At 37.5% G+C, this 72,089-nt stretch overlaps 5 protein-coding genes across 6 annotated transcripts in view; 3 read left to right on the top strand and 2 right to left on the bottom strand.

The window, feature by feature from the left end:
* LOC139141536 (uncharacterized) overlaps positions 1-5,116 on the bottom strand; it is a 7,317-nt gene extending 2,201 nt beyond the window's left edge. Inside the window, exons 1-3 of the mRNA XM_070711129.1 lie at positions 5,110-5,116; positions 2,057-2,203; positions 1,678-1,776 (exon numbers count right to left, since the gene is read on the bottom strand). Coding sequence (XP_070567230.1) covers positions 1,678-1,776; positions 2,057-2,203; positions 5,110-5,116 — 253 coding nt within the window. The remainder of the gene's footprint in view (positions 1-1,677; positions 1,777-2,056; positions 2,204-5,109) is intronic.
* Positions 5,117-5,640: 524 nt separating this feature from the next.
* On the top strand, positions 5,641-8,549 carry LOC139142182 (uncharacterized). Of its 2 annotated transcripts, XR_011554316.1 has the most exons (6): positions 5,641-5,717; positions 6,303-6,511; positions 6,884-7,282; positions 7,711-7,863; positions 8,092-8,182; positions 8,500-8,549. XR_011554316.1 is itself a non-coding variant. In XM_070712034.1 (5 exons), exons 3-5 carry the CDS (start codon positions 6,938-6,940, stop codon positions 8,092-8,094), a joined length of 501 nt encoding a protein of 166 aa, XP_070568135.1. In that variant the 5' UTR covers positions 5,641-5,717; positions 6,303-6,511; positions 6,884-6,937; the 3' UTR covers positions 8,095-8,318. The 2 variants fall into 2 exon arrangements, 1 of the variants encoding a protein (XP_070568135.1); XM_070712034.1 differs by lacking the exon at positions 8,500-8,549 and having other exon boundaries at positions 8,092-8,318.
* Positions 8,550-27,897: 19,348 nt separating this feature from the next.
* Positions 27,898-32,086, top strand: LOC139141535 (uncharacterized). The gene is made up of 3 exons (XM_070711128.1): positions 27,898-28,132; positions 29,641-29,748; positions 31,193-32,086. The coding sequence occupies exons 1-3, from the start codon at positions 27,920-27,922 to the stop codon at positions 32,084-32,086; spliced, it is 1,215 nt and encodes a 404-aa protein (XP_070567229.1). The 5' UTR covers positions 27,898-27,919.
* A 1,402-nt stretch (positions 32,087-33,488) lies between these two features.
* Positions 33,489-38,492, bottom strand: LOC139142179 (uncharacterized). The gene is made up of 3 exons (XM_070712032.1): positions 37,814-38,492; positions 36,231-36,361; positions 33,489-35,030 (listed from the first exon to the last, which is right to left on the bottom strand). Exons 1-3 carry the CDS (start codon positions 38,482-38,484, stop codon positions 33,745-33,747), a joined length of 2,088 nt encoding a protein of 695 aa, XP_070568133.1. The 5' UTR covers positions 38,485-38,492; the 3' UTR covers positions 33,489-33,744.
* A 1,258-nt stretch (positions 38,493-39,750) lies between these two features.
* LOC139142180 (uncharacterized) lies at positions 39,751-44,817 on the top strand. The gene is made up of 8 exons (XM_070712033.1): positions 39,751-40,115; positions 40,398-40,715; positions 41,626-41,702; positions 42,287-42,495; positions 42,867-43,264; positions 43,695-43,846; positions 44,075-44,165; positions 44,484-44,817. Exons 5-6 carry the CDS (start codon positions 42,920-42,922, stop codon positions 43,830-43,832), a joined length of 483 nt encoding a protein of 160 aa, XP_070568134.1. The 5' UTR covers positions 39,751-40,115; positions 40,398-40,715; positions 41,626-41,702; positions 42,287-42,495; positions 42,867-42,919; the 3' UTR covers positions 43,833-43,846; positions 44,075-44,165; positions 44,484-44,817.
* The last annotated feature ends 27,272 nt before the right edge of the window (positions 44,818-72,089 follow it).

Below are 72,089 nucleotides of genomic sequence, written 5' to 3'. Positions count from 1 at the left end.
TACAGATGAAATCTACAGCACACAGGGTATACATTGACACAGGTTATGACCACACGAGCACACAGGGTATACATTGACACAGGTAAATGATCATATGACCAGAGAACAAATCTGTTCTTTAACCCTTTCACCCCCAGTTCCATGTATACAGGTCCAACTTTACCATAGCAAACTATGGATTGGGACAAACCATGGTCGTGAAAGGGTTAATTTAGGAAATATCCGGCTAAGACATTTTTAAATAAACCTTAATGATAGTACATGTTGTAATAACATAGGATGTTGCTAAATTTAATCAATAAAGCACACCCAGTGATGGTATACCAAAAGTTTTCGACCAGTTCACGATGTATATGCACGAGTGATAGCTTGTGCATATATGGAGTGAAGTGGTCAAAATAGTGTAGTAAATGGTCGCTGGATGTGATTAACTGCTATTATATCATGACAATATATTGAAATTCTGGGGTGGAACGTAAAAACCCAGAATTTCGCTCAAGCTGAGAGCTTGTGCGCATGCCAGCCGTGGTATATTGCCAATATAACATGGTTCTTTTTGCACCTTGACCAATCAGATCGCTGTAGTTGCATCATCAATATACTTGTATGATATAATAACATAAATTTCTTTATGAAAAGGTAAAACAATATTGAATTTATTTGTTGAATTTGTAGTTTGTTGATGACTGCATCAGATTACCTTTTCCTCAGTTTGTGGGGCTATGGTCACAATATTCAAACAGAAATTCTGGCACTGTAAATCTTTTCACACGGGAAAAAAGGCATACAGAACAGAGAATGGCAGGCAAAACCAGAGCAACCTTGCCATGTCCATAAAAGGAATGGTTAAGGAACTCACTGTGTTGTTGATATTTTGTCCATGACTACTTGATTAAACACATGTATACACATGCAATTCTATGCAATGCTTATATGCACTACCTAACACCCTGAGCTAAAAGTCACAAATAATTTACTTAAGATTCAAAATGCCAGGAGGGAGATATTTATCTGCTAACTAGTTGGTTAAGCCAGGGCACAGTACAATAAATTAACCACAATTCTCTTTTATTTGTATCCTTGAAGGTTACTTTTCTAAAATCTTTTTCAGTTCTGCATGTAAGCACTAATGTGCAGCATCAGAATAATTTTTAAATAATATCATGTAAAAGTACGTTTTGATATTTCAGTGAAAGTTTCAAAATAACCACTGAACAACCATAAAAGTCACATTCTTTAGGTACTACAAATGCCTTGCTTTTTGGGTAGCAAGTTATGACGAACTGAAGGGGTCATTCTCTGAGAAAACTTAGCATGCAAATTTCTATTGTCACTTCCATTGCAAAAAATCAATATCCTTTTGTTTCATAAAATGGTGCAACTAGTCTCCCTACTTTCCATCACATTATTCTGTATGGCTGAGGACACAATCTCCGGCAAATTTCACAAATATGCTATCTCCTCTCTCAATTATGCATAATTTTCCAAATTATTTAAAATGAGAATTGAGAAGAATGGTGCGCATAAAAGTAAGTTTTCAAAATTTTGATAAATAGTCTGTGAATTTGTCTACACATGGGAGACATGGTAGACTTCACTCAGGTATCTCCGAGGATACAAATCGCAATGAATTATGGGAAATCTACAGTACCATGCAGGGTTAACATAGATACTTACTTTCACTTTTCAGCATTTCCTTTTCAGAATGGTCATCATCTGATAGAGATATCGCACGTTTTTTTGTCTTCGACTTTGCTTGAACCACCTTTAAAATATCTGAAGAGAAATAAAAAATAGTGACAGCTCATTGACTTGGGTGGCACTCAAACGATTAAAATGAATTGTGGTATTCTCTTCTCATTACAGTCATCTATTTGTTAAGGGCAGTAAGCAGGCAAATTCCAGTAAGGTTCTCCATGTACTTTATAAGATAGCAGCAGCAAAGACTCCTGGCTTCCAAATCATTTAGCTAAATCACAGAATAAGCACTGCCAGTTGTTGATCTATCAGTGCTTTTTGTACATGAAAGAGTATTGGAGTTCAAAAAGATACTTACTCTCCTTTTTTGATTGTTTCTCTGGTGGGACATAATCATCATCATAATCATCATCATTATCATAATCATCATCGTCCTCTTCATCAGAGACAGCACTGATACACTCCAGCTTTTGATTAGTTTTCTGTTTTTGAACCTTTGAACTACCTGAAGAAAAATAAATTTTGACAATCAGTATGGCCATTCTTCTTTACAGAGCAGGAAGCTCAGTCAGTAATTGATGTGCCTGTGATTTTTTGTACTTGCAAGAATTTTATTGTTGGGTTTTAAATGATAAGTGAGCTTTGGATGTTTTCTGTGAAGTCATCATCGGAGATGGTAATGATTATCCCTGAACAGAGAATGAAGAACAATATTTTCCAACAAGTAAATGAAAGCACATACAGGTACTCATATTACTGTCATGGAAGCTCAGTCGTCATTAATTTGACCTGCCTGTTTTGTTTGATGACATGTGTATAAAAAAAATTGTGAAAGATTTTCATTTGTGGATTTTTCTCAATACTTACTACCAGTTTTTCATTTTTTTCTCTGACAAGAACTGACATGCACATATGTTTTTGAAGTTTATTCTGTTGAGTCATCATCATCGGAGACAGTAGATATGCTTCTTTTTTCGATTTGTTGTATGTCCGTGAACAACCTGAGATCTACCTGAAGATAAATATTTTTTAAAACATCAATTACAGCTCATTCTCCCATAATTATTCTGTTGGAAGCTGATAGTCATAATCACATGTGTCTCTGTTTGGTTTAAAGGGACAAGGTTGCCCTTTTTTCATGAATTTTGTTTGATACGAGATAATGCTTATATTGTTTGACATGTTGAAAGATACTGATTGAATGGGTGACCATGCATATATTTGACCCCGATTCTAGACAAATTAAAAGAAACAATGGCAAAAATGAATGAATGGCCATGACCATTAATTCATTTTCGCCATGGTTTCATGTATCGTGTCTAAAACTGGGGTCGAATATATGCATGGTCACCCATTCAATCAGTATCTTTCAACATGTCGAACAATATATAAGTAATATCTCGTATCAAACAAAATTCATGAAAACTGGGCGACTTTGTCCCTTTAAGAGTGGGGATTTAGCTCAGCGGACCTGTCTGTTGCCTGTCCGCTAGGCGACTGATGCCATATGTTGTGAGTTCGAACCAGCCATATTATATTGAAGATTTTTCTCCATGCTACCATTTTCAATCTTTCCTTTTATGAGAACTGACGTATCATGTACATACCTCTGTTGTTTTCCATTAAGATCTACACAGAAACCTACCTTCCTCAGTGCACTTTGAGGAACTTCTTGCATACACACAAAATAGATTAATAATTACCTTTTTGATATGTGTCCACCTTCCTCATCAACACATGTATCGCAAAAAGTTATTCTCTACATAACATAGCAGAGCTCTGTCGACTGATAGGTCACCTGTTTTTTCAAAACCACTGGTCAGACAGCTTTAATATTTGGTTTACAGGTCCCTGTGATGACCTTAGTGAGATAATTCATACAGTCAGGAAATACTTAATTTTGTATCCATGTCTGTAGTAGCTTCAGGGACATTGGCCCTATGTTTTTATTTAGAAATTTAAAATACGTTCAGTAAAAGTTGACTTTTTTGATCACTCAACTGTACTTTGGTAGAGCACACAATAATTTTTCTTGCGGTAGACGGTCAGTAAGTCATCTATTTAGCTTAGCTATATACTCTGTATTTATTTATCTATTATCTCTCTTTACCGGATGTAAAATATATATTAACTCATCAAGAGTAGGTTCAAATAGTTTGATTTGTCGTGGAGTCAAACATGAGATGACACCATGATCGCAATTCCACATTAAAGCCATCATGATCATAGTCAAAATGAATTGGCTTACATCAAATTTAACTTCAAAGACGACAGATTATGATAATGTCTGAGTAACCAAATGACGAAATGGTTAACCATTGGCAAAACCTTATCGACTGTGGTCATACTGGACCTTGGTAAATTTTGGTCATGAAGATCATCAGTCAAAGAACATAAAGTAATGGCCATGATCATCCTAACTGTTGACCATATCAGGTCATGGTGATCAAGAAAATCGGGCATCAAAAACCATTGTCAAACATGGTTGGCCATAGGTAAACAAATTATGAGAGAGACTTCAAATAACATGATCAATCATGGTTGACCATCGACAACGATGGTCATAAGTATAATCAGTCATCAAATAACATGGTCAACCATGGTTGTTGATATCCGTGAACACGTTGGCTGTGATAGACCATGGTCAGCTGTGGTAGACCATAGTATTTGAATGTCTACTGTGGCCTCATATCATGGCTGACCGTGGTACTTCATGGTCAAACATCAAAAACCATCAAATACCATGTTGACCACAGTACACCATGGTTGACATTTCGCCGGGGATCAGAGGGTGTTGCAGTTAAGTCAGAGGAGAGACATTGTCAGTGGTGGTGATGCGATGCTGCAGCTGAGTGAGAGGAGGTGAGACACCAACAAAAGGACAAGAAGGAAAATCCTCCAGATCTTGGGACTCACTTCTGACATACCTCCAGGTGCTGGCCTTCATTAGAAGTTGCTATGGGAACAACATGGGCTGCCAAGAGGAAATTACGGCGTTACTTCAAGGCATGGCATGTGAATATTGGAAGTGAGGTATGTTATGCAGGTCATTTTCCCCCACACTCATCAAGGTCACTGTCCTTCTTGACCTCACAACCATGAATTTAATAAGTCATGTTTGGAATTTTCTGGAAATTTAATTAGTTGTGTAAGAGAGAGAATTTTAGAACAGTAATTAGCATGTCAATAAAAGTTCTAGATTGTTCTTATATGCTCTTATATAAGCACATGAGTATTAATATTGGGACAGCAGGCTTGCAGTCAGACTTTTGGGATTGTGTGCAAACTCTATTATGATCATGTAGAGAAAGACTGTGGATAAGTAATCTTGTTATCACATATTACTGAATATATGTGTTACTGTTGTTTTTGCATCTTGTTCATATTTGTCTTCAGGTTTAGCAAACTTACCTGGCATGGTACAATACCTACCAGTGAAATTTGGATAAAGTTAGGTGGGGACAAGGGTCAGGGAACCCTGAGAATGGTTTACCAAGTTGCTAACATCAGCAATCCAAATGTAGCAGATAATACAGTGATTTGGAGTACATTTGCAGCACCTGATTCCTAGCACAATTTAGAAATAGCTTTAGCTTTTAACAGAGGTCAGGTAGACAAACTGGATTGCACAAAGTGCAAGTAAGTCTAAACATGCATACTGTGTTTTACTAAACAATGAACAGATTGTACCATATATCTATTTTGGTACAATATTTGGAACTTAAGATACATACATATTGGTTATCCAAGTTGAATACATGCATTATACTGCTGATCCAAAAATCTGAAAAACACTGTGCAAATCTGACCAAACTTATGCAGCATAAATATGATACCTACATTAAATAGTACAAAAGGCAAAGTTGTTTTCTTGCATGTACAAATGCATTGATGTGTAGAAACATGGGCATTAATTATGAATGGTGTGGACAATTATTTCAGGGACAAGACACTATTAGCATGGATGATGGGAGATTATGAGTATCTGGCCAAGAGTTATGGATTGTCTGGACCAAATGGTATGAAATGTATACTTGCATGCTATGATTTATACATAAGAAAAGTTGAGGCACTGACAGGACAGGCAGTTTATTGTGTACACTTCAGTTTTACCTATGATTTATATGTGTACGTCCTTGACCTATCAGTTTGCAATTTGTGCGTCTGTTAATAATCAGCATGCATTGTGTATGATATGCTGTAGAACACAATTATGATAATTTGTTGTAGTTTTTCGTTGACTTAAGACATTCACAGCTAACATTGATTAGTCAGATAAATTTAAAGGAAGGGTACACAGTGGGTCAGATGTTGATAAATATTTGCAAGCTATTGACAAATGATTGTTTTTTGTTTCTCAATTGAATTCGTACACATAGTATTAATATGTATACTGGCAATGCAAAATGTAGTAACCATTAATTTCTTTGAAATAAATATTTAAATTGATAAGTTTGCATATATTACAGGTACATCCTCTCCAAGAGTTCACACATGCACATCAAATTGACTTCATGAACACCAGTCATGTCTATACCTACTAAGGTTTTTAAGTAATTATGTCAGTTTTTGTTCCTTGTCTTCCTCACATTGAAATAATTTAGGGAAATATTTTTGCGTATGCTGTGTGATCAGCAAGGAACAAGCACAGTTGCTGAAGCAGGAACAACTATTGTCATCAATGAAGATGAGAAACCTTGATGATATCAGAAAATGTCACAGTGAATTTCTTTCAACTGGTGGAAACCTAAGGCATGCCATGCAGCACTACAATAGTGTCAGAAAGCCACTTTTCAATGTACCACTGCACAGAGTATGTACTAATCAATTCAATCCACTATGTTGTTTGCTTCCATTGACCAACTAAACATATAGCTCTGTTCTGTTTCAATCAGTTCACTTTACCTTTCTCTGAACAGTTCAACAGACCACACTGTGACCTATCTACATGTATGCATGCCACTATGTCCATAACGGTGTGCACAAATAGAAGTTTATTAGTGAAGCTATATGAGAAAACAAGTTGACAATGAAGCCAGCACATATGTCAGCATTTGTATCAATCTAGTTGTTGTATATTTTTATGTAGTGTTTTCTTCATAAATAGGTAGGTATGAAAGTTACAAGATATTGTCATACATTAAAAGTAAAAGATACATGTGCTAACCCTTATATTTTATCACAGGTTGCAGTCCCAGGGTTGCACATCAGTCCTGGCTTGTTTTAAAAGTTTTTCACCATGATGGAAGCTAGCTGTGCAGTACTGGATATCAAGATCACCACGAATCTGGAGAGAGATGATGACATTGATGAACCCGTGCTGAAGCCTGCTGGATTTGACACATATGTGGCCATGTTGAAACAAGTCGAGACATTACAGTGTGAAGCGAAAGAACTCCAAGAAGAAGCTAAGACCTTGGCTGATAGTGTTGAAAAGGCTCTCCTTGCTGATGATGACTGTGACAATGATGATGATGATGACGACAACAGTGAAGATGATGGCAGACCGCCACTAATGACCTTGGGCAAAGTTAAAAAAGCCCAGGAGAAAGTGCAGGAACTCAGTGAAGAAGCTGACAGGAAGGTTAGTATTTATTAATAGAAGACCATACTACATTAACAAAATAAAAATACATGATTTTGTGATAATTTTGAAATCTTGTGAGACGCAATTAATTTCAGTGGCAGTGAGTTGCTAGCCAAGTCAAACTTTTTATCAAACTGGAATAGTTGCCATGTTAAATAAACATGTAATGTTTGTGTAGCCTGTATCATGTGAGAACACCCACAGATAACCTGTCTAGCAACCTGAGATCTCAGAGGGTCTCCTTCATCTTTGAAAATGGCATATTGATACCAGAAGTAAGATCATTTTGTGATGATAAGCAATAACATTGTCAATCTCAAGTGCACAGTCATGTCTATGCTGCATTTTCAGAATTTTGGATTGTGCACATTTGTAGTGCAGTCAATACTTTCCAGACAACACAGTGTTTATCTTTGTTTTCTTAGATATCTGAAGCTACAGACGTAAAAGCGAAACTGCCAAAACAATGTGGTTTTGTAGTCTGCGGTATTGACCAAGCTCTGCAGTCATTTGGTGTTGGACGTCATTCTTACCACGGGCAGGCATTCATCGGAAATCATGTGAACAAGTGCTGTAAAGTATGTGTTTTACAACTGTACACTGTTTTGTTGCTAAAGTCAGTGAAAGGCTCAGTATTCTGCTTGTCATGATTTTCAAGCTTTCAGTGTCAGATTTATTATGTGTTATATATATACTACAGAAGATGTATTTCGTCTACATTATTTTGACCTACTTTCAGTGAAACAACTCTGTTTGCTTCTTTGAAAGAAAGTTATCATATCCTTTTTTTATTTTTTGTGTTTCAGTAAGAAAACATTCAAACGTTGTGCAAGAGCGTCATCAGGACCACAGCAAGAATATGCCCATAGCTGAATGAACAGGCTGCACACATTTGTGGTCTGTATAAGCCAATATTTTCAAAATTTGCAGCCTGCCATAATCTTTAGAGTACAAGCAATAGAATGTCAGATGAATATATTAGCATTCTCAGTTCATGGACCAGTATATGTAATGATGACTTACCATTTTAGGATGTTTTCACATGTTCAAATGAAACTTCCTTCAGTTTTATCTTACATGAAATATCATGGAAAAGTTGAATTTTTAGCATGAAAATATAAGAATGAAATACTTCTAAATGCTTTCATTATGATTTAGTATATATACTAACAAGTACAGATGTAAATAACCTTGTTTTGCTTATCTATTTACAGAATACAACGAACCTGGCAGTTGCAGGTGTCCATTTAATTTCAAGTATTTCTCATTTTTTAATTTTGTCTGTATTTTCATATTGTATTTAAAATAAAGGTATTTGATCATTTCAATTTGTATTTTTTTTCAGTTTCTGTGTACCTTTCCTTTTCGTTTCCTATATTTTTTGTAAAGCTCTTTATTTGTCCCTTTTTTAAAATACAACTTTTATGGGATAAGTTACTTTTGATATTCAGAGAGTTTGTAAAAGATGTTTGCCCGAAACTTTGTTATCGGTACATGTAATTTATTTGAGTCTTGTCACTTCAAGAATAAAAAAAAATGTTTTATTCTATATGCACGTGCCTGTTTTGATCATTTATGTTATGGTTTGAAGTAATTTTTAATAACATTACAGTTAATTTGCCATTGTGCTGTTAAAACAATCACCGTATAATACAAATAAGGCAATAATACATTGATTTCTGCCTATATGATGAAAAAGGTGCCTCTCTAATTTTTGCCGTTTATGGCACTGTTCTGTGGCTTCCGATTGAATGTGTATCCATAAAGTTCGCACACAAGTTAAAAGTCTGGGCCTGCTGGGTATCGCTTTAAACTGCTTAGTGTCACTTTTCCGACAAGCATTTAATTACTCCTTGGCCTAATAATGTCCCTCTCTCTGTACAGTATTATGTATAATTCTGCACTGCACGTACAACAATTAGAAGTCACCCCTTTTGACAAATTAAAATAAACAACACCTCTTTTTCAGAATTCCCAGAGCTTCAATGAACTAGTGTTATTACATTTCTATATAATACTTATAGCCCCTAAACTTGTAATAATAATAATAATAATAATAATAATAATAATAATAATAACAAGGCAGTATTGCTGAAGGCAATGAGTACTTGGGCCGTGATAGAGTAATTTTGAGGACAATATATACACTATTCAAATATGGTCTTGAATTTACTCCTGTCAATGAGGCATTTGATTAACTGGTTATTAAACGAAGCAATGGCATGACAACGGCAAAATATGTCTAGCAACTTTTGTGGAGTTTGAGGCAGGGGTTCTTTATTTATAGCGGGAATTGCTTAAACTCCTTAAATATTCAAATTACAGCAAATTTCTTTGTTCTCGATGGTAGATGTCTAATATTTAGATGGGCATATTTAGATTTCTACCCTATAGTTATCCCTATATACCAAAAATCGGACATCCAGCTCTATTGGCTTGCTCAGAATTAGATATGCGCATAATTAATGAGGTACAATATGTGGTGTCATAAGGTGTCCCATCATACCATTTATGAAGGGTGTAGCACTTGTGGTTACTGAGTTGTGGACAAATATATATATTTGAGGTCAAAGGTCGAGGTCACGTGACATTTTGTCAAAATAATTGTATTGCTAAGTTATTCCTATTTACCAAAAATCAGACCTCCAGCTCTATTTGCGCGCTCAAATTATATATGCGCATAATTAATGAGGTACAATATGTGGTGTCATAAGGTGTCTTATCATACCAAATATGAAGGATGTAGCACTTGTGGTCACTGAGGTGTGGACAAATATATATATTTGAGGTCAAAGGTCATTGAGGTCACGTCACATTTTGTCATAATAATTGTATTGCTAAGTTATTCCTTATACCAAAAATCAGACCTCTAGCTCTATTGGCTCGCTCAAAATAAGATATGCACATAATTAATGAGGTACAATATATGGTGTCATAAAGGTGTCCCATCATACCAAATATGAAGGGTGTAGCACTTGTGGTTACTGAGTTTTGGACAAATATGTATATTTGAGGTCAAAGGTCATTGAGGTCACGTGAAGTTTTGTCAAACAAATTATATTGTTAACTTATCCCTATATACTAGTACCAGAAATCAGACCTTCTTGCTCTATTGGCTCGCTCATAATTAGATATGCACATAATTAATGGAGTACAATATGTGGCGTCATAAGGTGTCCCATCATACCAAATATGAAAGGTTTAGCACTTGTGGTTACTGAGTTATGGACAATAATGTATATTTCAGGTCAAAGGTCACCAAGGTCACATGATATTTTGTCAAAATGTCTGAGATATCTGCGTGAACCGATAGACTCACTGATGGACTCACGGACGGATATGAGCCAATCTATAAGCCCCCTGGACTTTATCCGTGGGACAAAAAAACTGTGTCACTGCATCCTTTAGGCAATATGAATACGATGAGAAACTAAATTTTTATTTTTCTTGGCATCATACATGCGAGTCTATGGAGAACTGCCTTATACATGGGAGTCTATGGAGGTGTAAACTAAAAAGTCCTCTAACACGGCCAAATTTGATAGCATTGTGAAACAAATCGACGTGCATCTGTATGGGGTTGGGTACTAGGCGTGAACGGACGGACGAACGCACGGACATGACCAAACCTAGAAGTCCCCTCGGACTTCGTCCGTGGTGATTAAAAACAACGCAACAGTTATTACAGCTACACCGGCGGTAGGTTCATATCCAGAGCCCCGTACGGTCTGCCGCCGTCGCTTGAAAACAATCTCATGCACCCGGCCATATGGGCAGCTGGCCGGATGCATGACTTCCCGGAGAAGGCGAGCTGTCACGTTCAAGCTCAGGATTATTTGTCGATCAAATTTCAATAAATTTACCTTACCTAGATGAAATTTTGTCTATAGGCTGAAATTTCGCCGAAGTTTGACAAAATTACATCGATTTTTCAGGTTCATATGCGACATTTTTGAGTTTTGAGTGCAGACAGAAATAAGTTTTGAGGCAACATGGCTGCGACCCCATGTTGACCCCTAGCCCTGCGTACGATGCTATGTGCTACAGCTAACACACAGCATCGTACGCAGGGCCAGCGACAGAGTTGCCGACATCAACGGTTATTTACGAGAAGTGAATAAAAGACTGTCATTTTGGAAGCGATCGAGTAGCTGAGGTAGGCTGGGATAGGCTGGGCCCAAGAACGCGCCAACGCTGAATTTCGGCAGTAATTTGGCTTTTTACGTCAAGTCCCAAAATGGATTTGAAGTCACCGACCCAACGTACGGGTCTTTGCAGGGCTGTGGTGAGCGGGGCGGTTAGCTGTAGCGGAACACACAGCATCGTACGCAGGGCTAGTTGACCCCCAAGTGAAAATGTGTTCGCGATCAAATCTTCCTATATTTTTTTCAGAATTTTCAACAAAATCATTGCTTCTTACATCTTTTGTAAAATATAAAATACTAAAATAAAACTGCGATGTGCCATGTCTCCAGATTTCTAAAATATCGTTTGTTGACCGTTCGACGCAAACTTGTGACGCAGTTGAAATTCAATACTGACCGCCAAATAATCTTAATGAGACGAGATCAGTCTAGACATCCTCCAAATTATCCAACCATTCGCATTGGAGTTCAGCTCGCTTAGAGTATCATAACATTTTTCGGCCTTCTTTTAGATCGACCCTAATATCTCCCATTTAGGAAATAAATACACAAGCTACCTCGACAAAACTTCGTGCACCATCCAAGACCAAACGCACTACAAATCTGTCTTGACGTCATCATCTCCTTACATGGTAATCGGCATACCGTATTTTTTAGCAAAGGGGACACAGAATACGTCGGAGTATTCAGTTTCAAAACGTATTACATTGTGTGATGTTGTCAAAAAAAGTCATGTTACTGCAGTGGTATAAATTACAAAACACAAAGTTCAAATCAGTTTATTTTGGACTGGCTTTACCCAACATTTCATATTGTTTCTTATGCCAGATTTGACCATGTGCTTACTGGCGACCCCTTTTCATGCAAATTTTGTGTCAAATGATGTGCTCCCCTGGAAAAACAAATGTACGATTTCTAAATGAAGGAGGCGAAATTTGCCCTCAAGACTCGAAACCACCCCTATTGGGGTGTACCTAGCTATTTTAACGAGCTTCTCGAATCTGCAGCTCTATTTCGAAATGATGGTCTGGTTTTCTCAACTCAAGAATAAGTGTTCTCCATCGCTGTGGGCATTACTATTCTCAACCGGGGGTACAGTTTCCAGTCGTAATGTTTTTCATTGTGTCCGGGATATAAAACCTTTCCTTTTCAAACTTTCTCTTTGATTAAAACTAATCCACATCTTGTCAGTGATTAAACATGTTTCAAGTTTAAATGTTAAATTCTGGTCTCGAGCCCTCCTGTTCGACCAAACAGAATTACCCCTCCCACTTTGGCTCGTCCAGTGGGTGTAGCAAGGGTCGTGCCATCGCCTAGGAAACGGAGGGTGCATTAATTGTTGCATTTCGATGCACATTTTGATTATATTCAGAAGATTTTGTGGCAAAAACTCAGATCGAGAAGCATTTATATTCACATCTCACTTATTCAAGACTGCTGAGAGCAGCACTTCCATTCAGTTAACATCATTACGCCATTTATTATGCCAAGAAAGATGAAGCCAATACATTTTGCCCTCCCTGGTCTCAGCCAGAATGGTTATACCTTACAGTTTTTTCCCACGGAATGAAAACAAATGTACTTGGGCTGAGGCCCAAGTACAATAATAATAATAATACCTGTTGGATCAGTATCTGCAGCAGATTTCATCAAATTTGGTGCATTTATTTCTGAGTTATATGACTAATTACAAATAAAATTTGAAAACGGAATAACTTGACACTGCATTATGCTTCTCAGTACAATTAGATATTAGTTGCATGTATCATGCAATTCGATGTAGGAACTTCAGAGTTATGTCTCTAATTACAAAAAATTATTAAATACGCAAATGAGCAGATCATTGACATGACACTCACAGTATCGTCACAATGTTCTGAGATTGTCATTTATGAAAAGTTTCATGAAATTTTGTGGAATACTTCATGATATAGGTCGACACTGTCATTACTGTCTCCATAGGGAAACCTGTATAAGAAAAAAATTCATAACTTCATTAATATGCAAGCGACAATACCAAAATCTAATCGGTTCTTGCAAGTAGCATATGGTACATGTTACCAAATCTGACTTGAATCTCTTTAGGCATTTTTTGCTCACGTGTTCACACACGTGAGCATATGTCGCAGCGATGTCTGTCTGTCTGTCTGTCTGTCTGTCTGTCTGTCTGTTGGTCCGATATCTCAAAACGGCTGATGAGATCAGAATCAAATCTGGTCAATAGATTGAGGTTGAAAATGGCAAGAAGTGATTAGTTTTTGGTGGGTCTGGCTTGCATACTTTTTGCTCATTTGCATAATTAATGATTTTAGAAAAAAACGGATATACATTAAAAACGACTGCACACAATTTGATGAGAATTGCTACAAATGTTGATCACACCAAGATATATCAGCAGTGGGAAGCATTAAGGGGTGACATGAAAGATAGTTGCTAATTTGCATATTTAATGAATTTTCCTAATCAGGGATGTATATCTGATTTGACTGGATCAAAATTGACCACACTTGGTATGTATATTGAAGATACTATGATGTAACATTATTGAAAGTCGTTTAGCATTTTAACTTTACCCAATTCCCAATTTACATATTTAATGAACTTTGCTAATTAGGGATATATATTTGAATTGACTGGACCATTGTTGATGAAACTTGCTACATATATTGAAGCTACTATGATACAACTTCTTGAAAGTCATTAAGCATTTTTTCTTCAGCCAATGCCGATTTTGCATATTTAATGAACTCTCCTAATTAGGGATATATATCTGATTTTAGTTATTGAAACTTGCTATATACATCAAAGATACTGTGATATAACATTGTTGAAAGTCAAAAGACATTTTTACTGCAGCCAATTCCTTATTTGCATATTAAAGGAATTTTCATAATTAGGGATATATATCTGAATTGACTAGATCAAAATGATGAAACGACATATATGGCTTGAAGAACTTGGCCAAAGGTAATTACACTTGCTATATAAAGTGGTGATACAATGACAGCAGTCAAAGAACTTTAATATTTTTATTTCAGCTAATTACATATTTGTATACTTCATGACCTTTTAGAATTAATCGGTGGTGATTATTGTTCATTATGTTGATCATAATACTTTCAATGAAGTTGCAAACATGTGGCAAAGGTTCAAATTTACACATAACTGCAATATAGAATGAAACACGTGAGCATTTTCAGTTCATATCTGGTTAGCTACTATAGACTATAGTCTATAGAAGCTATTGGGATGGGTATCCGTCCGGCGTCAATCATCAGTCTGTCTCTCCGTCTGTCTGTGTGTGTAGTGTGTGTGTGTCTGGTGGTGTGTGTGTCTGTCTGTCTGTCTGTCTGTATGTATGTATGTATGTATGTATGTATGTATGTATGTATGTATGTATGTATGTATGTATGTATGTATGTATGTAAGTATGTATGTATGTATGTATGTATGTATGTATGTATGCATGCATGCATGCATGGATGGATGGATGGATGGATGGATGGATGGATGAATGTCTGTTTGTGAGGATGTCTGTCGACTCAAATATCTTGAGAAGCGCAGTACTTATAGATTTGATATTTGTTGTGTAAATGCAAAATATTATTATGAGATACCATTTTTTTACTTTTCTATATTGTCGAAAATATGCAAATAGCACAAAAAGGCCCTTTTGGTAAAAAAGCTTCTTCTTCATAACCGCTGGTAAAACAGCTTTGACATTTGATATACAAGTCCCTACGGATGACCTAACTGATGAAATATGCAAATTTGTGTTTTCAAGGATTTTTTTGTCATTTTCAGTCAAGAATTTATTTCATCGAAACCGCTCGTCTGCCAGTTGTGATATTTGGTATACAGGTTCATTAGAACGATCAAAATATGATATATTCAAATTATGATGAAATCTACAATTTTGTATTTTGGAACAATTTTTGCCATTAACGGCCAAAAAAATTATTTCTCAAAAAGTACTTGTCCGATAACTTTGATACTTGGTATCTAGGTTTCTACAGATAAACTAAATATGATGTAATGAAATAATAATGAAATCTGCAATTTTGTATTTTTGGTTGCAATTTTTGCAATTTTTGGTCAAAAAAGTTGTTTCTTGAAAATTACTTATCTGATACTTTCTGATACCTTTGATTATTGGTATATGGGTTCTTCGGAGATGTCTCAGTGTGATATATTGAAATTGTGATGAACTCTTCAATTTTTTTTAGTTTTTTTGGTAAATTTTTGCCATATTTGGTTACTATATATATATATATTATATATATATATATATATATATATATATATATATATATATATTATATATATATATATATATATATATAATCTATGTTTCTCAAAAGTTACTCATCTGGTAGCTTTGATATTTGCTATACAGGTTTCTAGCATTTATCTTAATGTAATTTATTGAAATTATGATGAAATCTTAAATTTTGTATTTTGCAGTTTTTTTTGCTATTTTTGGTCAAGCTCTCCTGAAATGAGCTATCAAAGATATCCAACTTCGTCATCAACACATGTGTCACAAAAAGGTATTCTCTACATAACACAGCGGAGCTCTGTCGATTATTAGGTCGCTTGGTTTTCAATACCACTGGTCAGACAGCTTTAATATTTGGTATACAGGTCCACAGGATGACTTAGGTGAGATAATTTCATACACCCAGAAAATACTTAATTTTATATCCATGTCTATATTCGCTTCAGGGACATTGGCCCCATGTTTGAGTTATTGTTATAACAGGCAGACAGACAGACAGACACACACACACAGAACGACAGACATCGCTATGACATTAGCACACGTGTGTGAACATGTGACCTACAAACTGACTGATATAGATTTCACATTGGCAGTGTATTTAGTAGTTTTTTACATAGTGTAGCAATGTTACGATGGCAGATATGAAGACATCGTTACTAACGTCTAAAAATAATTATATGAAGGGCTGCATGGTAGTATTGGCAAAATTTCCAAGATTAAGTATATCACTGTCGTCAAGCATTTAGCTGAGTGCAAGCTCATAAATCTGGTTCCAGTAGTTGTTTACAGTTTTACACAGTCAAACATTGTCATAAACACCTAAGATTTACAATTGTGTTCAGCAAAGATATTTATAGGAGCCCAGCAAGAGAGCTGCTACCAATACTAAACGTGTGTCCGATCTTCGGCTGTAATCTTAATAGACATGAAAGAATCATAAACCCTGCACGAACTAGTGGCTCTTAATACATATTTTACGATTTTGCGCACTTTTTACTTTTCTGTGTCTGAAGTCCAGTTTACATTCAAACTACAGTTAAAGGTGTGCTATTTGCCTTACCTTGATGGGAAACATAAACCCAAAATGAAAAAATTAATAAAAGTGCTTAGGAGAATAATCTTACAATTTCAAAATTGACTGATAAAGATTATCCATCAGCAGTGTACTTACTGCTGAAATCACTAATGTATTCAAAACGTAACAACAAAGACACTGCCGCCGACACGTCTGACCGCAACTTTTTCCCGGCTGTCAGCAAGACTTGTCAACCGAAAACATAAACCCGCCAAATACAAAACATTGACGCGCGAAACAGAAAAGTTTGACTCCCCAAACCAAAAAGATAAAACCACGCCCACCTTCCAAACGCTGACTGCCGCACACTTACACTGCGTTTGAAGCGTGTTAGTGGACAGCTTTTCTCTCGATTTACTTACTGGTTTACTAGACTTGGTTCAAGCGCGTGATTTGTGAACGTGTGAGTTTGGTGAACGTCTGGAATGCAACGATTTGTGTTCTGTTTTCATGTGAAACGTGTGAGTATACGTAGGTGATGTGAACGCGTTGAGTGGCCCGGGGGTGAACGCGATATGTAGAGAGTTTCATCCCGGGACAGACTCACTACTGCACAGACTCACTATTGCACAGACTCAATAAAAACGCATTCCATCGCTAGGAAAACATGACCTGGGCTGCCAAATTTTACGCGGTGAACTTTTGCAAATCAGTTTATTTTTTGAAAATTCACTGACTTGAACCAAGTCTACTGGTTGGCCTTCGTCATGTGACACCTAAGGGAGCGTTCAGTTTTTACGGCCGGGGGGGGGGCGGCAAAATCTTGTCACCGGTGTTCAAAATAATATAGACCCCCCCCTGCATTTTTTGTGAAAAAAAGATGACCCCCCTTTGTCAGACGAAAAAAATTGATGACCCCCCCCCTGAAAAATAACCAAAACCCATATGTCAAATTTACCCGCATGGTTTGGATTTGAACTCCGGTACGTGGCGCACTTTATTCGTGTAGCAGAGATGCCAGTGCACAAACTTCTCAGCCACATCCATTGAAACGTCTGTTAATTAGGACGACTGTAAGGCAATTTTTAACTTCATTTCCATAGACAACTCATGTTTATGGACATTGTATAAAGTAAACTTTATTGGAGTGGTTCGCCAAAGGCAGCCCTCCGGTTAAGAGGGTCATGGGCCATTACGTAAAGTCAACTTTATTCTAGTTGGCCACCAAGGTGGCACGCCGGTAAAGAGGGTCAATCATCGCTATTGCATACAGTAGACTTTACTGGACAGGGCCGCTGAAGGCGCGCGGCCATTACCATTATTCAGTGCGTGATGCCAGGGGTCCCTCAAAAATGTTTCTAATACAAGCCGGGGCCTCAAATTGGAATTTTACGGTAAGATTGCCGTGGGGTATTACATAAAGTCAATTTATTGTAGTGGGCCGGCTCAGGCGGCCCGCCGGTAAGAAGAGGGTCAGTCATGGCCATGGCATAAAGTGAACCTAATTGGAATGGGCCGCCAAAGGCGTCTGCCCATTAGAGGGTCATGGGTAATGCATAATGTACATTTATTGTAGTGGGCCGCCAAAAGCGGCCCGCCGGTAAAGAGGGTCGATCATGGCCATGGTATAAAGTGAACTTTATTGTTGGTATTATGTTTTTGAAAATGTGGTGACCCCCCTTTCCTACAAGTGAAAAAGCGATGACCCCCCCTTTGCGGATTCCAAAATTACAATGACCCCCCCCCTGGATTTTGCCGCCCCCCCCCCCCCCGCCGTAAAACTGAACGGTCCCTAATGACTGAATACATCTTCACTAATTCAAACGGAGATTTAGGAGTGGGAAGGCAATCTTGACCGAGTTACAGGATTCGATTGCCATGGAAATATTTATGCTTGCTTGGTCGAGATCAAAATATCAAAATTTATGGCAATGCTTTGTAAAGCATTATATATCTCTTGAAGAAAAATATCGACAAGTATGGCGATAGTGAAGATGTCTCAACCAGTGCTGTCACATGAGGTCTGAGAAGCCGATGGCCAGACGGGGAATGGATTTTAAAAAACTGACGCCAGTAGTAGCCTATGAAAAATTCACCGATGAGAATATTCCTTACTGTGTTGAATATGTGAATTTTTTACTGGACAACACCAAAACAAAAGTCGGTTCTTTGATTTCCAGTTCTTGCACATTTCACAAAGTCCGAGTCAATATTTTCAAGCCATGCTTCTAGTAAGACTGTTGTTTCTCCTGCGGCCTATCGGTGTTGTGTTTAGAGTAAATCCTGTTCATCGTCTCACAATTTGACAATTTCACAAAGATGAATGACAGAATGGCCGCCGGCCGCACCAGTCGACAGGACCACAACATCTGAGAAATGGATTGATCGTGCTATTTTGAGGTCAAAATTGGAGGCGTGGTTTAACAGATTTGCACTGGCGGGTAAATTTTTTTCTATTTCGCGCCACGATCTATTGAGTTTGGCTGGTGGATATTTCCACTTGACAAGTTGAGTGACAGCTGGAAATATCTAGTGGTGAGACGCGTTGGCGGCTTGGCCTTTGTTTTGACGTTTTGAACACATCAGTGATTTTAGCAGTAGTAGCTTTCTCAATAGCGTAGCAATGTTACGATGGCAGATATGAAGGCATCGATACTAACAACTAAAAATATTTATAGCAGGTTGCATGCTAGAATAGCAACATTTCCAAGATTTTTTTATCACTGTCGTATCGCATTTAGCAGTAAACAAGCTCATAAATCTAGTTACGGTAGTGTTGACAGTTTTACACAGTCAAATCTTGTCACAAACATCTAAGATTTACAATTGTATTCACCAAATATATTTACAGGAGCCGAGCAAGAGAGCTACTATTAATACTAAATGTGTGTCCGGTCATTCGACTGTAATCTTAAATCAACATGAAAGAATCATAAATCCTAATTGATCAAGTGCCTCTTTCTACATATTTTATGATTTTGCGTATTTTTTACCTTTCTGTGTCTGAAGTCTAGTCTACATTCAAGGTAAAGATAAAGGAAGTGTGCCATTTGCCTAGCCTCGATGCTGAACATTACTCAAATTGACACTAAAAACGATCAGTAAAATAATCTTAACTCTTCATAACCGCTGGTCAGACAGCTTTATATTTGGTATACAGGTCTCTAGGGATGACATAACTGATATTTTTTCAAATTGTGATGAAATATGCAAATTTGTGTTTTTAAGGGATTTTTTGGTCATTTTAAGTCAAGAATGTATTTCATCGAAACCGCTTGTCTGCCAGCTTTGATATTTTGTATACAGGTTCATGAGAATGATCAAAATGTGATATATTCAACTTATGATGAAATCCACAATTTTGTATTTTTGAACAATTTTTACCATTTATGGCCCAAAAAAATATTTCTCAAAAAGTTCTTTTACTATATGTGTGTACTGTGTCTGTGTGTAACTGTGTCTGTGTGTCGTCTGCTCCACGCACACCGTGTTGCTCGGTCGCGCACAGAATTGCAACATCTTAGTCGGTTACTGTGACCAACTCTTTTGGGTTGGAAGCAGTGGCCGACTGGTTTTTTTTGTGTGGCCTGTCAGCTAGGCGATGTTGCTGTGAGTGTGTGGGGGTTCGAATCCCATTTGGGTTATAGTAAAATTTAGATTGTCTTATTGCTGTGATATTTGGTATATAGGTTTCTACAGATAAACTAAATATGATGTAATGAAATCATGATGAAATCTGCAATGTTTTATTTTTTGGTGCAATTTTTGCCATTTTTGTTTCTTTAAAATTACTTGTCTGATGCTTTCTGATACCTTTTATATTTGGTATACAAGTTATTAGGCGTTGTCTCAGTGTGATATATTGAAATTGCGATGAAATCTTCCATTTTTTGCATTTTTCGGTCAATTTTTGCCATTTTTGGTTAAAATCTGTGTTTCACAAAAGTTACTCATCTGGTAGCTTTGATATTTGCTATACAGGTTTCTAGCATTTATCTTAATGTAATTTATTAAAATTATTATGAAATCTTAAATTTTGTATTTTTGCAGTTAATTTTGCTATTTTGCTCTCCTGAAATGAGCTATCAAAGATATCCAATTTCGTCATCAACACATGTGTCACAAAAAGATATTCTCTACATAACACAGCGGAGCTCTGTCGATTATTAGGTCGCTTGGTTTTTCAATACCACTGGTCAGACAGCTTTAATATTTGGTATACAGGTCCACAGGATGACTTAAGTGAGATAATTTCATACACCCAGGAAATACTTAATTTTATATCCATGTCTATATTAGCTTCAGGGATATTGGCCCTATGTTTGAGTTATCGTGTAAACAGGCAGACAGACAGACAGACACACACGGACAGACAGACAAATATTGTTATGACAGCTCACGTGTGTGAAAATATGACCTAAAAGTGACTGATAAAGATTACACATTAGCAGTGTACTTAGTAGTTTTCTACATAGTGTAGCAATGTTATGTTGGCAGATATGAAGACATCGTTACTAACGTTTAAAAATAATTATAAGAAGGCATGCATGGTAGTATTAGCAAAACTTCCAAGTGTTAGTTACTAACTGCCATCTAGCATTTCGCTGAATACAAGCACATATATCTGGTTCCAGTAGTTATTTACAGTTGTACAAAGTCAAACCTTGTCACTTACACCTGAGATTTACAATTGTGTTCAGCAAAGATATTTATAGGAGCCCAGCAATAGAGTACTATTAATACTTAATGTGTGTCCGGTCATTCGGCTTTAATCTTAAATCAACATGAAAGAATCATAAATCCTAATTGATCAAGTGACTCTTTCTACATATTTTCGATTTGCGTATTTATTTTACCTTTCTGTGTCTGAAGTCTAGTTTACATTAAAGGTAAAGATAAAGGAGGTTTGCTATTTGTTTTACCTTGATGCTAAACATTACTCAAAATTTACACTTAAAACGCTTAGTAAAATAATCTTACTATTAAACCAGATGTGAACTGAATGTGCTCACGTGTTTTACAACAGGTTCATTAATAGAAGTATGCTTCCCAGAACAAAAAGTATCTGTTGTATCGTTATATGTAGCAGGTTTAATCAACTTTCGCACAGTACTCTAAGAGTTAAATCACAAATTAAAAAACATTATTTTATATGCAAATGAGATGTTCATTGACTTGACACTGTTCAATGCTGCATGGGACAATTAGATATTCATGAAATCAACATATGTAGCACATTTCATCAAATTTAATGCTCAATTTTTTTAGTGATATCACTAATTACAAAGTTCATTAAATATGCAAATGAACCCTAATTAACTTTAAACTACTCAATGTTTCATAGCAGAGTTAGATATTTATCAGATCAATAATTGTAGTAGGTATCACCAAATTTGGAGCCGTAATTTCAGACTTATATATCAAAGGACAAAGTTCATTAAATATCTAAATGAACACTTAAGAAACTTCTCACTACTAATTGCATCACAACATAGTATGTTCAATAATTATATCCCTTCCAGATCACTTCGTCTTCCAATCAAAACCTCCTTAAGGTTCCAAAAGCACGCACACTTCGTTTTCAAAACAGCTTGTCTGTTGCGGGTGTGGATGAATATGACAATCTCCCCAAATCAATCAGGGACTCTGAGTCACTCACAAGTTTTAAGAAATATTGTAACAACTTTGTGTTATCTATTTACTTGTCTGATACCTCTTCGTAGTTTTTTTTTTCTGATATTTTGTATTTCTATGTTTTTTGTGTTTTCTAATTGGTGCTGTAATATGATTTTCTTTTGTCTATTCGACTTCCATTAAAAGAGCTATTTCACCTATGGAGTTATCGAATTAAATAAAGATTAATAATAATTATTAATATAATATAATATAAGTATTATATAGAAATAATAACGCGAATAATAATATGTTCAATTTCCGTGAAGAATTTCACAATTTTGGGTCGAAAAGACCAAATATGATATCGATTTCACTGCCCCATGTTTCCATGGTAACCATTTTAGGGGTTGAAAATTTCAGTTTTTCTAATATCCCATGAAAAGTTACTTTGATTGATATGAAAATTATCTAGTGGGGGAGTTCGGGTCAGAGAACACAAAAACCAGACTTATTTCAATGTTTCGAGTTGCCATGGTAACTATTTTGGGATTGAAAATGTTACTTTTTCCCTAATTCCTATTAAAGAACGATTGATTGATGTAAAAATTTGATCATAAGGGTTTGTCTGGTTAGCACACCAAAAAATATCACACTCATTGTAATGTGAGATGTTTCCATGGCAACCATTCAGGAGTAAAATTACCAGTTTTTTAAAGATTTCACCTAAAATCCAGTAATCAATAGAATGTGTAATATCAAAGGGATATTTTGGGTTAGAAAGACCAAATATGCAGTGTAAAAATCCAGTAATCAACAGAAATATTATACCAAAGGTTATTTGGGTTAGAAAGACAAAATATGATATCCATTTTTACTGCCCTGTGTTTCCATAGTAACCTATTTGCGTTTTAAATTTCATTTTTTTCCAAATTCCATTAAAAGTAATCCTAGTTACTATGCAAATGCTCTCCTTAGAGTATTTATCACAGCATGAACTCCATGTTAATTTTGTTTTATGTTGCCTTGGTAAAAAATTTTGGAAACCACAGTTTTTTTATTTAAAACCATAGACCCTCGAGAGGGTCAATGCTAAAACATAATTCTCTGTTTTTTATTTATTTTATGGATGTCTAAGTAACAACTTTGAAATTTGTTCTATAATAAAATAATTGTAATTTCTTTGCCTTCATTCTTGGATGAATGGTAAACATAATGTGTATTGGGGCCATTCTGGTCAAAATTATGTTTTCCGTTAATTTTAGTGTTTTAGAATTAATTTTATATAGACCAGAAATAATTTTTGAAGTATTTTTAATTTTGTTTCATGCAGTCATCCCAAATAAGTGTTATATAGTACAGTACTAACTCATTATGCATCGAATTATGTTTATGCCTTCAAATTAATTTTATGTGCTAAAATTAATTCTACTAGCATCTCAAATTAATTAATTTTAATGTATAATATTAATAATTAATTAATAATTATTTTTTTTCGTGAACCAGAGAAGAAAAAGCTATTTTACAAGATTCTGCCTATGAAGTGAATTTTCTAGTCTTTTGATACTTGCACACCTTTAATACCCAAGGAAACAGGTATAATGGACGACAGTGGGACTCAAAAGTTTTGTGACCTATTAACAACCCGTTTAACTCTCAGAGTTGTATGCAAATTTTAAAAGTCGCCATGACGACCTGACAACAACATGGCCTTTCCAGCACTAAGACACAGAGTAGCAGGGCTAAAAATAGGCCATGGCCCTTCTGTCGGGAGGAGGCATAATTTCTGTGTCATTGTGATTGATACATTATTATCAAAATGCGACGAGAATGCGTTTTTATTGGCCATCGTTTCCTGTGTCTGTCATTCAAGTACGCCAGTTCAGATATTGAAACTTTGTTGCAAAGTTCCACCGCACGGCCGGTTGTCTTCGTAATTTCCAGAACAAAGTCATATTATGGCAAATTTCTGTGCCCAGCTGGGTTTGACTGCATTTATCTAGCTCGTCCCAAAGTGACGGACGCATCTTTCAACCTTTCAGCTTGGTGAAAAATGCATTTATTGATTCGCCAAAGGCCTGTGGATTCGCATATTTTTGCACAAGTGCTACATGGACATAGGAAAAGTTCGACTCACCCTAGCCCTCTCGATTGTTGAATACAACCACGGTCCATGATGAGAGTTCTCGAATCAAAAACTGTAGCTGTGCTCGAATACAAATATCTTCTCATTAAATTACGTCATTGTTATACAGAGTTAGCATTCCAAAGTCTGTCACCCTGTTTTTTCAAAGTTTGGAGAAGGGCGGCATTTCCATCTGAATGATTGAACGACGTGAAACGCAAAATTCTATCGCATATGTTCCGGCAATATGTACAGTACTGTCAGTAGAAATACTGTATACGCTGCTGAGTTACGTAAGCTTATAAGCTTATACTCCACAAAATGGCCACAGGCGGCGTGAACTTCTGAAAGGATTTCCTAAACGTCCTACTTGGTACCTTAGACACTCACATGTGATATCCTGAAAAGTATTCTCTGCAGTAATTCCAGTTTCTGTCAACATTCCATCATTTTTAAAGGTCACAACGACACGATAGCGCGAGATCGGAGACGTTCTACTGTCACGCCACGCACTCTCAATTGCGCATGCTCTGGGATTCGCGTCGCGTCTCTGAAGGGCGCGCGCGTGTTCCGACAGAGAAGAACGCGAATCGCAGGGTTTCTGCCAGACTACACTGCCAGGGCGAAACATGCGAAATGCAGAAAAAAATGTTTTTTCTGCAATGCCAATATGATACTTACGAAGTAAGTCTGAATAAGTTTTAAATTATACATCAGAATGATACATCAGAATGAATCCATTGTACATTGGTACGTTTATGAAAGATTAGTACAGGATACGTGTCTGAGATGTTTTTCAATTTAGGTCAGTTATTAGAGTTGGGGTTGGGGGTGGGGGGTTCTGACACCTAACTTAAGCAATTAAGTTAGATTTATAAAATGAACTTTTAATATTACCCCTACTGTATGGAAAACATTCATTCGGTGGTCGCAGCATAGCAATTTCACTGCAGAGAGAGAGAGAGAGATTTTAATTTATATTGGAAATCTTTTCATAGTCGTGACTTCTGATGGAAGAAAACTAAAAACAAAATTAAATTGACCCGATTGAACGTGTATCCGTAAAGTTCGCACAAAAGTTAAAAGTCTAGGCCTGCTGGTATCGCGTAAACTGCTTGGTGTCACTTTTCCGACAAGCATTTAATTACCCCTTGGCTTAATGATATCCCCCTCTCTCCGTACAGTATGATGCATAATTCTGCGCTGCACGTAAAACAATTGGAAGTCACCCCTATTGACAAAATTAAAATATACAACACCTCTTTTTCAGAATTCCCACACAGCTTCAATGAACTGTTATTAGATTTCTATATAATACTTATAGCCCTAAACTTGTAATAATTAATATAAGTATTATATAGAAATAATAACGCGAATAATAATAGGTTCAATTTCTGTGAAAATTTCATCATATGGGTATTTTGGGTCGAAAAGACCAAATATGATATCGAATTCACTGCCCCATGTTTCCATGGTAACCATTTTAGGGGTTGAAAATTTCAGTTTTTCTAATATCCCATGAAAAGTTACTTTGATTGATATGAAAATTATCTATTGGGGGTGTTCGGGTCAGAGAACACAAAAACCAGACTTATTTTAATGTTTCGAGTTGCCATGGTAACTATTTCCAGAACAATGTCATATTATGGCAAATTTCTGTGCCCAGTTTGGTTTGACTGCATTTATCTAGCTCGTCCCAAAGTGACGGACGCATCTTTCAACCTTTCAGCTTGGTGAAAAACGCATTTATTGATTCGCCAAAGGCCTGTGGATTCGCTTATTTTTGCACAAGTGCTACATGGACATAGGAAAAACTTCGACTCACCCTAGCCCTCTCGATTGTTGAATACAACCACGGTCCATGATGAGAGTTCTCGAATCAAAAACTGTAGCCATGCTCGAATACAAATATCTTCTCATTAAATTACGTCATTCTTGATATACAAGAGTTAGCATTCCAAAGTCTGTCACCCTTTTTTTTCAAAGTTTTGAGAAGGGCGGTATTTCCATCTGAATGATTGAACGACGTGAAACGCAAAATTCCATCGCATATGTTCCGGCAATATGTGCACTGTACAGTAGAAATACTGTATACGCTGCAGCCAGTGCAGGTACGTATATACTCCACAAAATGGCCACAGACTGCATGAACTTTCTGAAAGGATTTCCTAAACGTCCTCCTTGGTACCTAAGAGACTTACATGTGATGTCCTGGAAAGTATTCTCTGCAGTAATTCCAGTTTCTGTTAACATGCACACATTTTATAGCTGACATGATAGCACGAGACAGTTCTACGGTACTATACACATTCTCGCGCTCCCAGGCTCAATTGCGCATGCTCATACTGGCAGACTACGTCACCTGTGTTTTGCTTCCGGCGCGGCCGACTTGGCAACTTAGGTCGAGCAAACAAATAACGAACTGCCGAATGCACTCTCAGTGATGGCGGCCATCGTATAGTTCTCTTTCCGGTTCCATGGTGCCTTGCGCGCCAGGGTGACGTTTACTTCCGGGCCCCTGCTGCAGACGACATTGTTATGCTGAATAGCGTACGTAAACATATGATGCAATCGTAAACATGGGTAGATCAGACTCATGTTGTGTACCTTTTTGTCACCGAAGACGCAACAGAGATGGTGGTATGTACTATACTTTCCTAATGCCCCTCTGGAAAGACGAGAGGCATGGATTAGATAGATAGATAGATAGATAGATATACTTTATTGTCCATAAAAACATGGAAAGTTGTCTTTAAACAACAGGACCGCTATAAAAACACCAAATACGGACAACACCATACAAAACAATACAATAGTTACAGACAAACACAACACTATATTAAAAGTTCCTACTTAAATGGTGTTTGCTCTGGTTCTCCGGATGGAATCAGACATATTCATATTTAAAACAGCAACTGCTGACGGTATAAATGACTTCTTAAAAAGATTCTTCCTAGCCCTGGGCACAAGTAGACGGCGTCCCGAAGGCAGATATTGAAACTTGTCATTCAATGGGTGAGATTTATCACCAAGAATGGATAAAGCTTTCCTACGAAGAGCATAAGTATACAGTTCTCCAAGATCTTTTAACTTTGTCCCGACAAGTCGACTACATATGTTTACAATTTTCGTTAGTCGCATTCTCTCTTTAACAGAAATATGACCAAACCATGTGACAATGTTATAAGTTAGAATGCTTTCAATACAACAACGATACACAGAAACAAGGATGTGACTGCTAACATTGAAACTCTTTAGCTTCCTCAGAATAAATATTCGTTGGTGAGCTTTCTTATAAATTTGTCTGTATTCTCTTTGAAACTTAACTTCTGGTCTACTATGGACCCTAGATATGGAAATGATGATACTATTTCAACCTGTTGGTTGTCAATGGTAACAGATTCTACATGGTAACAGATTCTACTAAAGCCTATGTACCAACGACAAACTCCATATGGCAAAACAAGCTCATGTGTTCATAAAATGCCATGTAAAGTCATGGGAGCCGAAACCATGGTCGAAAATATGCAACATACACTTTGAAGATTTCCGTAAGTCCGATGATCCAGACTCAAAAGCCTATGTACCAACTGTATTTCCAAAGAGGTTGACCAGGCAGAAAAGAAGACGGGAACACATAACTGGCATACGAAGAAAAAATGTGAAGGTAAGTGTTGTACACTATGTGATCGTGTATGTGAGTAGGTATCGGTAGACCGTGTGCGCGTGCAGACTAGTGTCCAGGCCGTGGATAGAGGGACTGTGCCGTGGTTTATGACTGAACTAATGTACTGAATGTAGTGTGTCCGGCGATGATGCAACGCTTTTCAACTCACATGCACGTCTTAGCTTGAAGACGGCAAAATTTATTGCCGGACAGTATCGGTACATTGATTCGTAAGACTACATATGTGTCGACAGACAACTAGTACCACAATGTCCATGCATAGTGTTCATGTGAACTTTCATTTGTAAGTCCATGATGCGAGTGGGGTACATGTACACCTGCCTCCCCCCTCAAACAACGACAAACTCCATATGGCAAAACAAGCTCTTGTGTTCTGGTGCGGCACTCATTTGAAGCTCACAGGTTCGTACGAGTGAACTAATGTCGTACCGATGCCTGTCTGTCTGTCAGTGTGTGTGTGTGTGTGTGTGTGTGTGTTTGTGTCTGTCTGTCTGTCTGTCTGTCTATTTATATGATAACTCATGAACGCCTAAAGGGATTAAAGTCAGATTTGGTAGACAGGTAGTATACACTAAGGGAGAGATCTGATTAGATTTTGGTTAGTGTGGCTTGCACATTAATGAAGTTATGTAGTAACATTTTTTTTCATAGAATGGTTTATATGATAACTCATGAATGGCGCCTAAAGGGATTAAAGTCAGATTTGGTAGACATGTAGTATACGCTAATGGAGAGATCTGATTAGATTTTGGTTAGTGTGGCTTGCACATTAATGAAGTAATGTAGTATCATTTTTTCATATAATGGTTACCTATGGAAAAAGTAATGACAGTGTCGACATATATCAAGAAATACTTCACAAAATTTCATGAAACTTTTCACTTATGACAATCTTACAACATTATGATGATACTGTGTGTCATGTCAATTATCTGCTCATTTGCATATTTAATGAACTTTTGTAATTAGTGATACAACTCTGAAAATCATGCACCAAATTTGATGATACCTGCTACAGATTTGATACCTGCTACAGATATTGCTCTGGTAGATATCTAAATTTACTAAAAAGCCTGGAGCAGTGTCAGGTTAACAAACAGCTAATGTAGATATTAAATGAAGTTTTATAATTAGTGATTTCACTCTGAGAGTACTGTGCAAAAGTTGATGAAACCTGCTACAATATGTAACATATAATGATCTGACAGATATCTGATTGTTACATGAACTATACTACTATGTAATGAACCTGTTGTAAACCACGGGAGCACATTCAGTTCACATCTGGTGCTACATATGTGTAATGTGACACTGGTGTATGATATGTGTTCACAGATAACCTGTACTGTAGAGGGTAAAGGGAGACATAATAAAAAATCCTTTCATATTTTTTTAAACTGTGGAGTTGCATTCCCTTTGTTCATGGTAGAGTTCATTGAATATAACATGTGTATGAATACAGAATGTGTTAACCTTTTTTCTTCTAGACAGAGAACAAGATCAGGAAAACTGTCCCAGAGCAACAAAAAACAGAGGAAATGGACAAATCTAATTATGACCAACATCTGCCTATCTCCATGAAATCATCTGACAAGGTAAGTAAACTTACATGAAGTTTTTATCTTTGTATGGAAAGGCCTGAAAACATATATAAGTTATAGAATTGTATTATTATCCAGACTGGATCACCACCTCTGAATAAACAATCTAGACTTGCCCACTGGTTACTTGTTTTGTTTTGCTTTTGTACCTTATTAAATTGTTCTCCATCATTTATTTCAATATTTCACTATATTTAGAATGTTTGCGCGGGCTAGGCTTTGATTACTGCTGGTTTAGCTACCTGTCCTATGTTTACTTAGGGTGAACTCAGTTTTGGGAACAAAATTTGAAAAAGCTAGTTCATCTGAAATTCACTAACAAAACAAACTCTCATCACATAAGGGAGTAATGTCTTTCATTTCCAAGTCCTACATTGACATCATTTTCTCCACAGAGTGACTATATGCAAATTTTCTCTGTATTATTGATACCATATATAATACGTAAAAAACAGCACGTAAAAAACAGTACCCTATATATATATATATATATATATATATATATATATATATATATATATATATATATATATATATATATATATATATATATACATAATTGCCTGAATACATGAGTTTATGTGTCCTCACAGTAGCAGAAAATTTGCATGACAAGGGCAACTGTCTCCTGCTGCACGGGCACATACACTCATGTATTCAGGCAATAATATTTTCATTACATGCTTCTTGACAGTTAATGCTATATGACATTGAGTGCCATGCAGGGCATTTTTGCACATTTTACCATTATTGACCAGCATTGAACAAATTTAACGGAAGTCAAAATAGCAGTGTGCACATGGATATTTTGCATCTTGCATTAATGGGACAAAGTCACCCATTTTTTCATGAATTTTGTTTGATACATGATACTACCTATATTGTTTGACATGTTGAAGGATACTGAATGAATGGATACTGAAAAAATGAATTAATGGTCATGACCATTAATTTATTTTCGCGATGGTTTCATGTATTGTGTATCAAACTGGGGTCGAATATATGCATGGTCACCCATTCATTCAGTATCTTTCAAAATGTCAAACAATATAAGTAGTATCTCGTATCAAACAAAATTCATGAAAAAATATGGCGATTTTGTCCCTTTACACGTCTACTTTGACATTGGAAACGTCGAAGGGCTTCACTGGACCAGGTAACCATGGAAACTGGTCAGTGGATCGTTTACCAGCCTACTAGCCCCCCAGATGTTCCTATTCAAAATAATGCACTAATTTTCACTCACATCAAGGCATGTAATATATATATATATATATATATATATATATATATATATATATATATATATATATATATATATATATATATATATATATATATATGACTCATGTTGCAGATAGATGACTAATTGTTACATAAGATAATAACTGATATGAAGCATCATTTCAAGCATGAAGTGTCTTTTCTATTTGAACAGGAACAGCATTTAGAGTCGGCTGGTCTTCCTGATCATGATTACACTGCTGCTGCAAAAAGAATTCTTAGTAAATCAGAATTGGAAATGGAAGAAATTAGAGTGAAGTATCCAGATGTCTACCACCATATAGTGAAAATTGAAAAAGAAAATTGTAAACTTAGATATAACATAAACAACTTAAAGTCATGCATTCTCAGTCTGGACACAATCAGAAATAATGACAAAGAAACCCTTTACTGGACAGGATACCCAAATTATGAAGTGTTTGAATCAGTTTTCGAGTATCTCGTTCCCAAAGCAATGAATTTGCAGTACTGGAGGGGTGAAAAGGAAACTCAATTTGGTCATTTTTATAAGTATGAAAATCATAATAAACCAGGCCCTGACAGGAAATTATCACTAAAAACAGAATTTTTTCTGGTTATGGTCAGACTGAAATGTGGTTTACAACTGCATGACTTAGCAATGAGATTCTCAATCAGTGAAGGAAGTGTGTCCAGAATATTCAATACATGGATACCTTTCATGAGTAGGGAATTTTCTACCATATTTACAATGCCCACAAATGAAGATGTGTCTGATAGTAGATGTAGTGCATTTAGAAATTACCCCAATACTAGAGTTGTAATTGACTGTACTGAAATTTTCAGCGAAACACCATCAGCGATACATGCAAAGCAACAAGTCTGGAGCAATTACAAACATCACAACACTTGTAAGTTTCTTGTTGGTATTGGGCCTAATGGAAGTGTGAATTACGTATCAGATATGTGGGGAGGGCGAGCCTCTGATAAGTGTATAACAAAAAATTGCGATTTTCTGCAACACTTAAAGACTGGGGATGATGTGATGGCTGATCGGGGATTCAATATAGAAATTGAATGTCTTCTGTAGGGGCTTCATTGAACATCCCATCATTCAAAGGAAAAGATTGTGCCCAGTTACACCCTAAGGAAGTTGAACGATCACGTCGAATCTCAGAGGCTCGGATTCATATAGAAAGGGCTATAAATAGAATAAAAAATTTTCATATATTTGACAGTGAAATTAAGATGACCATGAAAGATGTTGCCAAGCATGTCTTTATTTCATGTGCATTTCTGGTGAATTTCCAATCACCTTTCCTGAAGGATTAAGGGATTGCTAAGTTCATTCAATTGAGAAGCAGTATTCAAATTTTATCTTTTGATGATGATGGTGGGGGAGGAGGGGGTACACTCTCTTCAGGAAATACTGATGTCAGGATGTCATTTCAATTACCATTACAAAACAGCATCTGTATATATGTGCTGTTTCTGATAAGCCATCTGCGTTGGTCAGTCATTTTTGTATGACTCTGGCTAGAGTTTCTGTAAACCTCTGGCACTGTCTTGGTATCCTGGCTCGGTCAGCTCTGCCTTTCTTAGACATGTAAGTTAATTGCAGAAATTTGGCCAGGGGCATACAAAATGAGTATACAGAGGGATGTAAGCAGACAGCTGGACAGAAACTGACACAGACAGACAAATTACCAATACATTTAGAGGTTTGTTGGGTGTCTCTGTGGATATGCATAGGTTATCGGACATGAAGGCATAAAAGTCCAATTTTTTGCTGTATTGTATTTTCTGTGTATGAACAGCAGTTTGTTTTGATCACTGAAGTGTGATGAAATATTTGCTGTCAAGCTTATCAATACAACACACAAGTGTGCAATCAGTATTATTTTTGGAATTGAAATTTATGTCTGGAGTAGATTTCATATGTCAACAATAACTAAAGCGCAATTGTAAATTTACAGGCTGAGTTTACAAACAAAACACAGGGCACATAAACATGCTATATGGAGTAGCTTCTGAATGCTAAAAACATATCCAAAAGTCACTGTGCACAAGGAAACAATCCAACAACTTTTCCATAATTTTTTACCTGGAACCTACAAACCCTGCAGGTGATAAATAATAAGATTACACATAAGATACTTTCAATCAAAAATGATATTTTCATATTATATTTGCATTTATTACTGACAAATTGTGAATTGAAAGAATTTATATATATAATAATGTATATATATATATTAATACCGTATATATACTTAAATTATGGAAATCAATCATAAAATTATACATTGCTGTATTTATTTATTTATACAAGTCTTATCTATATATCGTTTATAAGAAATATCTATTTTACAGGTATTTCACATTTTAAATGTAATTCTGTAATAAATTATAATAAATAACAATATACATAAGATTTATGATATACTTTGTAATAAAATGATTATTTACACAGATACCAATTTGAGGTTTTGTGTATGTTACTGCCCATTCCTCCTTTAAAGAAGAAAGTGGGGTCTCTACTCATATTCTATATATTGATATTTACTTGAAATTGAGAGATGTTCCACACCCAAACTGGTTGCCATTGCCATGTTAATTGCACCAGGAAACACTAAATTGTTGACATTAACAAAATTTTATTTTAAACATCACCAGAAACACTAATTTTTCTATAATAATATAAGTGAGCAATCTTCATGAATGAATTAATGAAAACTTTCTGTTGAATTATGCTTTGTATTTGTAATATAATGACTTTGGATGAAGACACTTTCCTCTTTTTACTCGTTCTGTGAAAAGTTCTGGAATAATGGATGAAAGGAAGAATTTCTCGACCTTTTCACACATCCACAGATAAAATGAAGAATCAAATAAAACCCGCTCCACAAAAACCTCATACCCATCATCCATTAAATTGTCATTTAGAGACACAACTACACAAAAATCACACCACTGTCTTCCAGTGATTCCCATCAAAGCCTGTACTTGATAGTAATAGTCGTGCTTACGGTTTATTCTTAAATTTCTATTTTCACCATATTCAAGACAAAAACCCTTCCCTCTCTTAGTAACAAGTTCACCAAGACTAAGTCCATCATTTACTGGACACTTTAGCTCTACAATTCCATCTTTAGTTAAAACAGATGGGTCATGAACAAATCCATCACTGCTTCCTCCCTGATAAGGTCTGTCAATATCTATGATAAATCCACACTCTTTGACACTGAGACCAGGGTGACCATTTGTATTCATTTTTTTAACATATAATTCTCTTGCCTTACTTTCCATCTGCAAACCATGCTGACATGCTTTGTTAGTGAACTGTCTCCCATAATTCAAAATTTCACGAACAGTACAATCTGGGGGAGTTGTAGATTTCAATTTACAAACCCGTGCAAATTTAGATGCCGTAACACGACCATGTCTGTAAACATACCACTCTTTATTTATACTTTGACCTCGCGTTGACTCCTCTATTTTCTGCACTTCTGATTCTGTCACTTTTATATTGTTCAGATAATGGTGAAACTTTCCCTCATATGAAACACCCATCAAGTCGTCATCATCAAGAATTGTCTGATCTACTTTGTTACTGATTATGATATTATGTAAATTATGCACATTTGTCAATGGTTCCTGATGTTTCATTGTGATCGATTCAATTGTTTTTTGTTGTTCCTCTGTTTTAACTTCAATTTCACATCCAAGATTGGTATCACATAATAAATCAATTGTTAATTGGTCACCAAGGTCACATTTCCCCTCCATTATGGGTTTTTCATTAAAATGGTTGAAAAATCTACTCATGGCAATGGCATTGCTTGCTGGTACCTTTACAGAATTATTAAGGAGTCTGTTGCGTAGCAAAAGGAGTTGTTCACAGTCTACTGCTCTCTGACTTGGAGCTCGTCCATCATGGATTCCAGCATGCAAGTTTTGCTGACGTATATTTTTACCATATCCAGGCTTGTATATTTTCACATTATCCATAGTTGTGGGATGAACACGTGAATCTGTGAAAATGTGAACAAAAAGTATTAAAAAACATGTTACATAAAAATACTATCTTCCTTGACTGCTCGAAATTCTAAGTCTATATATACTAAAGTTTAATAAACACAATCTAGGAAGGGTAAAATCATGATTTGTTACCCACCGAGGTATGATGCTCGTGATTGTAATAATAATGATTAAATTGAATGCAAGATATAACAGGAAGTGTGTAATAATTAAGCAATAAAGCACACTCAGCAGCGGTATACCGCACAATATTAAACAATTCACGACATATATGCATGAGTGATAGCGAGTGCATATATGGAGTGAACTGATCAAAATTGAGTGGTATACCGTCACTGGGTGTGCTTTATTGCTATATATCAAACAGTATATTATAAATTTCTGGTGTGGACTGTCGCAAACAGATTTTTGCTCAACCTGAGAGCTCACGTGTATGCCAACTGTGGTATATCGCCAATATACCACAGTATTTTTTGCATCTTGACCGATCAGATTGCTTTATTTGCACCACCAATATACTGGTATGATATAATTCATATTATATCATACCAGCATATTGATGCAGCAAATACAGCAATTTAATTGGTTGAGATGTGATAAGAACCTTGGTATATCGGCGATATACCACAGCTAGCATATGCCCGATCTCTCGGCTTGAGCAAAAATTCCTTTTATGACGTTCAACAGCAGAGTTTCAATATACTCTTATGATATAATAGCAATAAATCACACCCATCGACGATATCATTACAGGAAAGCTCCATTAACTTAGGAATACCCTACTTCCCTGCTTAGTTATCCTGAGTGGTCAGACAAGGACCTGGGTTTCAGATACCATGCAAGTTAATACAGTCTTTGCCTAATGTACACGAGATTTGACCAGTTCACTTCATATATGCACTCGCTATTGCTTGTGCATCGTGAACTGTTCAAAATCTTGTTGTATACCATAGCTGGGTGTGCTCTATTGCTCAATTATGTACACTTTCTCTAACAGAGTCTACTCAATATCAAAAACAAGCCATATGAAACACAAAAGTAACCTTTACCAGAGCATCCGCGCAACATATATTATTGGAAAAACTACACTGGAAAAACCTGCAACTTTATGAAAAGCGATGGTGGAGCTCGACGTTATAAACTTACAATTTTAAACTTCATGAAAGAAAATGCCAATAGTACTTGGTATTTACCTTTATGTGAAATCCATTTGCACAAAACCTCTGTACACTGTGGCCCATCTGGTAGTTTCTTGTATCCCTTTGCAACAAAGTCTTCTACAGCAAAAAGTAATGCACCAACATGGCTGCAGGCTTCTCCCAATCTATATACACAGATATGCATATTAGGTTAGGAAATGAATTTAATATTTATCATGGTAGTAACTATTGATTTGTTTATGAAAATACTTTCTGTAAATGGGACTAGCCTCCCCAATGTTTTGGTCATAAAATGGCTTTTAAAAATATATTGATACATCAAGTGCATACGAAAAATAATACTGAAAATAAAAAGCTTTAGTGGTTTTAGAAGTACAATCTGTATTGTCACATATGCAATGTGAACCACAGTTAGAGGTATATGGACAATAACAGATATTTTTCACTTGATGGCCACATGACAAAAACAAATGCAACACAACACTGACTGTCATTTAATAGACTGAGACATTCCCACTTCACGATACAGGGCTCCAAATTAACGTTTTCCCCTGGTAGTCCACTTGGGCTACCATTTTCTGAAGTTGGTAGCCAAGTAACAATGGCTGGTAGCCCATGCACATTTTAGTTTAGGGATATTGTTTTTCATTAACTACACAAGAAAAAGCAATTTTTCAAGATTCTACCCATGAAGTGAATTTTCTAGCCATTTGTTTTGGATACTTAGACACCCCGTACCAAAAGGAAACAGGTATAAGCCCCCACTCCACCCCACCCCACCCCCCCAAAAAAAATTCTAGTCCGTGACATTCAGCAAAAGTGATGTGGTGACGCGGTTTTCTTTTTTCCTTTTTTCTCAACAATGCAGGTTTGGCACTATTAAACAGATACTGGCTGCATAATACTTCGTTTTCTGTTTAGCACTTTTGGACATGCAAACAGGGATCAGTCAGTATGTAACCCCAAAAATGCCATGATGAGCAGGTGCTGAAATACCGCACGCGATGACCAGAAACTATCTTTTTTAGGCCTAATGGACACGGTGGTACTCAAAAGTTTGGTGATCCTTTGACAACTTTTTTCAGTCTCAGAGTTGTATGAAAATTTTGATAGTCGTCATGCCAACGACAACGACCTCGGCACGTCGAGACTAGACAACTGCAACAGTGCTAAAAATAGACCATGGGCTTTCGGACGCATATTGCCTTAGCTGTGCATGGCAGGGCTGTGTGTTACCGGCGTTATACGACCTCCCACCACACGCTGTATAACGCCGGTAACTCACAGCCCTGCCATGCAGAGCTAATATCGCCCGTGATATCATCAAAATGCACTGAAAATGCGTTTTCATTGACCATCACTTCAAGTGCCTGTCATTCAAGTACGTCAGTTCAGATATTGTACCGTACATTACACGCCAAGTACTGACTGAATTTTATGTCCTGGTCTTTGGTAGTCCATGTTGGCTACCATTTCATGGATTGTGGTAGCCCAAGGGAAAAGTTGGTAGTCTGTGGACGCGGGACTACCGCTAATTTTGAGCCCTGTGATGTATAAGTATCTGTCAATTATAGGCAGACTCATTTTGTTGACAACCCAGAGAGGTCATGACTTACCCTGCAACACATCGGCATACAGCGCCATATGGCTGTCCATTTCTGTCAAGGCATACACAAACTCTGTACGACTTCGTACTATCTTGGGAAGCATTACATATTCCTCTTAAGAATTGAAATGAAGATGATGGCATATATGGATTAAATTCAAGACTATGAACATGTCCTGCATCATAAAGTTCATAGGCCTTGAGGGACTTGTACGCACGGAGAGATTCCTTGTCGTATGTCTTGTCTGCACAATATATCAAATATTGTTTTATGTGTTCGATGGATACAGGTGGAATGTGCCGAATGTCAGTTGTCCATCCACTCGTCACTTTCTCAAACTTTGGAAGTCTGTGGTACTCTTCCTTCAGCGATTCAGTTGCGCACCACAGTCTTCGCCTATGGTTGCGGTGAGGTTGTCCAGCTGGCACATTCGAAATATCGGCAAGAGCAGTTTCCCCGCATGTAGAAATGCCGTGATGGTCACATAAACGAAAAATTAGCTCAGACTTTTTGCCAAGCGAACTAATGTGTTCAACCTGACACAAACTTCGAAGTTTGTTAAATGTCAAACTCTTCAAATACCTGTAAGTCACAACAGACGGACCTGAAGTTGCAATGTCGTCTGCCATTTTGACAACCGGAAATGTACAAGACCCAGTGACGTAGCAGCTAGGCATCATGGGATAACCGGGAAAAGGTCTATTGTGTGCATACCGAGACGATCGCTCGCCGTGCGCGTGTTGTTCCTCGAATTCTGACCCATAATCATTTAAAAATGCATTCAAATGTGATATTGAAAGCTGTTCTCAATTAATAAGGTGGCATACTCAGCATAGCTGGATGTTTATCGCTAGTTTACCTTTGACCTCGCGACATTTGCAGGAGAAGTTTCTTAGCACGGACAACTTGATAACATAAAGCATGGCGGTCTGTAAGTATTTTCATTAATGTTGTGTGTAATTTACGAGGTTCAGATTTTAAGTAAATCAATTTTAACAAGATTGAAACCGATTTCACCGTGTCCGCAGTGATTTAATCTGTACATTTCATGGCGTGATTGGGTTATTTTTTATGCGTGTGGGTTTTTTATTTACGTCCATAAGTGCGTTGCAGTTGAGCATAGTTTTTCGGACCATCACGCATGTCTCCCTGGTAACGGGTTTGTTTACACACTGGCATATTTTCTGGCGCCTTTTTCAATCGTCTGTTGGCCTAGACTGTGAAAATGTCATTCGAATTTCATGCTCGTGTGCTAAAAAACCGGTGTCGTATTTGTGCACGGAAAATAAATGGCACAAGTTATCCATGCTCCAATTTTATCGTGGGAGTTAAAGAATTGTTTCAGAGTACAGTTTTAGTGAAGACATTCTGATGTTCACCCGTCCAATTTTTGTTGCCTCTGTAAGAGAGAGTCATTGCTTCATGGCAGCAGGCAGAAAGCAATAACAAAACCTATCGGCCAGGGACACACTTAGTGAAATGGTCCAGACACTGTAGAGTACGGAGACGTGCGGTGTGTGATGCATTGTGTAAGGCAGGAAAGAAAAAGAAAAACAGTAAAAACAGGGGCAGACCAAGTCAATACTTAAGGCAGTGACATTTCTGGTATCACTGGCAAGGAGACAGGAAAGACGGGGAAACTACAGAGTGAAACTCATGGCAGTACAAATCTAACAGCAGCTGTAAAACAGAGGGCAGGAAAAAAGATGAGAGATTCATTCCCTTGCAGAGACAGAGGTTCAATGATCTCATTGAAGAAATGGAGGGTCCCATTTGCAAAGACATAATAGATGCATGGACCAATACAACTTTTGTGTGATGGACCACATGTGTTTTGTGCTGAATGTTTGTGTCAGTGGTTGCAAGTTTCTTCATCCTGTCCTGTGTGCCGTCTCTCTATTATGTGTGAATCTATTGTAAGTCCCCCATTGCCTTTGCAATCATGCTATCAAATGCCACAGTCACATGTGATTATGGGAATGTCGGTTGTAAGTCAGTTGTGCCACTGCAAGATCTGCAACACAACACGGAACGGTGTGTTTACCAGTCAATTGCTGGAGACCACTGCTTCTCGTCAGTGAGCCCAGTCCCCATTCCTGACACAATCAATACCGAGACATCAAATGATGAAACATCAAGGGATAGGCAGAACAATATATGTGCAGTGAAGGCCGCAGAAATTATGTTGCAGAATGTATCAGCGGTGCATATGCTGCCACAGTATGAAGAAATGGCAACAACACTTGTCAAGAAAAAAATAGAAGCAAACAGAAGTGATGATAGTTTGATAAAGGTTAAAACAAAGGGCCAGGTGAGTTTTTACCTGCATTACTCTTGCTGATCTATACCCACATAATTATACAGTTAGATTTTGGAGTAAATTCTTCTGATAAAGTTATCATGGAATATGATAATTTGTAAATTTGTATTTGTAATAACATTTATTTGGTTTTGTAGTACATGTGTGACCTGGTAGTGGTTCAACAAATTAATTTCATCAAGTAATGAGCTAGTCCAATTTCATGAATTTATCACCCACATATACTTTTGAAAGATAAATTTGTTTTTCAATTTTTGGTGTGATTTTTTTCAGCCATTGTGTTTAACATATACACCAAAGCCACGAAAAACAACCTCAGAAGCTAGCACTAGGACAAGACATCAGAGGGTGTTGCAGTTAAGTCAGAGGAGAGACATTGTCAGTGGTGGTGATGCGATGCTGCAGCTGAGTGAGAGGAGGTGAGACACCAACAAAAGGACAAGAAGGAAAATCCTCCAGATCTTGGGACTCACTTCTGACATACCTCCAGGTGCTGGCCTTCATTTGGAAGTTGCTATGGGAACAACATGGGCTGCCAAGAGGAAATTACGGCGTTACTTCAAGGCATGGCATGTGAATATTGGAAGTGAGGTATGTTATGCAGGTCATTTTCCCCCACACTCATCAAGGTCACTGTCCTTCTTGACCTCACAACCATGAATTTAATAAGTCATGTTTGGAATTTTCTGGAAATTTAATTAGTTGTGTAAGAGAGAGAATTTTAGAACAGTAATTAGCATGTCAATAAAAGTTCTAGATTGTTCTTATATGCTCTTATATAAGCACATGAGTATTAATATTGGGACAGCAGGCTTGCAGTCAGACTTTTGGGATTGTGTGCAAACTCTATTATGATCATGTAGAGAAAGACTGTGGATAAGTAATCTTGTTATCACATATTACTGAATATATGTGTTACTGTTGTTTTTGCATCTTGTTCATATTTGTCTTCAGGTTTAGCAAACTTACCTGGCATGGTACAATACCTACCAGTGAAATTTGGATAAAGTTAGGTGGGGACAAGGGTCAGGGAACCCTGAGAATGGTTTACCAAGTTGCTAACATCAGCAATCCAAATGTAGCAGATAATACAGTGATTTGGAGTACATTTGCAGCACCTGATTCCTATCACAATTTAGAAATAGCTTTAGCTTTTAACAGAGGTCAGGTAGACAAACTGGATTGCACAAAGTGCAAGTAAGTCTAAACATGCATACTGTGTTTTACTAAACAATGAACAGATTGTACCATATATCTATTTTGGTACAATATTTGGAACTTAAGATACATACATATTGGTTATCCAAGTTTAATACATGCATTATACTGCTGATCCAAAAATCTGAAAAACACTGTGCAAATCTGACCAAACTTATGCAGCATAAATATGATACCTACATTAAATAGTACAAAAGGCAAAGTTGTTTTCTTGCATGTACAAAATGCATTGATGTGTAGAAACATGGGCATTAATTATGAATGGTGTGGACAATTATTTCAGGGACAAGACACTATTAGCATGGATGATGGGAGATTATGAGTATCTGGCCAAGAGTTATGGATTGTCTGGACCAAATGGTATGAAATGTATACTTGCATGCTATGATTTATACATAAGAAAAGTTGAGGCACTGACAGGACAGGCAGTTTATTGTGTACACTTCAGTTTTACCTATGATTTATATGTGTACGTCCTTGACCTATCAGTTTGCAATTTGTGCGTCTGTTAATAATCAGCATGCATTGTGTATGATATGCTGTAGAACACAATTATGATAATTTGTTGTAGTTTTTCGTTGACTTAAGACATTCACAGCTAACATTGATTAGTCAGATAAATTTAAAGGAAGGGGTACACAGTGGGTCAGATGTTGATAAATATTTGCAAGCTATTGACAAATGATTGTTTTTTATTTCTCAATTGAATTCTTACACATAGTATTAATATGTATACTGGCAATGCAAAATGTAGTAACCATGAATTTCTTTGAAATAAATATTAAATTGATATGTTTGCATATATTACAGGTACATCCTCTCCAAGAGTTCACACATGCACATCAAATTGACTTCATGAACACCAGTCATGTCTATACCTACTAAGGTTTTTAAGTAATTATGTCAGTTTTGTTCCTTGTCTTCCTCACATTGAAATAATTTAGGGAAATATTTTTGCGTATGCTGTGTGATCAGCAAGGAACAAGCACAGTTGCTGAAGCAGGAACAACTATTGTCATCAATGAAGATGAGAAACCTTGATGATATCAGAAAATGTCACAGTGAATTTCTTTCAACTGGTGGAAACCTAAGGCATGCCATGCAGCACTACAATAGTGTCAGAAAGCCACTTTTCAATGTACCACTGCACAGAGTATGTACTAATCAATTCAATCCACTATGTTGTTTGCTTCCATTGACCAACTAAACATATAGCTCTGTTCTGTTTCAATCAGTTCACTTTACCTTTCTCTGAACAGTTCAACAGACCACACTGTGACCTATCTACATGTATGCATGCCACTATGTCCATAACGGTGTGCACAAATAGAAGTTATTAGTGAAGCTATATGAGAAAACAAGTTGACAATGAAGCCAGCACATATGTCAGCATTTGTGATCAATCTAGTTGTTGTATATTTTTATGTAGTGTTTTCTTCATAAATAGGTAGGTATGAAAGTTACAAGATATTGTCATACATTAAAAGTAAAAGATACATGTGCTAACCTTATATTTTATCACAGGTTGCAGTCCCAGGTTGCACATCAGTCCTGGCTTGTTTTAAAAGTTTTTCACCATGATGGAAGCTAGCTGTGCAGTACTGGATATCAAGATCACCACGAATCTGGAGAGAGATGATGACATTGATGAACCCGTGCTGAAGCCTGCTGGATTTGACACATATGTGGCCATGTTGAAACAAGTCGAGACATTACAGTGTGAAGCGAAAGAACTCCAAGAAGAAGCTAAGACCTTGGCTGATAGTGTTGAAAAGGCTCTCCTTGCTGATGATGACTGTGACAATGATGATGATGATGACGACAACAGTGAAGATGATGGCAGACCGCCACTAATGACCTTGGGCAAAGTTAAAAAAGCCCAGGAGAAAGTGCAGGAACTCAGTGAAGAAGCTGACAGGAAGGTTAGTATTTATTAATAGAAGACCATACTACATTAACAAAATAAAAATACATGATTTTGTGATAATTTTGAAATCTTGTGAGACGCAATTAATTTCAGTGGCAGTGAGTTGCTAGCCAAGTCAAACTTTTTATCAAACTGGAATAGTTGCCATGTTAAATAAACATGTAATGTTTGTTTAGCCTGTATCATGTGAGAACACCCACAGATAACCTGTCTAGCAACCTGAGATCTCAGAGGGTCTCCTTCATCTTTGAAAATGGCATATTGATACCAGAAGTAAGATCATTTTTGTGATGATAAGCAATAACATTGTCAATCTCAAGTGCACAGTCATGTCTATGCTGCATTTTCAGAATTTTTGGATTGTGCACATTTCTAGTGCAGTCAATACTTTCCAGACAACACAGTGTTTATCTTTGTTTTCTTAGATATCTGAAGCTACAGACGTAAAAGCGAAACTGCCAAAACAATGTGGTTTTGTAGTCTGCGGTATTGACCAAGCTCTGCAGTCATTTGGTGTTGGACGTCATTCTTACCACGGCAGGCATTCATCGGAAATCATGTGAACAAGTGCTGTAAAGTATGTGTTTTACAACTGTACACTGTTTTGTTGCTAAAGTCAGTGAAAGGCTCAGTATTCTGCTTGTCATGATTTTCAAGCTTTCAGTGTCAGATTTATTATGTGTTATATATATACTACAGAAGATGTATTTCGTCTACATTATTTTGACCTACTTTCAGTGAAACAACTCTGTTTGCTTCTTTGAAAGAAAGTTATCATATCCTTTTTTTATTTTTTGTGTTTCAGTAAGAAAACATTCAAACGTTGTGCAAGAGCGTCATCAGGACCACAGCAAGAATATGCCCATAGCTGAATGAACAGGCTGCACACATTTGTGGTCTGTATAAGCCAATATTTTCAAAATTTGCAGCCTGCCATAATCTTTAGAGTACAAGCAATAGAATGTCAGATGAATATATTAGCATTCTCAGTTCATGGACCAGTATATGTAATGATGACTTACCATTTTAGGATGTTTTCACATGTTCAAATGAAACTTCCTTCAGTTTTATCTTACATGAAATATCATTGGAAAAGTTGAATTTTTAGCATGAAAATATAAGAATGAAATACTTCTAAATGCTTTCATTATGATTTAGTATATATACTAACAAGTACAGATGTAAATAACCTTGTTTTGCTTATCTATTTACAGAATACAACGACCCTGGCAGTTGCAGGTGTCCATTTGATTTCAAGTATTTCTCATTTTTTAATTTTGTCTGTATTTTCATATTGTATTTAAAATAAAGGTATTTGATCATTTCAATTTGTATTTTTTTCAGTTTCTGTGTACCTTTCCTTTTCGTTTCCTATATTTTTTGTAAAGCTCTTTATTTGTCCCTTTTTTAAAATACAACTTTGTGGGATAAGTTACTTTTGATATTCAGAGAGTTTGTAAAAGATGTTTGCCCGAAACTTTGTTATCGGTACATGTAATTTATTTGAGTCTTGTCACTTCAAGAAATAAAAAAAAATGTTTTATTCTATATGCACGTGCCTGTTTTGATCATTTATGTTATGGTTTGAGTAGTTTTTTAATAACATTACAGTTAATTTGCCATTGTGCTGTTAAAACAATCACCGTATAATACAAATAAGGCAATAATACATTGATTTCTGCCTATATGATGAAAAAGGTGCCTCTCTAATTTTGCCGTTTATGGCACTGTTCTGTGGCTTCCGATTGAATGTGTATCCATAAAGTTCGCACACAAGTTAAAAGTCTGGGCCTGCTGGGTATCGCTTTAAACTGCTTAGTGTCACTTTTCCGACAAGCATTTAATTACTCCTTGGCCTAATAATGTCCCTCTCTCTGTACAGTATTATGTATAATTCTGCACTGCACGTACAACAATTAGAAGTCACCCCTTTTGACAAAATTAAAATAAACAACACCTCTTTTTCAGAATTCCCAGAGCTTCAATGAACTAGTGTTATTACATTTCTATATAATACTTATAGCCCCTAAACTTGTAATAATAATAATAATAATAATAATAATAATAATAATAATAATAATAATAATAATAATATATGTTGGATCAGTATCTGCAGCATGTCTATATTCTCTTCAGGGACATTGAAGTATTAGTAGTATCAGCAATTAGCAATTACATGGTAGTATTAGCAAAACTTCCAAGTGTTAGTTACTATCTGTCGTCTAGCATTTCGCTGAATACAAGCACATATATCTGGTTCCAGTAGTTATTTACAGTTGTACACTGTCAAACCTTGTCACAAACACCTAAGATTTACAATTGTGTTCAGCAAAGATATTTATAGGAGCCCAGCAACAGTGCTACCATTAATACTTAATATGTGTCCGGTCATTCGGCTTTAATCTTAAATCAACATGAAAGAATCATAAATCCTAATTGATCAAGTGACTCTTTCTACATATTTTACGATTTTGCGTATTTTTTCCTTTCTGTGTCTGAAGTCTAGTGTACATTCAAAATAAAGTTAAAGGAGGTGTGCTATTTGCTTTACCTTGATTGTAAACATACAAAATTGACTGATAAAGATTACACATCGGCAGTGAACATAGTAGCTTTCTAAGGAGCGTAGCAATGCTATGATGGTAGATATGAAGACACCGTTGCTAATGTCTAAAAATATATATGTATGCATGCTAGTATTAGCAAAATTTCCAAGATTTAGTTTATCGCTGTCGTATAGCATTTCGCTTAATGCAAGCTCATAAAACTAGTTCCAGTATTTTTTTTACAGTTACACGCAGTAAAACCTTGTAACAACCAGTATGATTTACAATTTTATTCGATTTTTTTTTCAATAGACACAAGCCATCTTGGACTCTTGTATAGGATGAGATAAAGCCATTGGTTAGCTTCAGAGATGTTGGGCAGTTCAAACGTCATGGAAAATTCTGAAAATTAATTACACTTTAAAAATCTTCTTAAATTGATAGGGCTTGTGACCTTAAAACTTTGCACGTAGGGCTTGACCTATTTTGTACAAATAATTAGTAAAGATATTTGATTGATCGATTTTGATGCAAATGAGGTAGTTTTTATAAAGTTAAAATCAGAGATGGTCGCAAGAGAAAGGGTTTAAATATATCGATGTGGATATCGACACTTAGGGGAGGGTCACTGTTATGCTAGTGAAAATTCGGGAGGGTCACTTTTTTGTGGAAACACTTAGAAGGGCCACTATTTTGAAAATTACCGGCCCTCCCTCCCTCGAAATTCGCTCTGCAATAACCTACGCCCTAAGGTAAAGAATTCATAAACACACGTATCGCAGGCCACCACTGCATGCATGTAAAGGGTGCCATTCAAGTCCTAATAGTGATCTTTTAGTGTAGTAAGTGTAGTAATGTTTTTGAAAATGCTTCTGTTTTTAGCTTAAACTGCAGAACGTTAATTCAGAAGATGGATTCTTAAAGATTTGGGACGTGATTTTGAAATCGTTCACAAGGAAAGTGACTGCCAACTTCGAAGGATTTTTTTATCTATTTTGTAGAGCGGCATTTGACAGGTCGAGCATTAGTTTAAGTTTAATTCTATGTTTGATAATATCACCAGAATCAATACATTTCTCACCGTAAACAAAGGCATCACTGTTTTGCCACAAGGCGGCACATATTTGATAGGGTTGTTCATCAGGTAAATAAGCATCACTGAACTTGACTTTGGTTATAAAGGTTTCATCGTTTGAATACAAGCTGTCTTATTCCAAAATTTGTTTTCCGTATCCAAACTATAAATAGTCCCTCCAACAAGGAGCGCTCCCAATTTCGTTCCCCTTCATAAGCACAAACTATCATTGCCAGAATTCAAGTCTGATTTGTAATTCACCCATTTCATCGCTAAAACTTAAGCTGTTGTAATTCTTAAATGTCTAAAATTCTAAAATAAAATTCTAAAATTCAATTTAGGTATCCGTGTGTTACGTCTACCCAAAATGTCACATTCTGACCTAGAGAGAACTGTTAACAGGCTAGAGGCTTTTACAGCAGAGGTAGAGAGAATATTTAATTTTCTACTGACTTAATAGTTATCATCATGACATTTCTTAAAGAAATTAACAATGATAATTGTCTTTTGTTTGAGATTGTCTACTAGGTATATAGCCATTTTTTGTTTGAGATTTTCTACGAAGTATATAAGCAATTGCATTCACTTGAATCCAATTAATAGGTTTAAAAACGATTTTCCCCAAAATCAATATTCAATATGACGACCATCAGCCAATTCACAACAAAATAACGTGAGGAGCATATCATGCAACTATATAAAGTAAGAATGCCATACAGTTAACAAACATGATTAACTGGAGGGAAGTAGTAGTATAAGGCTGGGGATTCGGGAGCCCTTTGGTGGCCATATTAGCTTTGATTTAAAAAAAAGAACTTCAACACCATTTTCGATCGGGGAGGGCAAGGGGAATGGAGGGAAGAGTCTAGACCTCTAGTCTTGACCTCTCTGTACTCCTATCTTGAGTCCCTTTCAGCATTCCTTGTTCTTTCCAATTAAATCGAGAGCCAAAATAGGACAATCCTAGTTTCGACAAGCTTGCATAGGGACAACAAGTTCTACCACAAAAACCACTCGCATATAAACCCCCTACCAACATTTTACCCTTGAGGGCGAACGCCTTTCCCACATTCTGGTCCCAAGGATCTCCTCTATATCGCATTCATACTTCTGGCCCCACAGGATTTCATCGAGAAGGGGCACAACAGCAGCAGCAATATCAACAGCAAGAGAGATAACAACAGCATCACCCCCAGCTATAGTAGGAGGTCGTTCTTGTCGTCTTTGATGTCAGAGAAAGTAAGATTCTGTGGTGTCTCCATGCTGGTGCCCATGTATAAACATGGAGAACCTTGTTAAAATTTGTTAGGTCGGTCGCAACAACCACTGTCATAAATGGAGGAAGGAGGCGATATCCTTCCCTTTTCTAGAGAATTGACACAAGACCATATCATATATGAGAGTGGCTTAAACTGGAGAGTGGGACAATAAGTCATTGTAGTTTACAAGCATGCTCGTTATGAAACAAAGTCTAAGAGGATGGCCACCAGGACTAGTTCAGATAGGCTGTTATTTTCGATCAGCATTGCCAAAACGATGTCATCATCCTTCAGCCAGAGGAGTTGCTAAAACAGCTTTGAAAGAACCCTAGGAGCACACGCCAACAGTGGAACAGCTATAGGGTCTATAAGTGTTTCAGGTGTAGGGGTATTTAGATGAGGGGGCAGTTATCAGAACATCTGGGAGGCAAGGAGTTGGCAGATATGTTTGAACATTCTTCAGCTTGAACAACTTACTGCTGTCATCATATATCAAGATGTGAGACACCTTTCAGGAGTTCCGGTGGCACAACCTGCACTAGGGTACCCAGAAGGTCTAGCAGGGAGGTGGGGACACTGTAAAGTACAAACTGTTAGGCTGTGCTGCTAAAGGTGATGGCAAAGGGGTTAAGTCTCCAGCCGCTGGGCCGGATCCGATCGAGTCTGTGAAATCAGTAAGGTCTTGTCAAAGCAGTCTGATGCCTATGCTGGTGGACAGGGGCAGTTGCGATGACAAACTTCAGGCTGCTATGCCTGTATTGCAAGACAAGTCTTTGTTCTAGTTTTTCCACGTCTTCAGTCAGCACCGCCAAAACTGACTTCTTATCTTCCCAAGCTCGTCGTTCAACAGTGACACCACAACTCCAAGCCCGTAATTGCTTGGCATGTTTTGTATATATACCGGTATACATAGTGAGAATGATCCATCTGGATTATCTGGACATTACAAGCATTATAGTCCACTTTTACCCAAGCGTCAACATATCAGGGTTCAATGGCACTGCACACTGTACAACTCTTGTTACAATGTGACAGTATGTGACAGAATGTGACAATGTACACCACTGTCCACAATCGTATTTCAACTGAGCAATGGAAAGAAAGGACACTGCGACCTGGCATCTACAACAACGACACCCTGACTGAAGACATCAGGCTGCCATACATGATCTTCTGAAAAATAAAGCCATCAGGCAGAGTCTATGTGGAACTGGCCAAATAATGGAAGATCTACCTAAGGCCGACAAGAGCTCCAGGGGCCTGCTTTGTTTCAAAAGGATGATTTTAAGCAAAACCAAAGCAAGCCACACGAGGGCACATTTTGTCAATGTTGAGGAGAATGTGATTCACTGCAATGCAGTCAATATGGCAAACAATTATGCAACGATAGACCTCCACTGCAGAGCTGTCGACTGATACCTGCACCTCTTTTAAAGATTATCTGCAAGTCTTTTCCAAAGAAAGCTTTGAGAAAGTGGTCCATGACATCAGCAACCCCTCATGATGCCATCAAACAAGGTAGTAACTTCAGCAGTATCAGGCTATGGATCAGGAGGGCAAGCCCATCTACTTCAATTATTTTGGATCTTCTTCTGAATTGGTACAACATATCCAAGAGCGACACAGAGGCAGCAATTGTGACCGAACAGCATCTAAGGGACATCTATTATGGCCCAGTAGAAGGGTTTTGAGGTATGGCAGCTCTTTGGAGAAGCGCAAACGAATTCACATGGGGAAGGTCAGCCAGAAACAAGTGAAAGATATGATAGTGGGGTAGCCGGCCTACACCCTCCACTGGCCAGCAAGGTGTAGCAATTTCTCCTCCAAAGTGTTTTTGACCAGAAGAGATGGGTAGTAGAGATGCAGGGATATGCCCAGGACAAGGGAGGGCACCACTACATGCTGACTGTCGTCTTCATGTTCAGCAATTTGACATGTGCTGCCCCCATCAAAACAAAGAAAGGCGAAGACTCTCTTTCGGCACTCAAAAACATCATCAGTGAGAACGGTCGGAGGTCTGTCTGGGAAAGCTGCCGACAGATGAAGGGTGCAAATTCACAAACAGAAAGATGCCTGACTGGCAAGAGTGGAAGATATTCACTGGTTCAAATAATACAGGTGCGAGGAGCCAGCGTTTTGGAACACTTCAACCGGACTTGACGGGATAATGTGGAAATGCTTCACCCACAAAAAAACGCTCATTGGTGTTGTTTTGCCCGAGCTGTTCGCAAATCACAACAGCACTAAGCATGGCAGCATCCTCATGAAGTCAGAGGATGTGACAGCCATAAACGACTACATAACCTTCCATTCCCTGTACGGACAAGAGCTCGCAGCCAGCGGGGTGAACCCCAGGTTCCATGGGGGTGGGGGTAAATGCACCCTTCGAAGAAAAAGGTGTCTTCACCAAAGGGCACCTGCTAAACTGGACAGAGGAGATCTTCGCTGTCTCAAGGGTCCTTCTTGACTGGAGCCCCTGTTTACTAAAGAGAATTTTAGAACGTTTAAACAGATGAGATGCTGAAGGTGGTGGTTCTCGATGATGACGTCTATAGGGTAAAATAGGTACTCTAGTCAAAGAAGGTTGAGGGCAAAAGTTCTTCCTGGTCAAGTGAAAGGACTACCAAGACAGCTTCAACTCATGGGAACCAAAAGAAAATATGGTATTGCTCGATTGAAAACAGAAGCTGCTGCACTCACGTGTATTGGTCCTGAGTCACACAAGGTCTCAAGTGCCTCAGCCTTGAGACCAAGAATGATCAGCACCATTGTCACTTTCGTCCTTAAAAGCGCTGGCAAGGTGGTGGACCTCATGGATGACCACCTGTGGATTTTCATGACTGCACTTTCATTCTAAATAATAGTGAATAGGCTGACAGCATAGATGTTTAGTGAAAAAAATTTCCTAAAGGTTCTTCAGAAATAAAAAGAACTATTTGACTTCTCAATTGATCTGTAATTGAATTGATCAGGAGACGGTGAAGAGCAACATTATCTGAACAAATATTGGGTACTGAATCTGATCCCTGACACAAAAGACAGATACATATTTCAATCGCATGGAGATTTGCATATAAAATTATAGAACCATGGTGCATGTCTCAGTCTTTACAGACGTCTCCAAGCTGGCTGATTATGTTGAAAGAACAGCTGCTACTTACAATGGCAGGTATAAGTTGATTGGTCAAAACAATGCAGGCCTGAACATCAGAAAAGACCAGCTCATCAACAGCATGCTGGCTGCCCTTGTTCCTGCCCTACTGGTGGCCATTTGGGCAGTCACCCTGCCTGGCATTGTGTTATGTAGGTCATTACCCCCACACTCATCATGACCTAAGTTCAATTAGTCTAGAACATTCTCAAGGTCACTGCCCTTAATGACCTCACAACCTTGAATTCAATTAATCATGTTTGGAATGTTCTGGAAAATTAATTAGCTGTGTAAGAGAGATAATTTTAGAACAGTAATTAGCATGTCAATAAAAGTTCTAGATTGTTCTTATATGCCCTTATGTAAGCACATGTGTATAAAAGGGACGTGCACAGCTTCCAGTCAGACGTTTGGGATCGTGTCTCTTGTGTGTTACTATAAATGTTTCGAAACTCCAGCAGCAAGTCATTCTCAAGACTTTTCAAGACCTTCACTGCCAATGCTGGATTTATACTGTGGACTTTGTGCAACTTCAAGCCTGCAAGCCAAAGGACTGTTCATTCATCTGACTGACTGTTACAACTCTGAGACTGGAGCTTTGCCGTCCCAGCTGAGATAAGTAGTCTGTACACTTTTAAAGCTTGTACTCTATCCCTGACTTAGCAATTAGTTTTATTTTCGTAATAAATTTTGTTTAAACGGAAACTGCTGAGTTCACCCTTTTCTTCGTTTTCTCTGCACGTAACAATTGTCATTGAGGTCATCCAGACAACCACTGGAGTGGCTTGGAAAAAGAAAGATACAAACTACCCTACATCCGGCACAAGCAGCTGCTCGCAGAAATAAGGTAGAGTGGGCCCCCAGCTATCAGTCAGCCAGTTGACCCAGACTCGGCCATTATCAAGGATATCGTTGCTGAGGCACTCGAGAGTAAGAAGACAGAGAGCTTCACTCAACTCTTGAAAGGTATATGCAGAAGTAAATGCTCAATGGCTATGCCAAGGAAGAGTAGCTGGTGGTCGCCCTGGTGAAAAATATGCTAAAAATATATATGCAGGATGGCAGGCTACCAGGACAGTTTCAAGCTTAACAAGGATCTGTACCCAGATGTCATAGTGGTGGATGAGGCACGGATACCGTGGGTGATATGTGGGTGATATGCAGGCGCTGCTGGCAGGGCTTGAAATCCATGCGACCTGGACAGAAAAGTTTCTCACGCGTCCAAGAGAACAATAACCTTGTCCACAGGAATACAAAGGAGGCAAATGCTTTCAAATTGTTGACTGGCCGTCACATCCAGTACTGGCCCAAGCAGTTAAACTTCACTGTTAGGTGCGGGACAATCTGATTAAAATCAGATGTAGAGTACAGCGACGTCTATACTTACACAGTATTCTTTTGCTCTTCTTGATTTTAATCAGATTGGGTGAGCCACGGCCAGTTGTGGTGTAACTTTTCAAGACTACTCGTTGGCCTGTACCCTGCCCCTTTAGATCAGATCCCTTCTCTGTTTCCATGTGTATTTTACCAACAAGAGCAATCTCAAAGAGATTTGGGTTGCACCACCTGACAATGGGGCTTTCAAGCTTTGGAACAACCCTATGATAAGATTAGTTACGTAATTCACATCAGTGACAATGAAGACTTCAAGTACAAAAAGGGCAAACAGGAGCCTTGGCAATGGGTACACATATGCGACCATTAGTGGCCCCTCACTGAGCAAAGGCACAAAGTTGAACGGCCAGGACATTTTCATCTGCTGTGACGGCAAATATTTCTACACCAAGAACGTCCTTGGCTGGAGACACAATAACGAGGTCGGACAGTGAGAGGCACACTATTCTCTCTGCAATGATTTGGCAGAAGGGCAGTACAACTGGTTTATCTCTGTGCTTGGTGGCTGGGGACGCAGCAGTGGACGGATGCAGGTAGGCACAGCCAGATTGAATGAAAGTATCATAATGCCTATTACATTCTGGGGGCCCATGCCTTCATAAGGGCACTGTTGTTGGCAGGACGCGAGGCACAGAACAGGTTTTGAAAGAGCTGAGTGAGCTCCTGATGAGATTGCCAACCCTGACAAAGTTGCCAACTACAGAAAGTGGGAAGACATGATTGATGCCACCAAAGTTAAGTAGGGCATTGTGTTTTCACCAGCTTTGCTGATGATGACAAACAATAAACTAGATGTATGTATGTAGATATTCATTTTAAGATCGACGAGTCGCCGTCGAAGATGACCAAGTTTATGTTTTCCTTTTCCTTTCTTTCTTCTTGTCTGTGGTCTGCTCTGAGTTATTTCAATGCCTGCATTGTACCCTGTATCGATCGATATGGACAAGAGTACGGGGTAATACTTGGTGGGAATAATATGTAATAAAGGAAAAGCAACTACACACATCGTTTAAATCTGAGTTGTTTGCGTTTTGTGTATGATATTGTATATACTGTAAGTGTAGGCTATATTGTATTTGGCTGTTTTATGTAAAGTGTTGATTAGCCATGGTGAAACGTACCCGTTATCTAGACGTACCCGTTATCTACGTGTCTGCTCTTGACCTAAACTGGCGCAGAGAGACTAATGTGACACTATGATCCTTTGATGCCATGATTCGAAAACAGAGTTTTCTTCATCTGTCTCTTAAAATTTATTTATGATTGGTGAGACGTGTTGATTGATTGATTGTACGTGTTAATATGTTGTTCAACTGAAGTTTGTTGTTCAAGCCAGGAGCTGGAATGTCTGTAGACTTGGTTCAAGTCTGTGATTTGTGAATGTTTGAGTGGAGTGAACACAATGATTTGTATTCTGCTTTCATGTGAAACGCGCGCGTGAGTGGACGCGATGAGTGGGGTGAACGCGATGAGTGGAGTGAACGCTATACAGCGGAGTTTCACCCGGAATCACAGACTTGGCTTTCTTGCACGATCTGCGATGCTATAAATTATTCATGAGATGACGTTTTTCTTTACTTATATATTATTCATAAGATTACATCACTAAATTTTACACATTGGGAGGAGTTACCAATTGACCCAAACGAGACGTGCATAAAACTCACATGGCGTTGTTGACAAAATGTCGAGTGCGATCACTCCCACAAAAGTCAGCACGACCTCTGTTGTATCACCGAAAACGCGTGAAAACATCTGTGTTGTTTGTGGGGCCCCATGTTGCAAAATGCGAAAATCATCGCCTGTTATTCAAGGATGGAAAAAGACACCGTCCTTACAGTTGTAGCCTGTTCTCTTACGTGCCCAAAGCGATGGAAATCAAAACAATGTGGGACGACTTCGAATGTCAGTGATTTTCCGCTGCCGGTTGGTGCGCAGACGAACACATCTTTTCCCTCAATGTAACTCTCAACAAGCTTTCTTTGGTAATCTCGCATGCGGTTGATGTACGAACTTGATGCCATTATTCCTCAAGATATAAAACGTACTCGATGTCTAGCTTTGCACGAAGATGACAACAAACTTTTTAATGCATGCAGAGGTTTATTAGCAATGCGTTCTTCTTATTGGCCAGAATAACGGCGGGGGCTGTCAATCATTTTGTATTTGCTCTACGTCACTGTGTACACAGTCCGTCTCACCACCTGTACTTTGCAAGAAGTCCAAGTCGGTGAATCCGGCAGAAACTAACTCACTACTGCGCAGACTCAAACGTGACGCATTCAATCGCTGGGAAAACCTGGCGTGAGCTGCCAAAGTTCGGATAGGTTTGTACGAAATAGGAGAGACACAAGAGAAACTATTATTAATGATTTTATTTTTTTTTAATTCACCGACTTGAACCAAGTCTAGAATGTCTACTGTTCAGACTTGTTGCGTTGTGTATGCTCATGTGAATCCGAGTTCGAGCTATTGTAGCTTTGTGAATTCTGGCGTTTATAAGTGTATCGCCTATATTTTTGTTCCTTCTGTATGTGATTATTGGCTGCTTTTGGGACAGATTTTTTAGTGTTTCGTATTTTTCAAGTTCACCCCAGTTTTCTGTTAGGGTTTCTTGTTGCTCTATCATGGTAATGACCGCAAGCTGGAAGACAGGATATTGTTCGGCGTTTAGATCACATGTGTAAATAGGCCATTGTTTAGTACTGAGCACCGAACCTGCACCAGCCCTCCGACCCGGAATTTATTTTCTTCCTTGTTAGTTCGTTATTGTCTAGGCCAACGTCCAACAGACACAGGTTTAAATTTAAGCCAGTGACAGCTCAGGAGTAAAAACGCACGTGTAAACCCAACTTTAATGTAAGCCGTTGGTGCATTGTACTTAAGTCAATTCTAGGAATATAAAGTTATTTGAAACAGGTAAAACAATACAAAACTAGAAAGCATTTGCAAGCAAAAGCGAAGTTCCTGAGACCAGAGCAGCGGAAGAAACAAGAGAATGTGTAACAAAGATAGGTGCAGAATGAAAGACTGGTTCTGTCTCAGGCCTCTCAGCTAGGCGACTGATGCCGTATGTTGTGGGTTCGAATCCGATTGAAAACTATCCGTATTTTCTATCCTGGGTCGGTAACACTGCTGGTGGACAGAATTGTCCCCGAGGTTATCGTTCGCCCAGTTAAAGCGATGAAATTCGTTTCTTCGCTTCGATAAAGTGTGTATGTGCGATGTATGATAGTGAGCATGCGTGCGTGAGTGCTTCACGAACTCTACAACGTGTTGAAAGGTCTCAGTCAGAAAAATGTAACAACTTAGCCGGCTATTGAACCACTCTTTTTTGGGAGTGGAGATTTAGCCGACTGGTTCTGTCTCAGGCCTCTCAGCTAGGCGACTGATGCCGTATGTTGTGGGTTCGAATCCGATTGAAAACTATCCGTATTTTCTATCCTGGGTCAGTAACACTGCTGGTGGACAGAATTGTCCCCGAGGTTATCGTTCGCCCAGTTAAAGCGATGAAATTCGTTTCTTCGCTTCGATAAAGTGTGTTATGTGCGATGTATGATAGTGAGCATGCGTGCGTGAGTGCTTCACGAACTCTACAACGTGTTGAAAGGTCTCAGTCAGAAAAATGTAACAACTTAGCCGGCTATTGAACCACTCTTTTTGGGAGTGGAGATTTAGCCGACTGGTTCTGTCTCAGGCCTCTCAGCTAGGCGACTGATGCCGTATGTTGTGGGTTCGAATCCGATTGAAAACTATCCGTATATTGCATTTTAATATTCAAGCACGTACCTATAGTTAGGGCTGCTAGCAGTAAACACCATAATACAACTAAAAGCAAGGCAGTCCACAGATTACAAATGCCTACATGTACGTTAAAAACGCAACAGATACATACGGGGGCGACAACGCACGGAAATGTATATCAGACGACATTCTCGCAAGCCAGGGCAATAATTTTTGCTCCGCTGACCTACGCAAAAATCAATAGCTTGACGGGTAGTGCTGAGTTGTTGCCGTAAAGAGGCGCGTGGTTTACGACGATGATCAGACGAGAGGAAACATTGGACCTAGGCCGTTGAAATTGAAAACCGAGGCCACATGCGATTAAAAGCACAGACTAAAAAAATTTTCATTGCAATGTCGCTGTTTTCACAAGATACTGACCGTTTGATCTTCGAAAGTTGAGCTGCTTTAACGTGCAGCCAACACCGGTGCGGTGACAGGGCTGTGTGTTACGGCGTTAAACGCCAAAGTCCCCTACAAAGGGGTATTATGGTAAGACTATGCAGATGTGAAAAAGCCACGCTACGGGTAAGACGCACTCGATTTGCTCCGAGATTTCCAGAAATTCGACGTGTGAACGGCGTTAATTTCCGTCCAATCTTATACATGACACCCTGTGAATGTATAGCGACTGCGTTTATGTCGAAAAAAAACGTTGAAAAACACTGTTATTTAATACAGAGAATGCATATTTTCACAAAGCGTGGGTCCAAAATGTCCATTTGACCTCTGTTCTAAATGTTAATATATGCTGCCATCATGATTACTAAAATTCAAATTGCGGCCTGGGCAATCTTGATCCCTGCGGAGCACAACTAACAAAGCGTACTGACTTATCACTAAAATCACCGTTATGTACCTAAAACATACGCATACACAGCCACATACAACGTACACGATAAGACACATGTAATGAACACGCATAAAACGGCATTTTCTTTTTGGAGTGATTGATGGTCTTGAAAAAAACGTTTGTATGTGTTCCTGTAAAAAGTTATGAACATTGAGAGTCTTAACACGTCGTTTTGAAGGCAATCAAAATTTCATTTCTTCCTTCAGGCATCTAAACTGAATCTTTTCACTCACATTTTGAGGAAGTACCTTTGGCATTGTGACAAGTTTGGTCATCGTTTATATCAGTTGATTCAATTCAGTTGAGCTAAGTGGAATTGAAATTTCAGTGTCGATTACATCTTTACCACTGTTACTGGCTACGTCAACTTTGCGTTGTAGATCGATCATCCATACTCGAGTACTCATCGACGACGACCACGGCCCTGCACAGCTGTCCTGGGGGACTCATAAGCGTCATTTACTGTCTTTACCAATGTACTTCAAAATACTTGGAGTGGCTGACCATTGTTACAGATTACTAGTAGTTTCCTTTTGTTGAAGTTTCTTGCTTACATATCGTGAACAGCAAGCAGCGTATGTAGTATTCAAATATGCAGGCTCATCTATGGAACTACCCTACTGACAACTTTTCCACTACGTCCAGTCACATGTCACATTTGCATTACGAACGGTCGTCGATGTTTTCCGAGGTTACTTATCCGAGGTAACCGGATATGCAACCTGCGCTTACTATACTTCGGGTCATGCTGTTGCATACCAAACTCTAAACTGGGGATCGTAACGTTTTAAATCAGTTTTACTCAAAATTTCTTCACCCTTTTCTGTGATTTGTTCGAAATACCAAAATTACACTGAAACTAAGCTTACGAATGAGTGAAGTTTTGTTTTTCAAATTCACAAGTTTTTTCCCCGTTGCAAGCTGCGTGTAACCCGGCCGCGCGCGACGTCTTTTACCAGTGACCGGCTATTATCTACATCACTGCCAACCAAAAAAGCCATAAAGCTACAAACAGTAGAATGTTCTAACTTACGATTGCTTACGATCACAATCTGCTGCCGTCCTTAGAGACTATAATCTATTTGATAGACTTTCCCCTTATTGTTTATATGTCTAGTTGGCGCGCTTGTACCGAGCACGCGATGTCAGGGTTAGATTTGAACTCAATACAGTGCCCGAGGAAATTCTCTCCTGAACTGAGTCAAGACCTTCTTTTTCTATCTTCCTTCCGAAGCTAGTAATACTACGCCCATTTCAACTACTGGCTTCAATCACAGCGCCTTCACATTCAAATCACCCGCTGCTGTTGTGAGAAAGTATCCGTTCCGTGTTGAAAGCCAGCGTTGAAATCAAGGGGTTGAAAACCGGGTCCCGTTTGATATCACAACGGAATATGCACACATCTACTTAGACGCAAAAAGGTTAGCAGAAATGTAGAGAGATGTATTGAAAGCCATACATCGTTGCTGTTTATTGAGTAAATTGTATGATGGAAGTTCGTCTCCCAACTCGGCGATACATGAGCTGCCATTCTTTTTCATAACTTTCTATACATGTATTTTTATCGCTTACCACGTCGGTCATCGCATCGCTGTCTATCGAACCACAAAACGACTGTGATTTGAATTCACTAAATTTTGATCGGATTCGAACTCACAGTACGGCATACAGTCTCCTTAGTAGCGAAGAAATCACAGTCAAAGAAGGTCTATCGACAAGACCATAGCCCCTCGACCACTCCACAAACCCTAGTTATAATGTAGTCTCGAATTGTGTGAACCCTACACACTTCCGTAATATTCAGGCAGAGGTGATAATCGGTAGTTCCTGGTGTAAAAGATAGTTTATGTTTCTCTGATAAGCCAACGACTAAGCAAGTGTTTAACCATCCCGCCCAGTGTTTGCCAACAACCAACGTCACTACGACGTTGCCTATTGTGCACCCACGGCGCTGGACTTTCCTCTATAAACGGCCTCGCAGACAGTGCTGGTGGCTCCTCAGAAATACAGCGGGCAGTTTCTCCGCCAAAACAGCCGATTTTGAATCCAAATTTTGCATTGATCTTCGTTTTCGAGCACACCCACCTCGCCTAGGTACACGATGTGCCCAGCCGCACTTGTAAACTTACGGAAAGCCTAATTTTCTCTCTCTATGCGAGCGAAATCCGCCGCCATTGTTATCTCATGAGCATTCGGGCCAAACAGTATAGCGCCACATACGGCGAGTATTTAGAGAAAAATAAAATCAAAAAGCAACAAAAAACAAAGCGAAAGAAAGCTAGAATTATTAATAGCTGAACGCAATATGATAGTCGAGCAATGCAGAAAAACAAATAAATAAATAAACACACAAGAAATGCCCGTAAAACCCGTCCGAGCTGAGCGATGACGTCAAAAGCGTCAATGCATTCTGGGTAATTAAAGTAAAATTTGTGTATAGCATGTTCTATGATAGTAATACCGGAATAGAGAAAGAAAGAAAGAAAGAAAGAAACAAAGAAAGAAAGAAAGAAACAAAGAAAGAAAGAAGGAAAGTAAGCAAAAACTAACAGTTCCAGAGCTGGTGTCTGGAACTAATTATGGATAAATGAATAGCCAGGTTCAAGCTAATCTACATACAATCTAGACGTACGCTTAATTATCGGAACATCCACAAACTAAGCGAACGGACGTATTCATATCAACACTAAGAATACAAACTTCTAATAATATATGTTGTTTTCAGTAGCAGGTAAAATTTATGAAAATGCTCAAAAGTGTAACTGAACTATTAGTGCAAGATGGGAGGTGCATTAGTATTGAATTTATGCAGATCGTATTAATGAGCATTGTTTTTCGTATTAAAATTTTACGCTAATGCGTCTATCGATGTGAAATATTCATGTACCTCGCATCTTGCATTGAATATAACTGAATGAATACTACTATCTAATAAGATATGCAAATTATTGCCTACTGAGTATTTGTAAAGTTGTTTGTGGGATTTAAGTTTCACCTTTAGCAATTATAAATTGGTTCAATCGAATATGCAATCATAATTAAGCATCGTTGTCGATATGTAAGTTCTACACCTCAGAACAAAACAATATTAAACAGGTACTTTCCTAGCTATGAAAGCCGCATTATCGTAAATTCTATGCAAATGTCCAAAAGTCACGCTACTGATTGGACGTGCTGTGTTTGGTCCCAGAATCCATAATTTTGTCATGTTTCAGGCGTTTATTGTCATTGAATCTTGCATATAATGTCTGTGGATATATAGCGACTGAACTTGACATGAAAATAGACTAAAAAAAGAAATGTTTCGTTGTTTGTCGGAGACCGCATTTTTTTCAAAATGTGTTACCTGTACAACCATTTGACCCATTTGAACCATTTGAATATGTCACATAAGTGCCCATTGTCATTATTCAAATATATCATACGGTCAAAGAGATTTTTACCCCACCTGTTCGAAGCAAACATAGCGGACAAAGGTATCAGCCCAAACCAAGTTACCCGTGCCCTTCTCCCGTAGGCACAGGATTTTTTTTCCAGTCGTAATAAATGATGAAAATTATGTACGCCATTTCAGCAGAAGTATCGTAAGCTAGAGTGTACCCATGCCGACGTCGACATATCAAAGAAAGTCATACAGTGTGACTGAGTGATGGTATCATCGATTGAGTCTTCGATACTGCCCTGGAAATCCTATAGGAGCCCTTCTGCATTTCGTTTTACCAAAATTGAACTGTACTACAGCAAAAAACAGGATGGATGAACAGTCTCATATACATTACGTTTACTTTTTTGTACGTCCCACACAAGTTCTGTAGATAACATTGTAGATAAAAAGAACCGACTCATTTGAGTGTTTCGATGGAGGTGCCGAAATACTTATCATGTTGATGATATCTAAACGACTTGCTGTCGGTCTATGTCAACACTCTAGGTAGACGAAACATGATACAATGAATGCAGACAGATGCTGATTAGGATTTTTTTGCGAGACACATGAATAAACAGTGAGACTCTGAGAGGAATGAATGAAGCAGCGATTACCTCATGTCAGACAGAAATGTCTTTTGAATACTGGTTTTTATTCTGTCATATGCAAGTTAAACGACTTTTAATGAAGGGCGTGCATTTTCTAAGCAGTAAAACTTGACAGACGTCTAAGTGACACTCCACTCCACTGTTTATTCTTGTGTGTCTATAAAAACAGATTGGCATCAGTACGTCTTATGTTATGGTTAGCCAGAGGGTCTCTACTATCAACACGACAAGTAATTTAATACTCCCTTGTGTATTCTATCCAGACACTTAAATGAGTCGGTTCTTTTTATCTACAATGTTATCTACAAACACTTGTATGTTACGTACAATAAATTAAACGTAATGTATATGAGACTGTTCATCCATCCTGTTTTTTTGCTGTAGATATGTGTCTGTTTGCGTATACTTCAGGACATTGGAAATAGTCCGTGGGCTGGAGGGGCCCACCGTGCACCCCCCCCACATCCCTACTTCTTGGGTATTTTTTTGTTCTTTAGGACCTGCTGAACAAGAAAAAAGATGTTAACATTGGATATTTTGGGATGCACTACCTATCTGGGCTGGTTTTTGATTTGCATGTACCGCAAAAAATGGCGAAAAATGGGTAAGGGTAAGGGGTACTATATCCTCCCCTACATTGAGTAAACTAGCATGAAATAGCACAAACTATACATTTTTGGAAAGCTGAGATTCTACTCTTTATGAGGAACACCAACTTTAGCAAAATTAATTTGTGTACATAGAATAGGACGACTTTAAAATGAATTTTTTTGACAATTTTGAAATTTTTTACCCAAAATACCATGTAACAATTGTGATTTACTTGTTATTAAGCAAAATTTTGACAGCTATTTGTGTTTGAATTATTTATTCCCACATATTAAACAAGAAAAAAGTGTTAACATTAGATATTTAACTATACACTACTTCTCTTGAGTCAATTTTGAATTGCGTGTATCTGTATGGGGTGTGCAAAAGCTAGGGGTAGGGTACAACATTCTTTCCTTGATGAAGTAAACTGGCTTGAAAAGCCATATACCTTATAGTTTTAGAAAGCTTAGATACTGGTCTTTCCTAAATACATAAAGTTTTAGTAAAAAAATATGACGTCATAGAATTGGATAACTTTAAATCGATTTTTTCTGGTAATTCAGTATTTTTAAACCGGAAGAAAATACGATAACTATTGTTTCCTCCTTATGAAGCAAATCAAACACAGTTATGGATGTTATTTACTAATTGCAATGTGCTGAAGAAGAAAACAAATGTCAAAATTGGGTATTTACCATGCATTATTGTCTCTAGTCACTATAATAGCAAGTTTTGCTACATTGGTATATCGTGAATGGGCATTTTATTGTTATGCAATGAACTAATGCACAGCCTTAAAAAGAAGACTCGAAAACGTGCACACATAGTCATATTGCCATTTTCTCCTTCAAGTAAATAGATTATTGACGACTGTCTAATGTTATGATTTAATTTTTAAATATTTTTCTATAAAATAATTTTGTTTAAGGCGTATTTGGAAAATTGTCTATGCCTCCTTGTCTTACTTTATCTACAGCAAGCATTACTAACAATCTATTAGGCCGAGGCTAGAGGGGGGTCTACGTGCACCTCCCCCCTCACCCCACAGGATAACAAACCTGTAATTTTCAGAAGCCTTGGGATCCCTAGAATAAGAAATGGGATTTTAACAGACAAAATATAGGGACTCAATAGCTGTTACGGTCATGTTTTGAAGGGTACCACAAAATCACGATTTTGTGACCCACATGGATTTTTGTCAAACCTGTCTTCTTGTACGTGATCTGCTGAGCTTACTGTTTAACATGACCTAGGTTATGAGGTATCATTAGAAAGGTGATTTATTCTTCTTGAAAATGGTATATAGCAATATGCAATATCTTCTATAGTTTTCATGAAATAGGGCAATAATATACCCCAAAGTTTTGTGTCACAAATTACTGTCATAACTAATCTAAATTCCACAAATTATTTACCTATACATAATACAAAAGGCAATACTGTGTATTAACTTTGTGTTATTTGCTACAGGTACATGTTAGAAACTTGGAATAAACTTTTAACAGAAAAAATATTGGGATCCTGTAGCTGTAACAGTCATATTTTGAAGGGTACCGAAAAATCACAGTATTACTGACTCGCATTCGTTTTTGTTAAACCTGTCTTCTTGTAAGTCTTCTGCTGAGCTTATTTTGAACATAACGAGGCCAATGGGGTACCATTAGAAAGTTAATTTACTCTTCTTTAAAATGATATGGCAATATGCAATATCTTCTATAGTTTTCATGAAATAAGATCAAAACTTACCCCATACGCCAACGTTTTATGTCACAAATTACCATCAAAACTAATCTCAAATTCTACAAATTATTTTCCTAGACACATTACAAAAGGCAATTCTTTGTATAAAATATATTTTATTTGGTACAGGGACATGTCAAAAATATGAGTTAGACTTTAAAGAGACAAAATATTGGTATTGAATGACTGTTACTGGCATGTTTTGAAGGGTACCGTGAAGTCAGAGTATTACCGACTCGCATATGTTTTTGTTAAATGTGTCGTCTTGTAAGTTTTTCTGCTGAGCTTACTTTTTACCATAGCCTAGATTATGGGCTGCCATTGGAAAGACAATTTATTTGGCTTTAAAATGACATATTGTAATATGCAATATCTTCTATAGTTTTCATGAAATAGGACCAAACCTTACCCCATACCCCAAAGTTTTATGTCACAAATTACTGTCAAAACTAATCTTAAATTCTACCAATTATTTACCTAGACATTATACAAAGGGCAATGCTTTGTATCAAATTTGTTTTATTTGATACAGGTAAATGTTAGTAACTTGAAATAAACTTTTAACAGAAAAATTTCCAGATGCTCTAGCTGTAACAGTCATATTTGAATGGTACTGCAAAATCACAGTACTGCCAACTCGGATACATTTTTATTTAACCTGTCTTCTTGTAAGTCTTCTACTGAGCTTACATTTTAACATAATGTAGCAAGGTGGGCATCATTAGAAAGGTAATTTACTCTTCTTTAAAATAATATATTGCAATATGCATATCTTCTATAGTTTTCATAAAATAGGACCACAACTTACCCCATACCCCAAAGTTTTATATTCCAAATTGCCGTCAAAACTAATCTCAAATTCTGACAACTATTGACCGGGAATAATATAAAGGGCAATGATTTGTATTAAATTTAGTATATTTGCTTTAGGTTCTTGTTAGAAACTTGAAACGAACTTTTAACAGAAAAAATATTGTGAAGCTGTAGCTGTAACAGTCATATTTTGAAGGGTACCACAAACTCACAGTATTGCCAACTCGCATACGTTTGGTTAAACCGGTCTTATTATAAGTCATCTGCTGAGCCTATTTTTTAACATAACCCGGCTATTAAGGTATCTTTAGAAAGGTAATTTATCTTCTTTGATATGACATATTGTAATATATAATATCTCTTAAGTATTCAGGAAATAAGACCAAAACTTACCCAACACCCCTAAGTTTATATTGCAAATTACTATCACTACTAATCTCAAATTCTACCAAACTTTTACCTAGACATACTACAAAAGGCAATGATTTGTATGAAATCTGTTTTATTTGCTACAGAGACATGTTACAAATATTAGAAAGACTTTTAACAGACAAAATATTGGGAATGAATGGTTGTTGCTGTCATGTTTTGAAGGGTACTGTAAAGTCTCAGTCTTGCCCACTCGTATGTGTTTTTGTTAAATGTGTCATCTTGTAAGTCATCTGCTGAGCTTACTTTTTACTCTAACCTATCTTATAGGCTATCATTGGAAAGAAAATTTATTTTGCCTTAAAGTGACATATTGTAATATGAAATATCTTTAATAGTTTTCATGAAATAGGACCAGACTTACCCCATATCCCAAATTCGCAAACTGCAAAGTTTTCGAACAGATGTAGTTTGCAAATAACACTAAGGGCTGGGGTAAGTTTTTTGCCATTTCATTACAACTTCAGATGATAATGCACTTTATCATATGCTAAAATAAAGAGTGATAAAAGCTTTGTAATGATACCCTATAATCTGCGTTACGGATAAAATAAAGGTTGGCAGATAAATTTCATGGAAACTTGTTTAATAAAATTTCACGGGTTTCAGCAATATATATCCTGCTATCCTTCAAACTATGATGCTAACAGCTATTAAATCACAATATTATCCTGTTAATGGTATCTTTCATAGTTGGAAATGTCTCTGTAACAAATAAATAGGTTTCATACAAAGTTTGTTCTTTTTATAGAATTTATCGAAATTAAATACTTTTTTTTTGACAGTAATATACAACATAAAACTTTGGGGTATGGGGTAAGTCTGGTCCTATTTCATGAAAACTATAGAAGATATTGCATATTACAATATGTCATTTTAAAGCCAAATAAATTGTCTTTCCAATGGCAGCCCATAATCTAGGCTATGGTAAAAAGTAAGCTCAGCAGAAAACTTACAAGACGACACATTTAACAAAAACATATGCGAGTCGGTAATACTCTGACTTCACGGTACCCTTCAAAACATGCCAGTAACAGTCATTCAATACCAATATTTTGTCTCTTTAAAGTCTAACTCATATTTTTGACATGTCCCTGTACCAAATAAAATATATTTTATACAAAGAATTGCCTTTTGTAATGTGTCTAGGAAAATAATTTGTAGAATTTGAGATTAGTTTTGATGGTAATTTGTGACATAAAACGTTGGCGTATGGGGTAAGTTTTGATCTTATTTCATGAAAACTATAGAAGATATTGCATATTGCAACATATCATTTTAAAGAAGAGTAAATTAACTTTCTAATGGTACCCCATTGGCCTCGTTATGTTCAAAATAAGCTCAGCAGAAGACTTACAAGAAGACAGGTTTAACAAAAACGAATGCGAGTCAGTAATACTGTGATTTTTCGGTACCCTTCAAAATATGACTTTTACAGCTACAGGATCCCAATATTTTTTCTGTTAAAAGTTTATTCCAAGTTTCTAACATGTACCTGTAGCAAATAACACAAAGTTAATACACAGTATTGCCTTTTGTATTATGTATAGGTAAATAATTGGTGGAATTTAGATTAGTTTTGACAGTAATTTGTGACACAAAACTTTGGGGTATGGGGTAAATTATTGCCCTATTTCATGAAAACTATAGAAGATATTGCATATTGCTATATACCATTTTCAAGAAGAATAAATCACCTTTCTAATGATACCCCATAACCTAGGTCATGTTAAACAGTAAGCTCAGCAGATCACGTACAAGAAGACAGGTTTGACAAAAATCCACGTGGGTCACAAAATCGTGATTTTGTGGTACCCTTCAAAACATGACCGTAACAGCTATTGAGTCCCTATATTTTGTCTGTTAAAATCCCATTTCTTATTCTAGGGATCCCAAGGCTTCTGAAAATTACAGGTTTGTTATCCTGTGGGGTGAGGGGGAGGTGCACGTAGACCCCCCTCTAGCCTCGGCCTAATAGATTGTTAGTAATGCTTGCTGTAGATAAAGTAAGACAAGGAGGCATAGACAATTTTCCAAATACGCCTTAAACAAAATTATTTTATAGAAAAATATTTAAAAATTAAATCATAACATTAGACAGTCGTCAATAATCTATTTACTTGAAGGAGAAAATGGCAATATGACTATGTGTGCACGTTTTCGAGTCTTCTTTTTAAGGCTGTGCATTAGTTCATTGCATAACAATAAAATGCCCATTCACGATATACCAATGTAGCAAAACTTGCTATTATAGTGACTAGAGACAATAATGCATGGTAAATACCCAATTTTGACATTTGTTTTCTTCTTCAGCACATTGCAATTAGTAAATAACATCCATAAATGTGTTTGATTTGCTTCATAAGGAGGAAACAATAGTTATCGTATTTTCTTCCGGTTAAAAATACTGAATTACCAGAAAAAATCGATTTAAAGTTATCCAATTCTATGACGTCATATTTTTTTACTAAAACTTTATGCATTTAGGAAAGACCAGTATCTAAGCTTTCTAAAACTATAAGGTATATGGCTTTTCAAGCCAGTTTACTTCATCAAGGAAAGATGTTGTACCCCTACCCCTAGCTTTTGCACACCCCATACAGATACACGCAATTCAAAATTGACTCAAGAGAAGTAGTGTATAGTTAAATATCTAATGTTAACACTTTTTTTCTTGTTTAATATGTGGGATAAATAATTCAAACACAAAAAGCTGTCAAAATTTTGCTTAATAACAAGTAAATCACAATTGTTACATGGTATTTTGGGTAAAAAATTTCAAAATTGTCAAAAAAATTCATTTTAAAGTCGTCCTATTCTATGTACACAAATTAATTTTGCTAAAGTTGGTGTTTTTCATAAAGAGCAGAATCTCAGCTTTCCAAAAATGTATAGTTTGTGCTATTTCATGCTAGTTTACTCAATGTAGGGGAGGATATAGTACCCCTTACCCTTACCCATTTTTCGCCATTTTTTGCGGTACATGCAAATCAAAAACCAGCCCAGATAGGTAGTGCATCCCAAAATATCCAATGTTAACATCTTTTTTCTTGTTCAGCAGGTCCTAAAGAACAAAAAAATACCCAAGAAGTAGGGATGTGGGGGGGGGGGGGGTGCACGGTGGGCCCCTCCAGCCCACGGACTAAAATCGGTACAATCGTTGAAATTCCTCGCTACATAACAGCCATTTTGTTTGTTTCTTTGCCTCAATCACGTTCAGAGTCAGCCGATTTATGACAAATGTTACAAGCGATGGCCTATTAATGGAGTTCAATACGTGAATGATCTTTTCTTTATCACAGTGTCGAAAGACCATTACACATCGACAGGAACTATGTTTTTGGATAATTGGATAGTGCAGTAAGGTCGGTTAAAATCTTCAAATGCAAGATCATCTGCTGTTCTTTTTAAGTTACACACATTTTTATGAGCACTTTGTAATATTGGAAAATTCAGCTATGGGACACTGGTGATTTTGAGAAATTTTAACAATGTGAAGGTCCAATTCTCACAAATTAGTTCCAATCGCGTTCAATTGAATAGCTCCGAATTTGCCTAACCAAATAAACAAGGTCAAAACAGCACAAACAAACAAGTGTCTGTAGTGCATAGACGGCTTTGCGTGAAAGCGAGGTGAAAACTAATTATCGAAGTTTGAATTTGTTTATCCACCTCTCCAATAATTAAGTTTCAGTGTAGATGGAGGACACAACTTTTAGTTGTAGTTTTCGTCACATATATTTGTATTACTTCCTCTCCTATATCACATGCAGTCAAAATTCACCTAGCTATCTACATGTCTTCATTTATGTAACATCTGTGTTGTCATCTCAATGACATCACCCTGCGGCCAAGCTGCTCGCCATCACTTCTGTGGCTGGCATTGGGTCACCTTGGCATAGTCTACTAACTCGCAGCAGGCGGTTGGATGCTGTCAGCACTGTCTAGGCGAAAGTGTTGTCTATGATTCATTCATTCATTCATTCAATTGAGCAACTAAACTGGATATAAATGCATCAGTTGCTAGCTCCATGCTGTCATAATCCTGTAGTATTAGTATTACAAAAAGCTCTATTTCCACTCAGCGTTTGCACCGACTGTGTTAGCAGACGCGACGTTGGAGGGGATTTATGGTTCTCTCAGCCACGGAATATGATCGTCTTCGTTTAGCGACGACCGCAGGGGTTTGGGGATGGCCGGGGGAATTTCGTGCACTCCTGTACCGTAAAATGTGACCCTCCCCTATCCTCCTGTCTAAAATATGACCCTCCCCCTTGTCCGACATTCTAAAACTTGACTCTCCCCCAACCACTGCGGTATTCTCCCCAGGAATATCTGAAACGGTATCAGCTAATTTATATAACAATAAGTTCAATTGTTACGTTAGGGACAAATTACAGAGGGGGGGGGGGGGGCTGGTGTTTTTGGAGGGACAGTCGCAATTTATCACGCAAGAATTTTTGAAGAGATATGGTATTTCATACATTTGAGGAAGGGTCACCATATTTTGTGCAACTATAAGAAGGTAAGATGTGGCTGATTCAGTGCTTCATCAAAAAATATCAAATCATAATACATGGAGTCTATCAGGCAAATTATTGACAATTCCCCCCCACAAAACATGCTATATCTGTATATTATATATGTTTGATAATGTATTTAAATGTACTTTGCTTGAATTGGGAAGTAAAATGTGCATTTGTGTACAAGAAAGTGATTTCTGAATTTCGTCTAAAAAGTTGGTTCGCTATCCGTGGTGTCTATGATGAAATTATGAATAGTTTTTTCCAATGCAAAAATAGGTAAATCTTTGCATTTGTGTACTCTTGATTATTGATATTAATGTTCTTGATTAGACTAGAGTGGTTACATTTCCATGGTTTTGCAAGAAATTTGATTTGGAATTTCACAGAAATGTTGATATTCACTATGCATGGCGGTCTATGATGAAACTATGAATAATTTTTTTTCCAATACAAAACTAGGTAAATCTGTGCATGTATATGCGCTTGATTATTTATATTAATGTTTTTTGATCAAACTAGAGTGGTTGTACGTCCATGGTTGTGCAAGAAATTTGATTTTGGAATTTCTATGAGAGAACTATGAACAATTTTTTCCGATATAAACCTGACAATGTCTTAGCATTTATGTACATTTAATAATTGATGTACACTTTTCCACCTGTTGCATATGTTTTTTGTCGCTTGTCTTTTATCAGTTTTAACTGTTCAAGTTGTTAATGTAGTATACCACTGCATCTTCTTTGCTTGTGAAACTTGTGGATAATGTGTACGTATTTTGTTGGTGATTTCCTATTCAGGAAATATCACACGGACAATCAAAGTTTTGGCCATAAAATCAGCTTCTGTCAAAAGTGACCCTCCCCCAAGATAGGTTTATAAAAAGTGACCCTCCCCCTTGAACTGTTTTCTAAAAAGTGACCCTCCCCCAATTCCCCCGGCCCACCCCCTGTAATTACTGAAGGCTCCCGAAGTAGCAAAACATCTGATCGGTAATTTCTCATCACGGCAACGTCTCCAAGAGCAAATAGTCTGACGGCACCACATCTCATTCCTATCAATGTGGAAAAGCTGGTCATCGAACGGGTCGCAATCCGGACGGAAGACGTGGATGCATGATTTGTCGACATGCAGGGCGGATAGCAGGCCATGGGACTCGTCCTAATTGTGTTCATAAGACAAGCAACTGTTGCCTCACTTGCCAGTTACCTCTGTGTCATCCACGGTACAGACAAGCGTGCTGGCATGGCAAGAGCATAATGTGTGAAAGTCTTTGGCGAAGGAACTTCACTATGCACGGACTGAACATTTGTCGACATTACGACCCTTTATTACACACTTTACATGGAAATAAAAAAAATATTCACTCTCTCAAACTTTCGGTGAGTACGATGTACTATTCTGTATGACTGTATTAAGTGAATGATTGAGTCTAACACGTTTGCGTTTGGGGAATGATCGAGTTACTACGATGATTGCATCGGACGATCGCTAGACAAGGTCACAGCCAGAGCAGTTCCTGTTTTGGCAGAGAACAAGTCGGTGTGCGATGAAAAATGCGTCTGAGTAGCTAACGGTCGATTTCCCCAGTCTGTCATCTCTCAAATGCGTAATAAAATAATTTTTATTATGCAAAGTGTATTCGACACCCGGGGGGGGGGGTGGTAACCTCCCTAGATGGCTATACGGGAAGGGTCCGCGCGAAAGGGGTCGTTTTTTTGCACTGTGTGGTATCAGAAAGGGTATACTTTTCACGAGGTGTTGGTATGAGAATGTATCTACATCCCAGATCTACCATCAAAATTTCCGCTCTGTCGGTTGACTGTTGGTACCCCTGGTACGCAAGGCGAGTGAGTCATATCTGTATACGTATGGTATTGTATGGTATCAGATATCCGTGGCGGGGTTGACCCGCATAGCAACTCACGCTACTCCGCCAACAGATAGCTGCGTTTCCACAACTATGTATCAGAAAGGGTAGGTTTTTTTTGCTCAAAGCTGGTATCCCAACAGTTTGGTTTCCATGTTCGTGAGGAGCCCCCGTACTATTAGGGACTGGTCAGTTTCTTCAGCCTGGGGGGGGCGGTGGATTATTTTTTGCTGACGTCAAAAAGTGGCTGACCCCCCCCCCCTATTCCAAATTTTGAAAGCAGGGTGACCCCCCCTATTCCAAATTTCGAAAACAGGGTGACCCCCCTTTCCGGCGCGCGACATAGGTAAAATAAAAGGTGGACATATATATATATATATATATATATATATATATATATATATATATATATATATATATATATATATATATATATATATATATATATATATATATATGTATATGTATATACATGTATTTTACATTTTACATATATTTATATTTAATAGTCATTCTATGTTTTAATGAAATTGTTGACATGTCAGTTGTAAGATAGGAATTTCAAAGTGTCAATCTTAAAGTTTGAATACAGTACATTTTGAATGAGCTGTATTTTGAATGAGCTGTGAATATATCACACTTTCTATGCTTAACCAGATGTCCTGAACTGTTGTACAGAAATGGATGTCAATCATATATATCAAAGAGGAAAAAGCAGTGAATCAAAAACTTTGATGGGTGTTAAGACTTGCCAACC

This window comes from Ptychodera flava, chromosome 10 (genome assembly GCF_041260155.1).
Source record: "Ptychodera flava strain L36383 chromosome 10, AS_Pfla_20210202, whole genome shotgun sequence".
Taxonomy (NCBI): Eukaryota; Metazoa; Hemichordata; class Enteropneusta; family Ptychoderidae; genus Ptychodera; species Ptychodera flava.
Note: the sequence above shows the minus strand (reverse complement) of the source record. Positions and strands in the feature narration are given on the sequence as shown.

Excerpts from the sequence above, each read along its gene's own strand:
- LOC139142182 (XM_070712034.1), top strand. The coding sequence starts at position 6,938 with ATGATGGAAGCTAGCTGTGCAGTACTGGATATCAAGATCACCACGAAT. Across the intron at positions 7,283-7,710 it reads GTGAAGAAGCTGACAGGAAG|ATATCTGAAGCTACAGACGT; the intron begins GTTAGTATTTAT and ends TTGTTTTCTTAG.
- LOC139141535 (XM_070711128.1), top strand. The coding sequence starts at position 27,920 with ATGGCAAAACAAGCTCATGTGTTCATAAAATGCCATGTAAAGTCATGG. Across the intron at positions 28,133-29,640 it reads TACGAAGAAAAAATGTGAAG|ACAGAGAACAAGATCAGGAA; the intron begins GTAAGTGTTGTA and ends TTTTTCTTCTAG. Across the intron at positions 29,749-31,192 it reads CCATGAAATCATCTGACAAG|GAACAGCATTTAGAGTCGGC; the intron begins GTAAGTAAACTT and ends CTATTTGAACAG.
- LOC139142179 (XM_070712032.1), bottom strand. The coding sequence starts at position 38,484 with ATGATGCCTAGCTGCTACGTCACTGGGTCTTGTACATTTCCGGTTGTC. Across the intron at positions 36,362-37,813 it reads GTATGCCGATGTGTTGCAGG|ATTGGGAGAAGCCTGCAGCC; the intron begins GTAAGTCATGAC and ends CTGTGTATATAG. Across the intron at positions 35,031-36,230 it reads CAAATGGATTTCACATAAAG|ATTCACGTGTTCATCCCACA; the intron begins GTAAATACCAAG and ends ACATTTTCACAG.
- LOC139142180 (XM_070712033.1), top strand. The coding sequence starts at position 42,920 with ATGATGGAAGCTAGCTGTGCAGTACTGGATATCAAGATCACCACGAAT. Across the intron at positions 43,265-43,694 it reads GTGAAGAAGCTGACAGGAAG|ATATCTGAAGCTACAGACGT; the intron begins GTTAGTATTTAT and ends TTGTTTTCTTAG.